Source organism: Morus notabilis, unplaced genomic scaffold (genome assembly GCF_000414095.1).
Source record: "Morus notabilis unplaced genomic scaffold, ASM41409v2 Scaffold112, whole genome shotgun sequence".
Lineage (NCBI taxonomy): Eukaryota > Viridiplantae > Streptophyta > Magnoliopsida > Rosales > Moraceae > Morus > Morus notabilis.
This window is the reverse complement of record NW_010367100.1, coordinates 350,171-420,474: the sequence shown is the minus strand read 5'-3', so window position 1 is coordinate 420,474 and position 70,304 is coordinate 350,171. Positions and strand designations below refer to the sequence as shown.

The 70,304-nt window shown below is 35.5% G+C and overlaps 6 protein-coding genes across 9 annotated transcripts in view; 3 read left to right on the top strand and 3 right to left on the bottom strand.

Annotated features, from left to right (window-relative positions):
- LOC21399852 (pyruvate kinase 1, cytosolic) overlaps positions 1–7,622 on the bottom strand; it is a 9,051-nt gene extending 1,429 nt beyond the window's left edge. Inside the window, exons 1-15 of one of the 2 annotated variants that reach the window (XM_024174613.1) lie at positions 7,504–7,622; positions 7,171–7,375; positions 6,572–6,668; positions 5,973–6,070; positions 5,562–5,717; positions 4,696–4,773; positions 3,952–4,083; positions 3,619–3,699; positions 3,191–3,262; positions 2,704–2,793; positions 2,083–2,227; positions 1,779–1,867; positions 931–1,026; positions 623–690; positions 272–371 (exon numbers count right to left, since the gene is read on the bottom strand). In XM_024174613.1, coding sequence (XP_024030381.1) covers positions 272–371; positions 623–690; positions 931–1,026; positions 1,779–1,867; positions 2,083–2,227; positions 2,704–2,793; positions 3,191–3,262; positions 3,619–3,699; positions 3,952–4,083; positions 4,696–4,773; positions 5,562–5,717; positions 5,973–6,070; positions 6,572–6,668; positions 7,171–7,239 — 1,371 coding nt within the window. In that variant the 5' untranslated portion in view covers positions 7,240–7,375; positions 7,504–7,622. The remainder of the gene's footprint in view (positions 1–271; positions 372–622; positions 691–930; positions 1,027–1,778; positions 1,868–2,082; positions 2,228–2,703; positions 2,794–3,190; positions 3,263–3,618; positions 3,700–3,951; positions 4,084–4,695; positions 4,774–5,561; positions 5,718–5,972; positions 6,071–6,571; positions 6,669–7,170; positions 7,376–7,503) is intronic. The other variant, XM_010111895.2, reaches the window with a different exon arrangement.
- A 5,329-nt stretch (positions 7,623–12,951) lies between these two features.
- LOC112094232 (THO complex subunit 1) lies at positions 12,952–29,038 on the top strand. The gene is made up of 21 exons (XM_024174612.1): positions 12,952–13,098; positions 14,095–14,178; positions 20,275–20,349; positions 21,709–21,802; positions 22,208–22,353; positions 22,526–22,597; positions 23,711–23,783; positions 23,899–23,964; positions 24,062–24,108; positions 24,510–24,581; positions 24,716–24,841; positions 24,947–25,012; positions 25,117–25,158; positions 25,868–25,984; positions 26,088–26,170; positions 26,537–26,603; positions 27,121–27,192; positions 27,345–27,395; positions 27,986–28,045; positions 28,136–28,270; positions 28,472–29,038. The coding sequence occupies exons 1-21, from the start codon at positions 13,096–13,098 to the stop codon at positions 28,730–28,732; spliced, it is 1,812 nt and encodes a 603-aa protein (XP_024030380.1). The 5' UTR covers positions 12,952–13,095; the 3' UTR covers positions 28,733–29,038.
- A 5,758-nt stretch (positions 29,039–34,796) lies between these two features.
- LOC21399851 (ornithine decarboxylase) lies at positions 34,797–37,057 on the bottom strand. The gene is made up of 2 exons (XM_010111894.2): positions 36,154–37,057; positions 34,797–35,386 (listed from the first exon to the last, which is right to left on the bottom strand). The coding sequence occupies exons 1-2, from the start codon at positions 36,992–36,994 to the stop codon at positions 34,962–34,964; spliced, it is 1,266 nt and encodes a 421-aa protein (XP_010110196.1). The 5' UTR covers positions 36,995–37,057; the 3' UTR covers positions 34,797–34,961.
- A 4,682-nt stretch (positions 37,058–41,739) lies between these two features.
- LOC21399850 lies at positions 41,740–50,481 on the top strand. The gene is made up of 2 exons (XM_024174624.1): positions 41,740–42,207; positions 50,254–50,481. Exons 1-2 carry the CDS (start codon positions 41,923–41,925, stop codon positions 50,368–50,370), a joined length of 402 nt encoding a protein of 133 aa, XP_024030392.1. The 5' UTR covers positions 41,740–41,922; the 3' UTR covers positions 50,371–50,481.
- Positions 50,482–51,757: 1,276 nt separating this feature from the next.
- Positions 51,758–53,971, top strand: LOC21399849 (thioredoxin-like fold domain-containing protein MRL7L, chloroplastic). The gene is made up of 4 exons (XM_010111892.2): positions 51,758–52,608; positions 52,714–52,795; positions 52,895–53,006; positions 53,125–53,971. Exons 1-4 carry the CDS (start codon positions 51,929–51,931, stop codon positions 53,256–53,258), a joined length of 1,008 nt encoding a protein of 335 aa, XP_010110194.1. The 5' UTR covers positions 51,758–51,928; the 3' UTR covers positions 53,259–53,971.
- Positions 53,972–55,520: 1,549 nt separating this feature from the next.
- LOC21399847 (phosphatidylinositol-3-phosphatase myotubularin-1) lies at positions 55,521–67,206 on the bottom strand. 3 transcript variants are annotated; one of them, XM_024174614.1, is made up of 20 exons: positions 67,155–67,206; positions 66,889–67,039; positions 66,684–66,752; positions 65,832–65,906; positions 65,187–65,258; positions 64,171–64,240; positions 63,432–63,481; positions 61,982–62,271; positions 61,784–61,857; positions 61,643–61,706; positions 61,469–61,534; positions 61,250–61,349; positions 61,010–61,123; positions 60,465–60,634; positions 60,283–60,367; positions 59,751–59,972; positions 59,103–59,162; positions 58,889–58,953; positions 57,377–57,656; positions 55,521–56,572 (listed from the first exon to the last, which is right to left on the bottom strand). In XM_024174614.1, exons 2-20 carry the CDS (start codon positions 66,997–66,999, stop codon positions 56,051–56,053), a joined length of 2,559 nt encoding a protein of 852 aa, XP_024030382.1. In that variant the 5' UTR covers positions 67,000–67,039; positions 67,155–67,206; the 3' UTR covers positions 55,521–56,050. The 3 variants fall into 3 exon arrangements, with proteins under 3 accessions (XP_024030382.1, XP_024030383.1, XP_024030384.1); XM_024174615.1 differs by lacking the exons at positions 66,684–66,752; positions 66,889–67,039; positions 67,155–67,206 and adding an exon at positions 65,578–65,752 and having other exon boundaries at positions 65,832–65,850; XM_024174616.1 differs by lacking the exons at positions 65,832–65,906; positions 66,684–66,752; positions 66,889–67,039; positions 67,155–67,206 and adding an exon at positions 65,363–65,552.
- Positions 67,207–70,304: the final 3,098 nt, after the last annotated feature.

The following is a 70,304-nucleotide window of genomic DNA, read 5'->3' as shown; positions in this document are numbered from 1 at the left end:
GATTTGGCCAGACTTTCCTCCAAAATTTTTGCAGGCACTGGCTACTTTTGAACGTCAAAACCATATGCAAAGGTTAATTATCCCGGAATTTTTCTCTCAAACCCATAAACCTGCAAGGTTAATCTATCCACTCCCCTTCTTTTGCAGCTAAATTGGATCAGTAAACTTTGCTTCTGTACAAGATAGTTAATTTTGCAGGATATTTAGCACTCCACATTTCTACCAAAACCAAAACCAGGCAAAATAAACCTCTAAAGGAACAACAACAAACCTCAAAAGCGCCAGTGAAAGTCCATCGAAGTTGGTTTGTCTTTAGCCGGGGGATAACAACAGAAATTACAGGCATTGTTGGCCTGTACTTTGCAATCAACCTACAACAATACAAAAACAAAAGAAGGAATATAATCTTAGCAAATATCTAAACAATAATTTAAAAGGAAAAAAAAAAAAGAAAAATCTAAACAATATGGATGAAAATTTCAAGATATCTGGTGACATTACAAGCCATCAAATGAACTATTAAACTAAAGCCCAATGTAAGTCAAACTCTAAGGACACCTTACTTAAAAACATATGCAACTATATAATTGTGCATACAGAGAACAAGAAGAAGAGAAAGAACCTTGCGGCTCTTCCAGATGAAGTGAAGCAAATAATTACAGAGGCCTTGACCATAATTGCTGCACGTACCTACAATGCAAGAAACACAATTATAAACACAGAATAAGAAGTCATCTTATATATATATATATATATATATATATATTTCTTCCCCCGCCCCCCCCGGGAAAAAAGAAAAGTAAAGGGAGAAAGAAAGAAGAATAAGTCGTCCTTTGCAAGATACACCAGCTAACCTATGCTCTTTCAGGCCAATATTATAAATCTTGAGAACAACTAGAAACAAAGTTTAAAAGGAAAATAGAAGCGTACTGCTGAGGATGCAATAGATTCCAAATGGGTCATTGGTTCACCAACATATTTCGCAGTCTTCTTGAAATAAAGATCTTGATTGAAAACCTTCTCCGCCTACAGACAGCATTCAGATGAGCATCCATAGACAGAATGCAAGGTTAGGGAACGGCTGGATTGGGATAGAAAAAGAAAACATCATAAACAATGGAACAAATTATGGTCAACAGACATTCCAGGTAACATAAGCTTAAATATGCAAGTACGAAAATGAGAGAGAGAAGAAAAATGTATTGGTTGTTTCTCGGTTAACAGCATGTGCTTGTATGATCAACTACATGCAACCAGCAAGATGATTAAAACTTAAAGTAGTATGTACACAGAAATATCAAATTCTGTAATATGAAATTTTTAGTATTGAACAGATCCAGAAGTTACTGAATGACATGTTAAAAGGAAAAAGATGAAAAGTCACAATAGCAAGAAGGAAAAAGCAATATTCCAACGTGAAAGGACACAGACAGCATCAAGGTATGACAATTGTTTTTTTTTTTTTTTGGAAACTAAGCAGAAAATTAGACTGCATGGCGACCTTTTTCTTTCTTTTGAATAATTTCAAAGGGATCTTACTATTTAAGGAAATTGCTTTAAAATTAGTCATAGATGGAATAATCTATATCTTAGAATTGCAGGCATTTGGGGATGTCTAACTTTTCACTGACATACACAATGAAGTCCAAACATTAGGCAGTTCGCCTAAAAGATTGTGACATAAACCTTTCTGGAGAAATTATATCTATATGATTAAACGGTAGTCTGAACCACAAGAAAGGAGAAAATAGGAATGTTTCTCTACAAGAACCTTTTACCTCAGCACAAATCTTTCCAACGGTGGAAATGGTCTCAACAGGGTATAGTCCCCGTAGAGTCTCTGCACCTAGAAGAATTGCATCACTTCCTGAAACAAGAGTAAGGATAAAACTATTATATGACAATTGAGATTGGCATTTGATATTCAATATTAGTAACAACTTTTTGCTCCAGCCTCATCAACATATATATTCTTAACGGTACTAAACACAGGAGAAAAAAAATCTGTTATCCAGGAGGCAATCAAACTATGATATACATCACAAAGCAAAGAGAAACATTCATGTCTGAAGACTAGATTACCATCCAATACTGCATTGGCAACGTCAGTGGCTTCAGCACGAGTGGGCCTCAGATTTTCGGTCATACTGTCCACAACACGAGTCACCACTGCTGGCTTTCCAGCCATATTGCACTTGTAGACAGCAGCCTTTTGGAATAAAAACACCTGCAATAATAACAAGATAATTTTTGGTACTTTCAAGCAAGATTTTACAAAGAAATGTCTAACTAAACTGAAAATCCACATTGGGGAAATGAGCATAAACGAACATGTGAGATTTCTAATAATTTACTGTAAATATATCATATATATTATTCAGGACCAGAGTGAAACTGAGAAACCAATCTATTGATCTATGAAACCTTTTCTTTTCTAATAAAAATTGTTCATATTCATATCAAGTATGGTAAATGTGTGCATGACATCATACATCCCATCCGTGCAGGTACCACTTGTACTATTCACTTAAGCCATGAAAATAATACTTGCAATCTTGAAATAACTCTATCTGATTGTGAAGTAATGCAGCAGGTTATTCATCATCATACAGTGATATAATGACTTAAGAAAATCGTGTCCAACACAATGTTTGTTGTTTCTAAGATATAAAAGCATTCAATTTGAAGGTATAAAAAGCTGACCTTCTCCGGTGGCAGATCTATTCCCAAATTTCCACGAGAGAGAATGATCCCATCTGCTTCTTGCAGAATCTCGTCAAAATGAGTTAATCCCTAGAAAAGTAAATGAGAAAAGTAATTTTTATTTTTTAGAATCACGTGCGGAAAATTTATGATTTCATAATGGAAAAGAAATGATGAGTCATATTTGTATACATCATGCCTTCAACCATTTCTTACCACCTAGATTACATGGAACCTACACCCCCATTTTTGCACGTTCGTGAGAATTAAATGTCTCTCCAATTCACGGAAAAGCTTTGGAAATAGAAAAATGCAACACTTAACGCACATATCAAGTCTATGCAATACGTCCAGTATCACCACTTCAGTTGACAGAGACAGGGCCCACATATGGCACTCATGTGGGGCCACTGTACCTAGGTTGTAAGGTAACTCTAACAGAAAGAAAATGAGAAATAGGAATAGAATACTTTTAAATGAAACTCACCTCCGTGTTTTCAATCTTTGCGAAAATTTGAGTTTGGGTGAGGTCACCTAACTTGGAAATAAACTCACGAGCCTATAAAACAGACAGAACAGCCACTAATTAAAGTGAGAAGAACAACTGGATGCATTGAAAGCTGAAACTAACTACAGACTGAAGGAAGTAGGGAATGGAGATGAAAAGAAGTTGGGTCTCATTTGGTTCACGCGCTTCAAACCATGATTCTGATTCTAATTCTGCTACAGTACTTTTCTCTCACAAAAAATAAGAATAAAAAAAGTTCCTGCCAACGGGTTCTCTCACAAAATTTGAATTTAAAATCAAAATCACTGACTTAAACATGTGAAGCAAACAAGCCAATATCTTTTTTTTTAATGGATTATACACTACTTGAAAGAAGAAAAAAACGACCAAGTAGGAACTCTCCTCACTTGACGAACATCTTCAGCATGCCGCGTATATGACAATGACAGGAAGTCTATATTGTTATGAACACCCCATGTGCTTATGACCTGAAAATTGCCATCGCAAAAGTGAAATTGAGAGGAATTCAAACGTCATTTGTGCATTAAAAAATAAAAATAAAAAGACACGCCAGAGTGAAAACGTTTAGGGAATAGGTTCTCCCTAATCATTTTTCTTGCATTCGCAGGTGTATAATGCAAACACCAACTCTTCAAAAAAAAAAAAAAAGTTCCTTGCTTTCTTGTAACATTTTGCATCTGGATTTTTGTGCCAGATTTTTTATAGGAAAACAAACCTACCTTCTTATCATTATCCGTGAGTGTTGGAAGATCAATACGGATTTGAGAAACATGCAAAGTAAACAATGATCCAGCCAAGGTAGCAGAGTTCTTTATCAAACAAACCACATCTTCACCATGCACCTCAGTTACCTGCATCAGAGAAGAGAAACTCAAAAATTGGATGCAAGTGTTTTTATTCCAATTTCTCTCATATACTCTCTAAAGCAAATGGAAGGAAAGGAAAAGGAGTAAGGAGGCAATCCCTTGGCCTAACCTTCAACGGAAGTTCATTATCCAATAAAATAAATAAATAAATAAATCTACAGAAGTTGAAGGTACAGAATAATCAAAGCAATTTTTAGGCCAAAAAGGCAATCCATAGGCAACATAATGATCTAACTTACTAGAGGTTCTTATTATGCTCCTAGGAAAAAGAGGCCACAAGAGTATGAATCACATTTGATACTTGCTTTAGGCTCGGCAAGGTCTACTCCAATCACTCAACTTTGCATCATTGATCCGAAATATGATATTGGCATCACTCTTTTGTATAATTGAGTTCCTAAATATGAGTCTTTACAAGCTTACTAAAAATTGAAAGGCAAGTGATGAATCTAGATATTCTTACCTCATTCTAGACCAGCAAATAAAGAACATACATATCATATGGGAAGTAGTTGATTTCTATGCCTTACTTTTGTATGGAGTTAAAAAACAATCACCAACTTAATAATTGAACTCTCTTTTCCATAATTTCCTTACCTCCAACCACACTGATGTGGTTTCACTCCCTGTAAAAAGGTATTGCCCAATGAAAATAGCGTCCCCCTTTTTCACTGCCTGAAACGATAAATTCCAATGCGAATCACGTCAGTAGTTCAAACAAACATGTAGCTTCACTTGGACATAAAATGAATTTAGAGAGAGAGAGAGAACTGAGAATCAACTAAATAAAGTAGACAGATTCCATCCCTGAAGGATAGATAATTACAAAATAGGGTAGCTAGTTCAAAAATTTTCCATCTGTATTACAGCACCGTAGACAAGTAAAAGAAACAGAAATGTTAAAGGCCGACACTAAAATAAAATTATAAAGCCTTGAAACTATATTCATATATATTCTTCATTCTTCATCAAGAAATTATGTTAACTCAGCAGAATAATAGAAGCGATTAATCCATCCAACATATTTGAACTCAATGGAGACTCTAAATAAATGAAAGTACATAAAACGGATAAAAGTAAATTAATATGAGACCCACATCAAAATAGTTATAAACTATTCTCGGTGATGGAACAAAATGGTGGAAGCACGATATGTGACGAGCATATGTACTTAAACAGGACACCAGAACTTCAACATGAAAAAAATTTTTTTTATGAACCTCAAGACCAAGTAGCTACTAGGGCAAACCACATCCTGACTTAACTAATTTCCTAAGTGTGAAAGTTTCCTTCATGGCACCCCTACATATCCTGACAGCGATTGGGGTCAGGCTTAGCATTTTTCTTTCCTTCATAGTCTATGGGATAAGAATGGAGCTATAATTGTGTGGAACATGTCCTACATAATGACTCAAAAGATGTCCAGAACAAGAAATTAAAGAGTAAAATCACACAAACCCAACCTTCGCAAGCCCTGTAAAATTAATGGGTAAAAGATTTGAGGTGGCCTCTTTTTCTTGATCTGGTGTAAGGATAACCAAACTGTCCGCCTGAAGTGAAATGGGATTATCAGTTTTATTAACTACCTGCAACTCCGGGCCCACTGTGTCTAGCATAACCTGAAAAACCAGATTAATGTAAAAAACAAAAGATCAGATGTGGGTGCATATTTTGGTGACTTTGAAAGACATGATATTCAGAAAGTAAGCAACAACAACCAAAAAAAAAAAAAAGACAGAGAGAGAGAAAGAAAGAAAGAAAACCCTATGCCCAAAAGTAATTGACCAATTACTTACATACTTAAACACACGGAAAGAGGAAAAAGGATAAAATGAGTATAAGAGGAAATCACAGCATATAAACAACAGTCTTACTGCACAAAGCTTCTTGGTACTCTTGATTGCCGTCTTCAAGTTGTCCAATGTCTCTTGGTGGTATTCATTATCGCCCCATGAAAAATCAATCCTTGCCACTAACATTTAGAGAAAAATAAGGGAGCAGAAAGACAGAAAAAATAACAATTAAGAACCAGTGAAACAATTAAGAACTAGTGTACTCAAAGACAGAAAGCTTCTCAGATTCAATTCTGCCAAAGATAGTAATCTGAGCACAACGAAAGTATTGAAATAACAAGCTAGAAATCATTATCATAGTTTGTTCAGTTCCAGAGAACATGAAAACCAAAACAAATATTGTGGAGTACCTTGCTTTTTATTTGGATACTACACAACAGGAAAGTATATAAACTTCTTCTCAACAGCCTATATATAGTTAAAAAAGCAAGGAAAAAAATTATCTGTATATCTTGAACCCGCATAACGGCATGAGAGTCGAGCACATGACAGCAAAAAATACACACACACACACACACATATATAAATATATTTTATTGCCGTTTTACTAAACTCTCATGGAGAAGGAATGAGTGAACTACAATGACTGACAAAAATAGAGAATATCGGGTGCTTAATACCAGACAATCCTGCCTTAAGGCAATCGGAAATGATCTCGACAGACCGCGATTTCGAACCGAGTGTGCCAACTATCTTCGTCATTGCAGGATATACTGTCTGCAGAATCAATCCAGTTAACGCAAGAGATTATCAGCCGTGAATTCAAACTCCTATACAAAATTTGTTAACTGCGAGAGAAAAAAAAAAGCTAGAAAATCTAATAGCCATGTTCTGTTGCAAGGAAATTTGAAAATGAAAAAGAAAAAACAAATAACGGAAAATAACAAATTCTAACCTGTATTGGTTCATTTGGACCAAAAATTTTAACAAAAAGCACAATTCTTGCCAGTAAAATGAAAAGGGACTGAAATTATCAAATTTTCACCGGAAGAAAAATCATATCAACTCAACATTATTCCACAATCCAAACATTTTCTCTTCAAATCCCCTCCCTTTTCCCGCGTTTTTTTCCCACCAACCAACCACCGCAAATCTCAGAAACCAAAGCAAGATCGCGAAATCAAAAAGAGGAGGTACATAACAGTAAAAAAAAAAAAAATGATTGTCCAGAAACAAACTTAAATCGAAGTGCGAGAAAGAGAGAGTGAAAGGAACTAACGCGCTTAGAAGGCTCCAAAATGGAAGCCATGCGTATAGGCTCCTCGAGAAGCAAGTGATTCCCGTGCATTTTTTCCAAGACAAACTAAGAGATTCACAGAGATCCGATTCAGGAATCGCGTAGGATTTTCTCAGCTCTTCTTCTCTTATTGGGTCTTTCTTGTCAAGTATTTGGTAGACTGAAAAGAGACAGGTTTCCACTGGATCTAAATAAGAAAGAGAGAGAGAGAGAGAGAGAGAAATAGTGAAGTGAATTGTCCGTACACGCGTCAAATGGAAGAGAAGGCAATGCACAGGAAAACCACTCCTAATTCGGTGGGAAGGAGATGCTTACAGTTACAGTTGCAGACAGTAACCGCTTTCTGTGTCGGTCACTCTGTGCTTTTGATGACTAAAGTCAATATGACCACTCCGCAAACTAACGTCTGCTTACTTTAGGAATCGGACATGGTGGGCTTACCTTTTTTTTTTTTTTTTTTTTTTTTGAGCAATACGGTGGGCACACCTTTTTCTTTTGAGAAAATTGGTAAACTCATGATACATCGTTCTGATAAATTTTGACAAAAGAGACCGGAAGAAAATAGAAAATAAGGATTTAGATCTTTTTTTTTATAACAAAAAAATTTTCACGTGTATTTTATGTGTTAAAAAATAGACTCTATTTTAATTTATGTGTACATTTTAATTTATGTGTATATAGATTGTTTAAAAAATATTTTCCTCTCTCAAAACTGAACAAACTCTTCCCTCTTCTCTCTTACCGACCGATCCTTTCATTTTTTCTTTCTTTTCCCTTTTCTTTTCTTTCTTTTCTTTTTTTTTCTTTTTCCTTCCTCGTGGCTGCCTAGACCCCCTTTCCTTTCTCTCCTCTAGTTCTCACGGCATCTCTCTCTTCTTTTTGTCCTTCGACGCCGGCCACTTATGGTATCTCTGTCTCCCGCCGGGCCACTTCCCCTCCGGGATCTCTGTCTCCCGCCGGCCCACTTCCCCTCTGGGATCTCTGTCTCCCGCCGGCCTTCTTTCTCCGGCCATTTTTCTCTCTCTCTCCCTCGCCGACCGGTCCCTCCCAAACACCGACCGACCACCCCAACGCCGACCGGCCTTCCCCAAACGTCGACCGACCCTCACGAACGCCGACCGACCACCCCGAACGTCGACCGACCCTCCAGAACTCCGACCCGACCCTCTCAAACGCCGACCCCGTAAGTTGATATAAAATGTTGGTTTGCTTGTTGTAAAATGTATACAAATTGTTGTTTTGCTTGTAAAATGTATTCAACAGGTTATTTAAGTACAATGGTTATTCAACCAGTTCAAACTTACTGCAGTAATATCTGCAGCAACAGAGTTTTGGAATGCAACCCTTCGGGGTGCAATGCAAGCGCTGCAGCGCTCAAAACGAGGTTATTTTGACGTTGCAATGTTTTCATTATTGGCATTGCAATGTTTTTACACTTATTATATTCAACAGGTTATTTTGGCTTTGGAGAAACTTATAATTATGGGGAAATGCTTCCTAAATTTTTAGACCATGATGTTTTTTTTTTTTGAAAGCTTCGAACCAGTCCCGAAGATTGGAGAAACATTTGATTTATAAAAGAGAAAAAAAATTGGTAAAAAATGGAAATACCAAGAACATACCAAAACAGACCAAGAACCGACCGAACAGACCAAGAACCGATCGACCATACTAATAACCGACCGAACAAACCAAGAACATGCTAAAAACCAACTGACCAGACCAAGAACAGACCAATAGCCAACCGAACAGACTAAGAACATACCAAGAACCGACCGACCAAACCAAGAACAGACCATTAACCGACTGAACAGACCAAGAATCGACCGACCAGACCATTAACCGACCGAACAGACCAAGAACCGACCAAAAACAGACCAAGAACCAACCAACCAGACCAAGAACAAACCAAGAACAACCTCTAATAAAACATTAAAAAATACATTTTTACATATTTTTTGATTTTTTAGGTATTAATAACCATTGTAATTTATAAACATTAGAGAAACATTTAATTTATAAAAGAGAAAAAAATTGGTTAAAAATGAAAAACAAAGAACTGACCAAAAACATACCACGAACCGACCACACTTGACCAAGAATAGACAATGATGTTTTTTTTTTTTTTTAAAGCTTCGAACTAGTCCCGAAGATTGGAGAAACATTTAATTTATAAAAGAGAAAAAAAATTAGTAAAAATGAAAAAACCAAGAATAGACCAAGAACCGACCATTAACCGACCGAACAGACCAAGAACCAACCGACCAGACCAAGAACAAACCAAGAATCGACCGACCAGACCAATAACAGACTAAGAACATACCAAGAACAGACTCTAATAAAACATTAAAAAAATACATTTTTACATATTTTTTTATTTTTTGAGTATTAATACATGACTTTATCAATATATTAATGAAATAATATAATAAATTTATAAAAAAAGTATTTAATTAAACGTGACACGTAAGAAGTAAAAACATAATTCTACATATTATGCAAGACCATCGTGTATAAAATAAAGTTATGTTGTGTTGTGATAGATATAATTATATAATTTTGTAAAAATTAATAATTATTCAATTCAATATCAGTGAAATACCTCAATGTCATAAATCAATGATCTAAAATTTATATATTGATTTGAATTGATTGTTCATGGTCTGTTCTTGGTTTTTTCATTTTTTATCAATTTTTTTTCTTTTATAAATTAAATGTTTTTTCAATCTTCGGGACTAGTTCGAAGCTTTCCAAAAAAAAAAAACGTCATTGTCTATTCTTGGTCAAGTGTGGTCGGTTCGTGGTATGTTCTTGGTCTGTTATTTATTTTTTTATTTTAACCAATTTTTTTTGTTCTCTTTGATAAATTAAATGTTTCTCTAATCTTTATAAATTCCAATGGTTATTAATAATCATAAAATCAAAAAATATGTAAAACTGTATTTTTTTAATGTTTCATTTAAAATGACTAAGAACAGACTGTGCAATAAGAACAGACTAAAAACTAATCGTGCATTAAGAACAGACCAAGAACAGACTAAGAACCGACCGTACAATAAGAACATACCACGAACTGACTATGTAATAAGAACAGACCACGAACAGACCACGAACTGACCATATAATGAGAATAGACCACGAACCGACCATGTATAAGAACATACCAAAAACAGACTACGAACTGACCATGTATAAGAACAGACCAAGAACATACTAAAAATAGACCAAGAACAAACCTTTTTTTTCTAAACCCAACAGATTTTAATCATATCAGACAATGTAAACTGGTCTTTTACCATGTAAAATTACTATTTTAATAGATTTTAAACATTTTTAACTACATTCTCATCTTAAAAACATATGGACAACAACGAAAAACACCATGAGAGATATAGAAAAAGAAAGGCTTAGTAGCTCTTCTTCAAACTTCGTTTTGGACGAGAAAAAAACGCTGAATGGGCAAGATAATAATGTTAATGAGGTTGTGCGACGACGAGGACTTGAGAAGAAGAGAGAAGAAATGGAAGGCGGCTGGGAGAAGAAAATGGCGCGAAATGGAAGAGGATGAGGAGAAAGAAACCCGTAAAAATATAATTGATGACGTGGAATAGCTCATGTGGAAGTTAGTCTATTTACCTAATTTATTTTTTTGTGGTTTATTTACTTAAAAACACTTTTTACTTAGTCCATTTATCCAAACAGCCCCATCGTTCTAAGATTGATATATTTTAGGCCAATTTGAATTGAGATATAATTTTATTTAAAAATTTTTAATTATAATAAAAAAGTTATATGTAACTTTTTATGAGAACTTTTAATTGTAGTAAAATTAAAATTGAAAACTCAAATATGTGAAATAAATGAGGTCTTAATTTAAAGATTTAGGCATCGTTCATTTCATTGACTTGAGTTTAGAATTCGAGTTTTACTATAGGAAAAAACTTTTAAAAATAGTCACATCTAACTTTTTTACTACAGTAAAAAGCTCTCACATAAAGTCACATCTCAACTCGATTCATCGAACTAAACGGGTCATTTACCTTCTTTTTCGTTCATTTTTTCTGTTTTTTTTTTTTATAGATACTATAAGAAACAATTGTATTTAAACTGTTCATAAGATTGTTGAATTTAAGAGTGGTGAAGTTTAAAATTTACAATTCAAATTGGTCCCAATTATAAAATTGTTGTAATGAGCTCTATTTTAAATGAAGGTTATTTTCAATTAATAAAGGGAAAAACACGTTCGATAAAAAATTCTAACATTTCAATTCAAATCGTAATACAAAATTTTCAACTTTTCGACTCTAAATCCCTCAAATTTAACGAAAAAACATGGTAAAAATGATAAAATACAACACATTGCAATAGTTCTACAAATTGTTAAAAATTTAAGTTTAAGAGAGAAGTAATTAAACTTAAAGGGTAAATTTGATTTGAGAGAATAAATTTGCAAAAATAACGAAACAAAAATGAAACGAAAATTGTAGGAAATATGACTACATTCAAAACTTATGAAAGTAATGGTCAATTTATCAATATATAAAAATTAATGGATTATTTCATGTTTTTAATTTTTAATTTTTAATTTTTTAATTTTCTTTTTTTTATTTATTTTGGTAAATTTAGGTATATTCAGAATTTATGAAGTTAGAATCATTTGAAAAATAATAGTATAAATTTTAATATTAAATATCAAATATACCTGGTAAATTCAAGATTTATCAAGTCCATATTACTATAAAAAATGTACAAATTATAATGGTAAATCCTAGATATACATGGTAAATCTAGGATTTATCAAGTTTGTATAATAGGAAAAAAGTGAAAAATCTAATAGTAAATCCCGAATATACCTGGTGAATTTTAAATTTACCAAATTCATATCAGTCGGGAAAAAGTTTAAAAATTTAATGGTAAACCCCGGATATACTTAGTAAATCCCGGATATACTTAATAAATCCAGGATATACCTAGTAAATTCGGGATTTATCAAGTTCATATTACAAGAGAAAAAGTGAAAAATCTAATAATAAATCCCGGTTATATCTAGTACATCCCGGATTTACCAAGTTCATATAAGTAGGGAAAAGAACGCTATAAATTCTAATGGTAAATCCCGGATTTACCAAGTGTGTATTAGTAGGAAAAAAGTGAAAAGTCTAATGGTAAATCCCGATTTTACTAAGTTCGTATTTGTAGTGGAAAGAATATTAAGAATTCTAATGGTAAATCTCAGATATAATTAGCAAATCTCAAATTTATCAAGAGAGCATTTTTAAAATTTCAGCTAATTGTGAATCTGAATTTGCATCACATTAACCTATTTATTAACTTTTCTTAAACATTAACTTATTAATTTTAATTCATCCCAAATGTTGCCATATTTCCTTCAATCTCCCAATTTCTATATGCTGTGTTTGGAATTATTATTGTTTTTGTTTTTCACGGTTTTGAGAAAGAAAAAATAAAAACGATTTCAAAACGGCATTTGACTCAATTAAAGATAAAAAATAGAAATGAAAATGATTTTTTAGTTTAATATAAAATAAGAAAAAAATAAAAAATTACTGAGAGATAGACATTAATAAATTTTTTATACTAAAAATAATCTCTTAATAAAATTATTAAATACATTTTAAAAAATAATTTATGCATGGAATTAAAAAAATTTTATTTTTATTTTCATAAAAAAAATATAAAATTATTTTGAAATAAATCATAAACTCGGCCAATAGTATTTGAGTCCGTAACAATTTCAAATTAAAAAAAAAAAAAAAAAAAAAAAGAAAGAAAGAAAGAAAGAAAAAACCCCATAGCTCAGTGACCCACGAACAGAGGACAGAAGAGCATTTGTGGCGTCGCGAAAGGAAGCCCCTCTCTCCCCCGAGTACCGGCCAAGCTCCTTCCATGGTTGGTTTTCTGTTTGTAATTTTTTTTTTTTTTTCATTTTTGTAGTTTCTGTTTGAAGTTGGGATTTTGTGGCGGAAAAACAAAGTCTTTGAGGAGATACTAACGTTTCTGTTATAATCGTTCATTTCCCTTTGCTTAGATTATGGGATGGAATTTCATTCATAGATATTACAAATCGTAAAATGGGTTTGCTTTGAGATGGAAATCTTTAAGCTCATTGGATGTTTTATAAGGGTTATTTGGGTTATTATTTGGTTGTTATAATTTGCTTGCGAAATGGGTGGCCTTGTGAAGATGGAACTGAGACACTGAGGAGTGGGAACAACGGAGATAATTAGCCCAAGCTTGGCTTTTGTTGACTATAAGAATGAAAAGAGATTCAATTGTGTTTGTGCTTTTTGATTGAAGTTGTAGTTGGGTTTATAGATTATTGAAGTTTTGCTTTTGGAATTTTTCTTTGAAGTTTAAATTATGGAGATAGAAATTAGTTTACAGAATTCATTTTATTGTGGAATTTATTGATGTTTTTGGAATTTGGAACAAAGAAAAACATTTTTCTTTCCATTACCGTGAAAATTATCGTTGCAAGTGTAGAATCAATTAAACTCATATTTTGGTGTTAAATAAAGGTGAAAGCATCATTTTTCAGGACTATATAGCTGGAAACGGTTTCTGATGTAGGGAGATTTTTTTTTTTTGATACCCGGAAATCTCCCGAAACCCACTTTGTGAGGCTGAGTTAGAAACGAGGGTATTTTAAAAATATTTAACTGTCAAACTTTCCATCACGTACCTGTAATTTTATTGTGAAAATTCACGGGGCTGTTGATGTAATTTATTTTGGTCTAGGGAGTGTAAGTGTAAAGAGTCTTTCATTCGATGCTTATACATTGATTGGCCTTGAGGCGATTGATTAGACAAAACATCTTGGTTCTCAATTCTGCTAATGCCTTCCCTTCTTATTTTTATTTATTTTTTCTGTCTCCCTTTTCTCAGGAATTTTTTCGGAGTGCCATACTGCAACCTGGGCCACCTGAAACTTTTGCTCTGCAAACAGTTCAACAAGTGATAAAACCACAGGTGGCCATTACCCACAATACGTTCTTGCTGTTTGGAATTTAAGTTTTTGTAATTCTGTAGTACAAAAGCAAGGTGTCCATATGTTAAATCTCTTTATAAATGTGCATGTACTGTACTAATGGATTTAGGTCCTTGTTATGTTGTATCTACAATTCTACATGTAGCTTTTGTTTTTGTTTTCTGTTCCCCCCCCGAGAATATGGTAGGTGTTAATCCTTGTTAGTTTTTAAATTTTCGCATATCACGTAGGGGAAAAAAATGAAACAAAGTAGTACGTTGGCGCTTCAAGATAAATATATTTCTAGGAAGTTTGTGTACAGCTTGTTGAAATCCCGAATCTAGGGCATAGAAATCAGTTTCCTGATATAGGATAAATTGTTTCCTGATTAGGATAAGTTGTTTACTGATTTATTTTTTAAATTCAGCAGATCACTTTCCTGATCTCTAGGCCATAACTTTAGGAAAGTTGATTTTCATAATTGTATTATAAATAGGAGCCCTATGTACAGAATATTCATTCAATAATAAGAAAACAGAAAGCAACGTTCCTGCTTTCATGGTATCAGAGCCGAGGATTTTCTAACCTTGGCAATCAATGGCGAGTTCAACATCCTCGGAGACCACTGGCGAGACGACGGAGGTCACCAATACCATGACGTCGAATGGGTCCGAGAACTCCACCTTCCAGTTCACGGTTGAGAAACTCAACGGGAAAAACTTTCTCGAATGGGCTCAATTGATCAAACTGGTGATCGATGGAAAAGGAAAATTGGGATATCTCACTGGTGAAACGAAGAAGCCATCCTCAACTGATGCCTCTCTTCAGAAGTGGAAATCAAAAAATTCGATGGTAACTGCGTGGCTGGTCAACTCAATGAAGCCTTCAATCGGTAAAACCTATATGTTCCTCCCAACAGCAGAAGAGGTCTGGGATGCCGTTCGAGAGACATACTCTGATGTGGAAAATTCTTCCTAAATATTCGAGATTAAGACTCGATTATGGCAGATGAGACAAGAAGAAAGGGAAGTCACCGAGTACTACACATAGATGAAGGCTCTTTGGCAGGAACTTGATCTGAGTTATAAAGAAGAATGGGAATGCTTTGGAGACAGCGTGAGATTCAAAAAGAGGCTGGAGAATGAGAGAGTTTTCGAATTTCTGGCTGGACTCAACCGAGAATTAGATGAGGTGAGAGGAAGGATTCTTGGTCGGAGACCGTTGCCCTCAATCCGTGAAGTTTTTTCAGAGGTAAGACGAGAAGAAAACTGGCGCAAAGTGATGCTGAAACTCCCTGCCTCCTCTGTGCCGACTAGCTTTGGATCAGGAACCTCCGTGCTGATGACAAAAAGGGGACCGAATGGACCAGGCCAGAGTCAGCAAAGGAAAAAACCCTGGTGTGAGCACTGCCACAAGACTGGTCACACAAAGGATACTTGCTGGGAATTGCACGGGAAACTGCCAGATTGGAAGCCACGGCAGATCAACAAAAACCGAGGATATCAAGCTTCGGTTGATGATCAGAAGGAGAGAAAAATTGATGTCAGCAGCAGCGAGTCTCAAGCAAAAACTCCAATCAGTTAGTAGCAGATGGAGCAGCTTTATAAAATGTTCTCAAACTTCCAATCTACTAGTCAGTCCTCCAATAATGTGTCTTCTGGTTCATTAGCCCACAGAGGTAATTTTTTAAAAGCCTTGAATAATGTTTCTCAAAACAGAATTCCCTGGATTATCGATTCCGGTGCATTTGATCATATGACCAGTAATTATCATATTTTTTCCACATACTCACCTTGTGCCGGCAACGTCAAAGTAAAAATTCAGATGGTTCCCTCTCGACGGTTGCTGGAAAAGGGACAGTAAAAATTTCCGATTCTGTAACCCTAGAATCTGTCCTTCATGTCCCAAACTTATCTTGCAATTTGTTATCAATTAGTCAATTGACAAAAAATTCCAACTGTTGTGCTAAATTTTTCCCTTCTCACTGTGTTTTTCAGGACTTGTCATCGGGGAGGACGATTGACAGTGCTAAAGAATGTGAGGGACTCTACTACCTTGATGAGGCCAAGGCGAAGGGACAGCTTCAAACTGCAATTTGCAATTCTGCATCCACTTTTAGGGATAGTGAAATAATGTTATGGCGTCTTAGAATGGGTCACCCTAGTTTCCAGTACATGAAACACTTGTTTCCTTCTATTTTTTCCAATAAAAATATTTCTGTTTTTCAGTGTGAAATTTGTCAGTTTGCTAAACATCAACGTACTTCATTTAAAAAATCAAAGTACCAACCTTCCAAACCATTCACTTTGATTCACAATGACCTATGGGGTCCTTCTCGTATTCCTACTCGTACTCACACAAAATGGTTTGTAGTGTTTATTGATGATCATACTAAGGTCTGTTGGGTTTACCTCCTAAAAGACAAAACAGATGTCCGTGAAGTGTCAAAAATTTCTATTCCATGGTCCAAACGCTATTTCAAACTAGAATTCAGATGTTGCGTACAGATAATGGAATGGAATACTTTAACTCTATCTTAGGAGATTTCCTAATGTCAAATAGAATTATTCACCAAAGTTCATGTGTCGACACTCCAAAAATAGAATGGAGTTGCCGAACGAAAAAAAAAACACTTGTTGGAGGTGGCCCGAGCCTTAATGTTTATTGCCCATATGCCTAAAATGTTATGGGGAGATGCTATGGAGATGCTATCTTAACATCTGCCCATCTCATCAATAGGATGCCTAGTCGGGCCCTTTCGTTTGAAACTCCACTTAATACTCTAAAGAAAGTTTTTTCCACCTCACGTCTACCCTCAAATTTACCTCTCAAAGTGTTCGGCTGTACTGCCTTTGTTCATGTTCACTCTCAAAATCGAAGTAAGTTGGATCCTAGAGCTTCTAAGTGTGTGTTCATTGGCTATTCTCCGACACAAAAGGGCTACAAATGCTTTGATCCCTCTACAAAAAGGTATTTGTTAGTCTTGATGTTACATTCTTTGAAAACACTCCTTTCTTCCAAAAAACTCCTCTTCAGGGGGAGATTTCTAATGAAGATCGTTTTGTGGACTTTGAACTTCTTCCTTCTGAGTCTATCTCAAACACAGAAAACACCACCCTTCTTCCTGCCCTTCTTCCTTCTCATTCCAATATGCCATATACAGAAGGACACTTGAACTCAGGGGGAGATGTGGAAAAGCAAAAGAACAGGGAGTTGCTAATCTACTCGAGAAGGCCAAAGTCGCAAAAACAAGACAACCTCACTTCCGAAGCACCAAGAGAGTCTAACCCGGTGATAGATCCAGGAATGAATGAGCCAACCACAGAAAAAGGTATTTCCAATACTCCTGAAATTCCTGATATTGATCTTGCCATAGCTCACAGGAAAAAACCTCGTTCATGTACACTTCACCCCATCTCCAAGTTTGTGTCACAAAAGAACTTATCCACCAACTTTCAAGCTATTGTCTCTAACCTCAACAGTATAGAAATTCCAAAGAATATACAGGAGGCACTAGCCGTTCCTGAATGGAGAAACGCAGTCATGGAGGAAATGAAAGCTTTGAAAAAAAATGAGACTTGGGAGGTAATGGAGCTACCGAGAGGGAAGAAACCAGTGGGATGCAAATGGGTGTTTACCCATAAATACAGACCTGATAGAACGATAGAACGATACAAAGCTCGTCTCGTTGCTAAGGGCTTTACACAAACTTATGGCATCGACTACACCGAGACATTCGCTCCTGTGGCAAAACTAAATACAGTTAGGGTCCTCCTATCCTTGGCATCTAATTTGGATTGGCCCCTGCAGCAACTCGACATAAAGAATGCTTTCTTGAACGGCGAATTAGAAGAGGAAGTCTACATGGAAATGCCTCCAGGATTCAGTAAAGGACAGGAAGACAAGCGAGTGTGTAAACTTAAAAGGTCACTTTATGGTCTCAAGCAGTCCCTAAGAGCATGGTTCGACAGGTTTGCCAGGGTGATAAGGAACCAAGGATATCTACAGGGGCAATCAGATCATACTATGTTCTACAAACAAGCCAAAGATGGGAAGAGGACAATCCTGATAGTCTATGTTGATGATATAATCCTTACCGGTGATCATGAAGCAGAAATGGAAAGGTTGAAGAGTATTCTCGCCACAGAATTTGAAGTTAAAGATTTGGGACAAATGAGGTATTTCTTGGGAATGGAAGTTGCTAGATCAAAGAAAGGAATCAGTGTCTCCCAAAGGAAATATGTCCTTGATCTTCTCACAGAGACCGGTATGCTTGGATGCAAACCAAGTGACACTCCGATTGAAGCTGGAAAGAAGACTGAGGATGCTGGAAAATTAGTTGACATAGACAGATATCAGAGACTAGTAGGCAAGCTAATATATTTGTCTTATACCAGACCGGACATTGCATTTGCAGTGAGTGTGGTAAGGCAACACATGCACTCACCAAAGGAGGCTCACCTAGAGGCAGTCTATAAGATACTCAAATATCTCAAAGGTTCACCTGGCAGAGGACTATTCTTCAAAAAGGTGGACTGCAAAGGAGTAGAAGTCTATACAGATGCAGCTTGGGCAAGTTCAATTGAAGACAGGAAATCCACTTCGGGATATTGTACTTTTGTATGGGGGAATCTAGTAACCTGGAGAAGCAAAAAGCAAAATGTGGTGGCTCGAAGCAGTGCCGAAGCTGAGTTTAGAGCAGTTGCTCAAGGAATATGTAAAGCACTATGGCTGAGGAAACTCCTAGAAGAACTCCTAGTCACAGTAGAATTCCCAATCAAACTCTACTGTGATAACAAAACAGCAATTAACATCTCTCTCAATCCAGTCCAACATGACAGAACCAAGCATGTGAAAGTGGATAGACATTTCATCAAAGAGAAGGTGGAAAAGGGGATCATTTGCATGACCTATGTTCCTACTCAAGATCAGACGGTAGACATCTTCACCAAAGGGCTTGCAAGACAAAAATTCGATGATTTCTTAAGCAAGTTGGACATGATTAACATATATGATCCAACTTGAGGGGGAGTGTTGAAATCCCGAATCTAGGGCATAGAAATCAGTTTCCTGATTTAGGATAAATTGTTTCCTAATTAGGATAAGTTGTTTCCTGATTTGTTTTTTAAATTCAGCATATCACTTTCCTGATCTCTAGGCCATAACTTTAGGAAAGTTGATTTTCATAAATAGGAGCCCTATGTACAGAATATTCATTCAATAATAAGAAAACAGAAAGCAACGTTCCTGCTTTTACAGCTTTTTTGAATTTGCATCAAATATGGGTTGCTTATCAATCTGCAAAACTGCTGAAGCTTGGTTAATTTCTTTTCAACTGAAGATGAACTGGTGGTATACTGGTACTTGTATATCTTGAGAGAAGAAATATCTTGTCTCACGTCCAAGTTAACATTTGGACGATAGTAAATTTGGAATAAAAGACATTCTTATTCTTAAGGTGGGCTGTTCTGCATACTCCGTGTGCGTGCACATGTGTGTATATTTATAGGCTATCTTAATCACGTTAGTTTATGCTAAGGACTAGGATTAAACTTTAAAATTTTTCTTCTCCGTTTTTTTCTTTTCTTTTTCAGAGTGAGGCTCCTGGTATTGTTACTCCTACTAAGGAATGATATAAAACACCAAGTTACACGTGTTTTCAACTACATTTTGTCTTCCTTCCACATTCTAAGCATAAAAGTAGTCCGTCATCAACATTCAACTACCCTAGTATGTTACTTATTCAACCGTATTTGTTCTTTTATGGATCTAAACTCATTTCTCAATTTTTTTTTTTTTTGCCTTGTGCAATAAAATATATGAAACAAAACTTGCACCTTCTGTGTGATTTCACCTTGAAGAAAATTTTAGTAATCTGTAAAATGAAGTACATGCTAATCAACTAATTGGGCTAGTAATAGCAGTATAACCGAAAGATTTCTCTTCCTAGTGTTTCTTTTTTCTTGTTTGTTTGTTTGTTTGTTTCTCTTTTCCTGTAGTCTTCTTATGGTTCCATTTGGCTGTGGACTGCAGGCCTATTTTTGAGGCATTGATTTAGGTATTCGTATGTTACTATTTTCTTTTTCCTGATGTAACAGAAACAAACAAAGTTAGCCCAAGATGAGAATCAGTTATTGGAAAATATCATCCGGACTTTGCTTCAGGAGCTGGTGGTATGTCTCTCTCTCTGTTCTTATTCAGAGAAGTTATGATTATTTGACTATTGTTGTGAAGTATGTTGGATATCGAGCCACAGTTTGTATTATGCTAATAAATGGACATTTTCATTACACCTTTACTTCATATTTCTTGAGAGAGTTGGGGATATATAATTGAGATCAATTCTTCTATGTTTCATATGAGTAGTATAAATACAGAGGTTGGAATTGATGAGGTTAGGGAATTGTTTGGTAATCATTTGGGCTTGGGCAACCAAGATAAGGGGAGTTAGATAGTCTCTCGAATACATCTTAGCTAGAGTTTCCTAGTCGCTTGTATCAGTGATTTTCATGAAATGGATCAAAGTTCATCTTTTTCATTCAATTTGTGTTTGTGTGTGTGTGTTAGAACAGTGTTCTATCAATCACACACACATGGTTTTGTGTTTCTTGTCATATGAATATGATTTTCCAGTTGAGTATGCGTGTGGGTGTTTGATCAACACACAAATATATGTGATTGGTGAATGGATACATATACATTTGCTTATGTTTTGCTGTTGATGTGTAAAGGCATATAGAGTTAGCCACATAGAGTTTTGTAGTGTTTAAAGGCATCTATATGTGCTTTGAGTTAGGGTGGGTTTTTTTATTTTTTATAAATAAGTTTTTAACTTGCATTTGTTTGTTTATCCAAGTGGTTTTATGCTAAAAATCAAGGGATTGACAGTAATAAACTTGGATATGCATATGGGCATGGACGGAGCTACATGGGGGCCCCTGCCCCCCACTCACTTTTTTATCTTTTTAATTTTCACCTATAATTTTATATAATTTTACAAATGTGCCCCGTCAAAATATTTTCTATAAAAAGTGACCCTGTTTTTTTTTTTTTTTTTTTTTCTTGAACCTATCCCACTATTTTAAGTTATTTAATTGGTTTTCTTACTTAATCTCCTAGATAGCCACTATTCTTTTGGTTGAATAATCTCAGACAATATTTGATCTCTTTTTTATTATCCACTTTTTTTCTTCCACGCTTTTATAAAAGTTTTGTTTGATTTTGAATTAATACTATTTTAACAGAATAAGTTTGTGTTGATTAATTATGTGTGAATTTTACTTCTTAATCTTGGGGATTAGCTTTGACTTGCGTATTTATAATTTATTTCTTAAAGAAAATTGTTAATAACTATAAGGAAAAAAATAAAAATGGTGAGAAATAATAATAATAAAAAAAAAACTTGTGAGTGCTCCCACTAAAATAAAATCCTAGCTCCGTCCTTGCATATGGGTGCATAATTTCGTTATCAGTGTGGACATTTTTACATTCTAGACATCAACAAGACTTCATTTTTATTGCTTGTATTACAGTCTTCTGCAGTACAGTCAGGGGAGCCAATAATGCAGTATGGGCAATCAATTGACGAGGGAGGGAGTACTCAGGCTCATATTCCTCGTCTTCTTGGTATGTTCATGTTCTAATTTGCCTAACATTTGCTCTTATTATTTTGAAGAAGTTGCCTACTTATTTTGTTATTTTGTTTTGAAAGTAGAGCTCTTAGTTCCCCTTCCTGTATCACTTACCTTCTTTTCATATCCAGTGTTTAATATATTTCTTATTTCTTATAGAACGGGAAAAAAGAAAAGTAAGACACCTGAATTAAGACGTTGTCGTACTTTATTTGACTATGATGGATGTTGTGACGATTTAAAAAGCCACAACAGATCTTTTGGTCTCTGAACTTGCTTTTTTCTGGACATCTTGCAGCATGCGTCCCTCTTATTCTCACAGTTTTATTTCATTTTATTTTTTTATTTATGTATTTGTTTTTGTGCGTATGTGTCTTTTTTCTCATCCCCTCCCAAACAGATGTTGTGTTATATCTCTGTGGAAAAGAGCACATTGAAGGTGGCATGATATTCCAGCTGTTGGAGGACTTAACTGAAATGTCTACAATGAGGAATTGCAAAGACATTTTTGGTTATATAGAGAGTAAACAGGACGTATTAGGCAAGGTTTGTGCTTTTCTGATTGTTTTAATTTTTTTTTCCAGCACTAAAAGTTTAATGTAATCTATGAGAAAGAAAAGGATTTTTATTCATTTTTTTTTCCTAGAACATTTAATTATTTCTGTAATGTTTTTTTCTTGGACCTTTTTTCCTCCTGAAAATGACCGATTATCTACAGCTTGAGCTTTTTGCTCGTGGGAAACTTGTTATGTTGAGGACATGCAATCAGCTTCTTCGTCGTCTATCAAAGGTCTGCTGCTGGTTTATCATTTTTTTTTTTTTGTCTTTTTCAGGCTACTTCAGCAATAGAGTTCAGGGATTTTAGTTTTATGGTTAAATTGTTTATACATGCTCTGAACAAAGTTACAGTACAATTACATAGCTGACATTACGAAATGTCTAAAATTTAAGAAGTAGCTGGTGGCAATTAAAAATTCAATAGTAAGAATCTACTGTATCGTTCCAAAGGAAGGTTCTTATGCATATTGTGTTTTTCACGTTGCTTCATGATGTGAGTCTTATGTATATTTAATATGCAACTCTAAGCAAAACGATGCTTTAAGTATTCTTTCTGGGCACAATTTTTCTTTTTTGGCAATTAGTGCACAACCAAAGGAAAAGGATGCAAATTCTCTTTTGAAAGAGTTGTATTTAGCTTCATTGCATGCTTCTACAGACAAGGTCTTCAAAGACTTTCGTTTTCTTTGACTGTGTTAGATTGGAAAGATGCTATGGGCTACTGATGTTTTTAGGCTTTTTTTTTCTTTGTCGTAATTTTATGAGGATACTTGTCCTCTGCATGTTGTAATATTCTATTTGTTAATAAAGTTTTGTTTTTCTTTTTCAAAAAAATAAAATAAAATTTTTGTTTTGTATAAAACGAAAAATAGTACAGAGTTTTTTAGATTGTGTTAGCATGAAAGTTGAGGCCAATTAAGAAATCTTCAACACTTCTATAAACGTCAGGGTGGGAGAGTTGGTTTTGGAAGGATGGTTGGTGTTATTTTTCCGAGTCTTTTCCAATATATTATTTTTCTAAGTCTCAACACATCCTATTTCTTCCATGTTTTCTTATTCTGATCCTAATACTTGGTGGGGAATTTTACCCTATTCCTGATCTTAGTGAGAGAGGGACTTCCATATTTTTTTTTTGTTCATAGTTAATGTTGACTTAATTAAACTGCTGATACTTTGTTTGCTTGCTTTAAGGGAAAATGATAAAATGGAAAGTCTCGTTTGTGGCATATAGCTGCTTTTGCAGTAGTGCAGTGTTGATAGCTAGTTTCAAAGTGATAACCGACTTCAATTTGTAAAAGTTGAAATGAAACTCATGCTTTATGATATATGGAAATCGTATTTACAGGCAAATGACGTAGTCTTTTGTGGACGAATTCTCATGTTTCTAGCGCATTTCTTTCCATTATCTGAGCGCTCAGGTATTTGCTTGTAATCTAGAATTCTCTTTTGTTTTTTGTATATTCATCTTACCTCCCCTTATCTTTTATTTATTTTATTTTTGTTTAACTTTCCTTTTCGGGTTATTGCTTGCAGCTGTGAATATAAAAGGAGTTTTCAACACGTCAAATCAAACAAAATATGAGAAAGAACCCCCGGATGGTGCATCCCAGTTACTTTGATGAGAATCTATTCTGTGTTGTAACTTGTAAATGTACTCGTTAATATATTACCTTTTTGTTCATTCTATAATTTGCAGGCATTTCCATTGATTTCAACTTTTATAAGACCTTTTGGAGTTTACAGGTACACTTTGTTATAGCGTGATTTATGAGAAATATAGAAAGTGTTGTTTTCTATTTTCTTTTAACCATGTAAAACAGTAAAAAGTATAATTTATGTATGCGTTGTCATAGTATAGATATACTTGAAAATATAATTGGCATGAGTTTCTAGCACTGTGCCCATCTGGCTTTACACTTTACCATTATAGTAATGGATCTATGGGAGCTTCTTGTGGCAAGTGCTTGAAATATGCTCTTGTGACCCCTTGTTTCTTATGTTAAAAAAAAAAAAGGGTTATTGCTTTTTAATTGTTGTAGCCAAAGGTTCCTCATCGTTTAGTTCTTGTAGCATCTCTAGTAGAAGCCGTGCTGCTTGCGTATATCAGTTGATTAACATAAAAATGTATCTATTTGGATCTAAAGGAGCATTTTTGCAACCCGGCTTCCCTTCCTCTTGCTCATCCAAAGTGGCAGAAATTTGTGTCCAGTTTAATGGTATAACCAAATCTTGTTGTGTTTTCCGTTTCCTTGATCTTGGCATCATTACTCTTTATGTTTGTTATGCTGTCTACACTGTTCAGTTAACTATGCTAAATACTCTTTTTTTACATGAATTTTGAGTTATATAGGTTGTGCTGAATACATTTGAATCCCAACCTTTAAGTGATGAAGAGGGAGACGCCAATAATTTGGAGGAGGAGTCAGCAACTTTCAGTATAAAGTATCTTACAAGCAGTAAACTTATGAGTTTGGAGGTAAGCAGTTCTGGAAATCATTGACGTTAATGGAGCTTTCACTTTCTGGTCAACCTTTAAGTTAAATCTTCTGTTCTGTTTTCCTCTGGGGATGGGTTGGAACAGTTAAAGGATCCAAGTTTCCGACGCCATATTCTTGTGCAGTGCCTCATACTGTTCGACTATTTGAAGGTAGCTGCAATTTTACAACGATCTATTTCAGTTATTTTACGTGTGTACCCTTATTTATTTTGGCCTAGTGGTAGATTCTCTGATTGGGTCTTATGTGCATCTAGGCCCCAGGAAAGAATGAAAAGGATTTGCCTTCCGAGAATATGGTAAGTGTTAGTATCATTTGTGTTATAGTAAGTATTGTGTCCTTTTATGTTTTAAATAAATGTTGTGAAGGAGAAAAGGAATGGAATAAATTTTTTTCACATAATTCAAGACTCCACTTTTTGAGAAGATGTGTGGTGGGGGATGACTTCTTTCCTTGAGGCTTAAACTAGGCAAACAGAAAAAATTTAACTGCAAAAAGCACTAGTGTAGTGTTTATCAATTCTATTAAATGCTTAGGCCGGTAGCAGTCGGCCAACGTTAGTATTTAGGATCGAAGTCTTCTCAGCAAATGCACAGAAAAGTCGTTTGTACATGATCATATGCCCTTTTAAAATGTCTTTCTTTTAGCCCCCCTCAGTGGCCATCCCTGCATACGTGGGATAATTTGCAAAATGCCAAAGGTGCATCCGTTTTGAGGTTAAAGATGCACTTGCACATGGAACCTCAATTGTCTTTGAACAAAACCATCTTACTGCCTACTCCGTTCTATTTATAGTGGCAGAATTTGTCACTTGAATTTTTTGCCTTGAAAGTTGCATTAGTTTTTTTTATTATTATTATTTTTTACATACATACATACATACATATCTGCTTGATTAAAAGTCTATTTCTTTTGGTCATGATTTTATGTGTATGATGGATACATAACACGTGTGTAACAACAATGTAAGTTTGTTTAACACTTTAACTACGTTGCTTTTGTTTCAGAAAGATGAAATAAAATCTTATGAGGATCATGTTAAAAAGCTACTTGAGATGACTCCACCAAAGGGTAAAGATTTCCTTCATAAAGTTGAGCATATATTAGAACGTGAAAAGAATTGGGTGAGACTACTTCTGCTCTCTATCAGCATCTCCTGCTTAGACTTTTAAAATTTGATGGGTGCAATCAAGCCTCTTAACTTTTTGGCAAATGTTTTGTGCTCAGTTATGGTGGAAACGTGATGGGTGTCCACCATTTGAAAAGCAACCAATAGAGAAGAAAGTGGTTCAAGATGGAGTTAAAAAACGGTTAGCTGATTTTTAACTTCTACTCTCTAACTCTCTCCGATAATGCCTTTTATATGTTCCGTTTCTTGCAAAGCATTTTTTTTCTTTTAAATGCTATAAGCAAAATACTTCAGAAGATTCAAACAGAGATCAAGCCTTTATCCCCTAGCCTATCAACGGATTCTGTGTAAGTGGACTGGGCTCTAGAGCTGTCTTTGTGGCCATGATAGGTTTATTTTGCACAATTGCTTCACTGTTCAGTTGTTTTGTAAATCCTGAAGTTTTCAACCTGTCATTTAATTCTGATTATGTTCTAATATCAATCTCAACTTTTTTAAGAAATGTGTTTTTTGATTTGTCTTCTTTTTATGTATTCTTATGTTTCAGTAGGCCAAGGTGGAGACTGGGAAATAAAGAGCTTTCTCAGTTATGGAAGTGGGCAGATCAGAATCCGGTGTGTTATTTCACTTTCTACTCTTGACAGGAAAAAGGAAAACTTATTTTACTAAAGATGGAGCTGCTAGTTAGCAACTCAAATGATTCTTTACTTTGGGGTCGTTAGAATTTTGTTTTGAGTTGAGTGAAGAAAAGGACTCCTTTGGACCTGCAAACTGAAATATCAAAATCTAAAAGGTGACCTAAATTATAAGTCCTTCGCGTTGGGAAATATGGACTATAAAATTACTGGTGTCCAACTGAGAAACAAATGTTCATTTTCATTCTTGAGCTCTGGATGGTCGCTATGAAATGAAAGTTAATCACATAAGAAAATTAATTGATAACATTTGCACACAATTGTAATGGCATTAGTCTCAATATCAGCTCAAACTCTACTTTCTTATTCTAAAGATTCTCAAAAAGAAAGTATTTGTATATAGGAAATATAAAATGGTATAATTGCAGTTGTTTTTTTTTTTTTTAAATAATGATTGATGGTACTTTCTTAATTTTCTTATTCCTGACATGTCCAGAATGCTTTAACTGATCCTCAACGTGTTCGAACACCGTCCATCACAGAGTACTGGAAACCCTTGGCTGAAGATGTGAGCAGTTTCATTTGCTTGTTGATCTCTATTTGAAAATTTGATAGTTCATTTTATATTCTCTATCAAACATATTCTGTTTTCATTTATATATAGGTCCGTATCTGGTTAAATGTTTAACCATTAAATATTGCTTTATTCTTCAATTACAGATGGACCCATTAGCTGGAATAGAAGCTGAATATCACCATAAAAATAACAGGGTAGGTTTTTGGTTCTCGTGCACGTTGGCTTTCTAATTATTAGCAGCTTAATGTGTTTTCCTCCTCAGAAGGACACTCTTGCCACTCCTATAAATTGATTCCTGATAAGTCCAACCAGTGTTCTTCAGGCCTCAATTAATCCAGTCCCTTTATTAAACCGAAAAATCGTTGATTCAGATTGGCCCGACTGTGTGCAAATTCCAACATCAGTTATAAGCTATTTGATATTTTTTAGCACTTTAAGAATTTTCTGTCATGCCAAAGAAGTGAGTCCTATAATGTCCTTGTACCCCAATGCCTTGACGCATCTGGATTCGTTGGACGAGACATGAATTTAAAAATTTATCAATAAGAGATTTTTGTTTATATTCAAAAATAAATAAAAGGAAAATTCGCTAGCTTCAATTTTTTCTTTTCCATTTCCGAATTTAAAATATTTCTCAAAGGTAAAACTTGACGTATGTTTAGTTTTTTCCATGCTTGCGCAATGAATTTGGATGCACTTTGTTATTTATGCTTTCAAACATAGAAAGAAGTACGAGTAATCACTTAGAAGTTGAGCTTGTCCAATAACCAGTGGTTCTTTGCAGGTTTATTGCTGGAAAGGTCTACGCTTTTCAGCTAGACAGGACTTGGAAGGATTCTCTAGAGTATGACTACCCGACCGACTACTAAGACATCATCATTGTATAATTCATTGAACTAATCCTAACGGAACATTCATATAACTTTTGTTGCAGTTTACTGACCATGGCATAGAGGGAGTAGTGCCCTTAGAACTTTTACGACCAGATATCCGCTCGAAATATCAAGCTAAGTCAAATGAAAGGTCTAAACGCGCTAAAAAGGAAGAAGCAAAGGATGCTGAAAACCAGGTATTATTGTCAATTTGACATGATCTGAATTTCCATTATTTTCTTTAGTTTTTACTTGTGAGATACAGAGTTGAGCAAGTTAATGCCAAATTTAGAGAATCTATCTCCTGCCGAAATTTTTACAAGAAACTCCTAATATTGCAACAAAGTGAAGAGACATTTTTTCCCTTCTCATTATTCTATTGGTTTCTTATTTTAAAGATTGCAATGCCTGCAAGTGAGATAGACGAAGGGATCAGGCCCGATCTTGAGGCGTCTGCAACCACAATGGATGCCGAAACCACAGCTGGAACAGGAACGGTGTCCCAAGGTGGCAGTCCAATGCCCGATGAGCACCAGAAACAAAGCTCGGACGCAGATGCCGGTCAAGAGGCTGGCCAGTTGGAAGCAGATGCCGAGGTCGAGGCAGGGATGATAGATGGTGAGCCAGATACAGAGGTTGATTTTGATCCAGCAACCTGAGATATGTGGCAGAAGTTTACAAAGGGTTCCCCCCAAGTCCTAGAGAATATCAACAAAAATGTGTGCTAAAGCAAAGAATGTCAAATTTCTGTCCCTATTTGTAACTTCCGATAGTGTGGTTTAATTTAGTGACACTACAGTTTTATGCCAATTGCGTAGGCAAAGAATGCCAAATTTCTATCACTTTTAGTTTTCTTTCCGTCCATTGGGATTAATTTGCCGTAAAAAGTTTGACCTTGGGGTAGCGGGGAAACAAAGATGGAATTTTAGTCCAAACCGAGCCTCTTTTTCGGCTCGTTTCCATTCTTTAAAGCATTGCAATTTTGCACCATCGCCCTTGACGTTGCACAAAGTTGATCAACACTGCATATCAATATAGTTTTTTGCTAGTGGCATAATCTTATCTTTATCTTACATATATAATTTGTTACCTTTGGCTTATGTGAGTGTGGCTTGCTGCGTGTACTAACGTTTCATTTCCTTTTCTTTTTTACGTTGCTTTTTTTTATTTTTTATTTTATTTTTATTTTTGGGTATGGTTGGTTGTCGTTAATTTACCCATTTAATATTTATTCGCTTATGTGAGTAGATTTTTGCTTGGGTTGCTGCACCATTTTTTTTTTTTTTTTCCTTTTCTTGGCTTGTTTATTCATTTCTATGTGTTATAGTAAGGCAAATAATGGGTCCACCTAGAAAACAAAAAAGCATTACTATGTATATGTGTGTGTGCATGTCAGCTATTAACATATAAATAATCAATCACCATTATGGGGAAGTGGATTGGCTTAAGGGTGGAGATTCGTTACATAAAAAACGTTTGGAATTGATTCCGTTTTTGATTTTTACGTTTTTTGAGCGTTTTTAAAACGATGTTTAGCGCAATAAAGATAAAAAATAAAAATGAAAATAATTTTTTAGTTTACTATAAAATGAGAGAGAAATGAAAAATGACTTTTAATCGTTTTTGATTTTTTATTTTCGTTTTCTGCTCTCTCGAGTAGAGAAAGAGAAAGAAACATTAATAGGTTTTTTTACACCGAAAACAATCTCTTGATAAAACTACTAAACGCATTTTTAAAAATAATTTTTGTCTGAGATTGAAAACGTTTTCATTTTTATTTTTATACAAAAAATAAAAACATTTTCAAATAAGTTCCAAACGCGTCCAAAATTTTTCCCCTCTAAAGCTTCCAGTCGGCAACAGAAGAATGAGATTAAAGGGTTTTGTAAAGGCTGATGGGACTTGGACGCTTAAACGAGAAGAGATTGTCGAAGCTTTAGAAAACTATTTCACCGGGTATGCTTGCAAAATAAATACACATTAAATAGGAGGGAAAGAAAATAATAAAATAGCAAAAATTTATACATTGAACTGTAGTAAGTTTTTAGAATATATTAAGAATGGTTATGTAATAATTAATGTAATGATGTTCTTATTTTATGTTATAAAACTATGTCACAAGTATTATATTGGTGTTACTTTTTACTATTTGTAAAGAATTCTAATTTTTTTTTGGCCATATTTTAACCTTACTAGTAAAGATTATGTCATATATCTAACTATCCTTTGAAATCTGTTATTCAAATCCATTTTTGTCCTCTTTTTATTTTTTCTCCTGTCAAACAACCATTCATCTAAAATCCTTTCAATAATTCCCTCACCCTTCTGCATATTTTAATTTTCCCACTTATAAAATTAAGCTCTTATTGTTGAAGAGATTACATTTTCTCCTTTCAAGTTACATTCTCATATGAGATATACATAGTTATAGAGTTATTATCACTGTTAGTCCATTATCTTTGAGCATTGTAACATTTTGATCCTAAATTTCTAATTTTAATAAATTACTCCTAGAACTTTTACTTTTTGACAGTTTCGGTCTCTAAAACTAAAATTGAGGAAGGATTTATCAAATTTAATACAGATAATTACATTCCAAAACTTGACAACTGAAAATTTTACATAAATAATTACATTAATTACAAAATCATTTTTGAGAAGTTTTAATAGTGCTGAAGAGTACATTTTGTACATAATATAATAAATTTCTGCCACGTTTCAATGGACACATGATTATCCATGTTGAAATTCGAAAATCATTTTCATTTTCCAAGTATTTGCAACCAATTCAATACCGTTTTAGAAACACTTAGTACTCTCAATGCTTATTTTTTATTGTAGAGTATTGTATTTGTTTACTAGTAGATACAGTTGTTTGAGTATGGCTATGAGAATATTATTGTGGAATCTTAACTGTATTAAGATATTTATAATTATTATTCTACTAGTTGAACTCATGTGGTCAAGAGTAATCCATGTTAAGTTTTGATTAATGTGTTATTATTTTATTTTTAAAATTTATTTAATAATAAAGATATTTGTGGTCAAGAGTAATCCATATGTTAAGTTTTGATTAATGTGTTATTATTTTATTTTTTAAATTTATTTAATAATAAAGATATTAGTTAGTTAGTACACGACTAATACAAAGACCTTTATAAGTATCGCCATTAGAATAATAAAGACTATAAAAAATAAATAAAAATAGACACATCTGGAAAAATATGTTTCCATGAGAACACTCGGAAAGAAAGTATTTAAAAAAAATACATAAAAAATGATTGCATTATAGAGAATCTTTTAGCAAAATGAAAATAACAAAAATAAAAAAGATTTAAGCACGGGTACATATAAAAGAAACTATGTTAATAGGAGTAAAGTAAGGGAAAAATGTATTTTAAATCACTCAACTGAAACAAATTAGAAAATATGCATGTATTAAAAAATAAGGATTAATTACAAACATTTTTCCTAAATTATGACTCGTGTAACACTTTACCTTCTTATATTTAAAGTGTAACACCCATTTCTCCCAACTTACAATTGTTAACAAAAATGCTCTTTCTGTTAATATTTCTGACGGAATCGCCACATGTCACACAAATATTGATTATTGATAAACAGTTTGGTGCACAATTACTCTTCTACCAATGATTCTTAGATTTATATTTTTTAAAAATGGATTTTAATTTTAATTCAATAAGATAATAAATAAAATAAAACAATAAACAAAATTTTTATTTTTATTTTTCTAATTAATTAATTAAAAGAAAATTACTTAGAAATTTAGTTTATAGTTTGTAGTATTTTTTTTCAAGAACATGTATGATTACCAAAATACCCCTCAAATTATGAAATATGAGCCACTTTTCTATTAGAAAACTAACAGAATGAGCATTTTTGTTAATGATTCATAGCTTAGGGTGGATGGGTGTTATATTTTAAAGACTAGAGGGGAGTAAAGTATTACAAGGATCATAATTCAAAGAGAATTTTTGTAATTAATCCAAAAAGTAAGAGTTGCAAATAATGGAACATGCACATCACAATAAAGTTTTTCAAATTAAAGTTTTAAAAATAAGACACATATAAAAGTATATAAAATCCCAAAAAGCGACCAAAATAATAAAAAAAAAATTATAGGGCAAGAAGTAAACAAAAAAAAGGGTAAAAAAAGAGCCAAAATGGAAAAAAAAAAAGAACAAATTTTAAAGTAAAACACAAAATGAACAAAAATGAAAGAAAAAGGATAAAGTTGTAGGACAAATTTTTTTTTAAAAAAAAGTCATAGAGGACCAAAATGAAAAATAAATAAGTTTAGAGTTAAAAAATAAAAGACCCGGAAAAGGAGGAAGGGGGAAGGGGGAGTGACGGAGGTTCGAACAAAACGGTGTAGTTTTTGTCAGAACCGTACGTTTTCAAGATTTCTATGGCCTCGTTCACTTTGCGGATTCGAGTTTTTAATTTGAGCTGAGATGTGACATTTTCTAAGAGCTTTTCACTGTACCAGAAAAAGTTAGATGTGACATTTTCTGAGAGCTTTTTACTGTAGAAACCTAAAATTAAAAACTCAAATTGGTGAAATGAACGAGGCCTATGTGTGTATAGATAAATGAGACATTTTTAATATTTATTTTCATGTATATATTCATGAAAAATACAGGTAGCTATCAAAAAAATATGTCACTTGCTGAGACCCAAAAGACAGGAAAGGTATTAGGTAACGCACTTTTAGCCACCAAAATATATTGTGTAACCGAATAGAAAAATATAAGAATATTAGTGTATATAAATATATTTTATTAAGTGTGAAAAAAATGATTGCACGATAATCGTGTGTATATAACATAAATATATATATATATTGGTCTTGTCATATAAACGTATAAATAATCAAGCGACACGGCACAGCAATACGTTGTTTGTGGTTACCTCATATTTAATAAAATGTTTCAATGCTAAAGTGTCTTCCAAGTAGAGTATCTTATAACATTATTTTACATGCATTTGGTATAACTAGATAGAAAAACATTTCTCGTAACATTATTTACATGCATTTGGTGTAACTAATTGTCGTTTATTTCATTTATTCACCGCATCTCGTTTTTTATTTTTATAGGACAGTCAAGTCCTCTCCAAGACATCATTTTCAATATTGGTTATCCGGAAGGAACAACAAACTAAACAGATGAATCATTGACATGTAAACTAATTGTCATTTTGTTCAGTGTCTTTTAATTTGGAATTTGTTCTTATGATTTATTTCATAAATGCGCCTTAATTACATAGTTTAGTTGAATATACTTTGTGAATTTTGAAAACGGTTCATTTCACTCTTGAATTATGTACTATAGTTCAAAATACTCTCTTTTATCTGTAATATTAATGCTATACCACATTTTTCACATGTCAAGATCAACATCCTACATCGATAATACCAAAGCTCAGAACTCAAATTAGATGTAACTCAAATCATTTAAGAAGCACTAAATGACTTAATCTTATGATTTATTTCATAAATGCCCCCTAACTACATATTTTAGGTGAATATACTTTATGAATTTTGAAAACGGTTCATTTCACTCTTGAACTATGTACTCATAGTTCAAAATACTCTCTTTTATCCGTAATACTACATTATACCACATTTTTCACGAGATCTAACTCAAATCATTTAACAAGCACTAAAATGACTTAATAAACACGTTATCCGTAGCTTTGAAAGTCGCCGATGGAGCTTCTTGCTTGATCCTACAGCTTCAAGCTCAATCTTTAAAACACTGTGAAAGGAAACTTGCTTACCAAAGAAAGGGGAGAAAACGTCTTTGACAGCAATCCAACAAGCTCGCGTCTTGGTAAGCACGCATAATCAAACGGGATAACTACTCGAGTAATCGTAACGCATGAATTATTGATTTTGTGTCAACTTGTCTCTCGATCTTTTAAAAGATCGAAGAGCTAACTGACATAAAATCAATAATTCGAGTGCATATATAAAATTATATTAGTTTAAGGGGGTGTTTTGAACCTCTTTTACATAATTCATGAGGTGAAAATAATATGAACCTTTTTAAAACTTCAAGGGACGTGTGAATTGAGGAAGGATATTTATGAAATTAATTCTTGTTCTTATGTGTAGTGGCTTGTTACAACTAACTAGCAAGGTAAGTGATTAGTAGTCACAGGATATAAGCGATATCTTTTTCTATTTTATTAGTTTTTTTTTCCTAATTAAGAAAATATATGGCAATTCAGATGCCTTTTTTTTCCCCTTTTTTACAACAATTTTGACGCATTCCAAGTCGCTTTTAGTTAATAACACTTCCTAAAAAAAAAATTGTCACATTTATTTTACTACTCTCACTGCTTGTTAAGTTCGAACCATGCACTAAACATGTAAAGCAAAGAGACATTTGATTTGAACCAACTAATGTTTTGACATAATGCACTTAAAATATTTCACGCACAACAACGTAATTCTCGAAAAAGAAATAAACACACTAATCGGAAATGCTACAACCATATCTGATTGCCGAGGCCATAAAATAATATAATGATCAATTTATCCCGAAACCTAAAGGAAACAAAGGAAGAAAGAAAGAAAGAAAAAACAAAAAGAAGAAGCAAAAGAAAAAATAAATAAATTTTTAGATGTAATAGCTTATTCTCTTTGCGCCATATTTTGGATATCCAAATCAAGCACAACTATGTAAAAAATAAAATAAACTCGAATACCATATTATTTACATATACCAATAAATACCGACTCATAAAGTTGTTAAGTCACTCCACTTAACAGATTAAGAAAAACACACAGAATTAGAACAAGAATAAGAAGGAAATTAATAGAATTTTAGATTTAATAGCTTATTTTCTTATCAAGCACAGCTACTCGGTGGAAGAGAAAGATCCAGCATCAGTGACAACGTAGGTTGAAAAGAGAGATGTATTGAAGCCATTGAAGCTGGACTTAAAAGCTGATGAATACGCACCCATGTTGGGAAATATAAGCCAATCATCCACCACAAGTTCCGGTAGCCAGTAGCCTTTCAGAACAATGTCAAGCGAATTACAGGTTGGTCCATACACCGTTGAGCTGAAGACCTCTTTGCTTGTCCCTGCAAGAGGCATGCACCTACTTAGATTTCCATTTCCGCACTCCAAAGCCACTTCCCCTGCCAAAGACCCATGGATTCCGTCGTTGATCCAATACTCTCTCGCCTCCCCACGAACCCGCTTCCCAATAATGTTGGTGGCCAATGTGAAAGCCGACTCGGCGAAAAACCGGCCTGGTTCCGCCATGAGGTTCAACCCTAACGCGTCAGTCATAAATTTTTGTCAGTAGGATAAATAATAAAAAAGATTATTCACACCAGTGCCCCTAACACTTTGAGACCATTCCTAATTTTCTCCTAAATTATTAAAATTCTTACTTTATCTTATGAATTTTGACTTTTAATCTTACTAAACCTAACTTGTTAGAATTTATATTAAAATCATTTAAAAAAATAAGAATATAGTCATGTGCTATTTTTCGCTTGTTTTTAATCGAAAATTTAATAAAAAGATGATCACATAATCGTATTAGCTCCTTTTTCCATTTATTTTTAACAAAAATTCTAACAAATAGAGTTAAGTGAGTTTAAATCAAAACTTAGGGGGGTACAATGAGAGTTTTTAAACTTTGAGAAAAAGATTGGAAATGATACGAAAGTTTAAATTGCACCAATCAGAATAATCTTAATAAAAAAGGTTTCATTCATTTCGTTAGTTTGAATTAGAATGTAATTTTATTTTTTGCTACAATGTTTACTCTCACAAAAATTTAAATTTAACCCAATCTGCTACAAGATTTTCTCCCCTATGAATTCACTTTTTAGTTCAAGCTCTCAATTCGAACCAATGAAATGAACGGAGCCTAACAAGATTATAAGATCAAGTTTTCATTGTTTAGTGTTTTTTTTTTTTAAGGAATTTTAGTGGGAGTTTTGTATTTTGATATAATAAATAACATATCTAAATATATGTTTAAAAAAAAAAAAAGTTGAGTGGGCGCTTGAGTTCCCCACTTGGGACTTACTTGGCTCCGCGTCAGGAAAATAAGTATGTATAGCGGCTCTAACCATTGAAGCCGCTTCCTCGAAGCTGCCTTGGCCGGCCGTGAAGCCGCCACCGATGTTCAACACTCGCATTTGAGGCATGCCGAGACGAGTAGCCAACTCGAAGGCCGCCTTGGCAGCCTCTATGGCGGCGGCATAAGCCCTAAAATTTTTTACGGCGGTTCCGACATGGAAAGACACGCCAACCACTGGGATCTGCGCCGCCTGTGCTGCCCGGAGGAGCGGGACGACCTCCTCGGGGAGCGCGCCGAACTTGGAATCCGAAGCTTGGCGCTGCACTCGGGCGTCTTCCGGGGACTTAAGCCGGATGAGAAGGCTGCTTTGGGGGTGCCATTTTCGGATCTTTTCCACTTCATCCAAGGAGTCGAATGTTGTTAGGTTAACACCTACAGTTGCGGCGTACTTTATGTGAGACTCCATTTTACAAGGGTTGGAGAAGATGATTCTGTCCGGACCAACTGATCCGAGGGAGAGGACGGATTCGATCTCGGCCCGGCTACCGCAGTCGAAGCCCGAGCCGAGCGCAGCCATGGCGGCAAGCAAAGTCGGGTCGGGATTGCATTTGACGGCGTAGAAAGGCCGAACCTCCGGGAGGGAATGGACCCACTGGTCCATGAGGTTTGCGACGGCGCCCAAATGAAGGACATAAAACGGTTGCTTAGTGTTTTGGACCTCGTTCTTGAGAATGACGGATTTTATGAAATTGTTGAAGCCGTCGTCTTTTGGAAAGACGGTAATAACCTTGCCGCTCAAAGTGGGTGCTTCCATTACAGCTTGGAGGCTCTTAGGATCCGACTCCATGGAAATACTAATACGTATTTGAAGAAAATGATCAGAGCTTATATCCCACTATCAGGCCGGCAATCTCACTATTAAGCCGGCAATATGGGTAATGACACACAACACGACTAAAAAATGACAAATTTTACGGATTAAGGTTGAAAAGAAAGAGATTCGGATCAAAATTGAATCGACTTGAAATTGACACGAAAAACACAGGTCGATTTAGGTTAAACCCGCCTAACCCGAACACGACACGAAACTCGTAAAAAACTAAAAAATACATATATTTTTTATTTATTATAAACTTGTGATATCATGATAGTTATATTCAAAATCTTATAATATTATTTGCTTAATTTTAATGGATGTTATTGTAATTTAGTGTGTTATGAATTTTAAATTACTTCTAATATGTAAAAAATAAATAGAAGTATACAATTTTCGTGTCAATTTCAGGTTCACAGGTCAATTTCGTGTCACGATTCATTTTCGTGTCATGTCGTGTCACTTGGTAAAGTGATCGTGTCGTGTTCGTGTTGTAATTTTTAAAATATTTTGTGTCACGAGTCGTGTTCAAGTTAACTGTAAATTAAAAAAAAATGATCAAAATATAATACAAACACGATAATACGAATTGTCATCTCTACTCACTATATATGGCTAGATAAGTTCACCAACGTATGAGAATCAAGTTGTGATGACTTGTGTAGCGCGTTAACGTGTTGCACGATATTTATCTTTTCAATATTTCTGACTTTTTTTTTTGTTTGAAGTTGCACGCCTACTTTTTCCAGGAATATGATATTAGTGATCACACCTTCCACGTATATAAAATAAGAAAAAATGGCTAAAAAATTTAGGAATGTTCTTTAGTCCGACAGTAACTATTTACCTGACTTATCTGATAAGTGATTTTTAGCTGTTCGATGGAAATGGACGGACGGGATTTATCACGTCCTTACAGAAGCATTCGTAGGTGCTAGCTTCTATACACTGCAAGTGACAGCTTTTATTGGTCATGTGTTTAATGAAGAGAAAAGGGAGAAGGAAGAGTGAGGTTGGTGGCCACATGTATATGTGAGAGACAAGGGATGATGTGAGAGACAAATGAGATGACTACAGGGAAAAAATATATTAAAAAAATGTGAAACCCAATTTAAAAAAAAAAGCTCTTTCTTTGGACAAAACAGAGAGAGGCTTAATTAGTAAAAAAAAAGTTAGGCTTAATCGTTTATGGAGGGGGAAAGAGTTTAGTAAAAGTAGCAGCTTTTACAGTTTTACAGTTGGCGAAAGAGCCATTCATACCACCTCAAGTTCTGAAATTAAATTGCAAGTTTAACAAAAGTGACTGGGCAAGTTTATTGAAAACACAGGCGAGCACTACTAGTGAGCTAACAATTGATGTTGGTGTCAGTTTCCCCAATGCTAAGGTTGCCATCTTTGAAAGAGAGTTCAAGACAATAGTTGCCTGCCGATATATGCGTGATTATGTGGATGGTCGACAACTTTAAAGAGGAGAATTGCTCATTGACTATTTATGAGAAGACGCTTGTCCCCACAGAGGAGTTGTTTGGTAAAATTATGGGTTTGTTTGATGGGGAGGATGACTTCGAACAGCAAGACACCGATGAGGAAGTGATTAATTAGAAAAAACAAATCAATAACATGAAATACAATAAATAAACCAATATACATATTAAGGATGAGTCTTTAAACCGGCACATCAATTTTACCTGACTGATCCGCTCAAAAATTGTGGCCATCAGATTTACACCTTTTGTACTTTTTACTTACTTGTTATCTACTATTTCTTGTACTTAAGGCTTAAGAAAAAACCCAGTTTAATTTGTGTTTCCATTTATGTCCTTTACCTTTCGTATTTTTTACTTATTTGTTTTCTACTATTTTCTCTTACTTAGGGCTTAAGAAAAAAAACGGTATAATTTGTGTTTCTATTTATGTTATTTACCTTTTGTACTTTTTATTTACGTGTTATGTATTAGTTTTGTGTTTCTATTTATGCCCTTATCAATTTTTGTATTTTTAATCTACTTGTTATCTATTGTTTTATCTTACTTAAGCCTTAAGAAGAAACGGTTTAATTTGTGTTTCCTTCTATGTTCTTCACTTTTTGTACTTTTTACTTATTTATTATCTACTGTTTTCTCTTACATAGAGCTTAAGAAAAAGTGGTCAAATTAAATAATATTTGAATTACGTTCTGAACATGACTTCCGAATCTACAAAACTCACCCCATCAAAATAAGCCATGCGGTCTAAATGTTAAGAAAAATAATAGAGTATGGCGATTAGTTAGAACTTATTTGTTTACATCATAAAATTATTTTTCTAATAGACAATAAATATCACAGTCAAATTCATGCAATTACACGTGCCTACTTTTACTAATTTCTTAAAAAAATGAAAATATTTTAAGACATTAAAATATTTAAAGGAAAATAATAAAATAAAAAGTTCATGATTTTTTTCTAGATTTATTAGATTTTGATTAAGTAAAAGAGTACTAAGGTTATTTTACATCTTAAAAATCAACTTCAGAGTATCAAGAATATGTTTTTAAAAACATTGAGATATCATTTTAATATTATCAAGAACACAAGATACTAAAAACATATTTCACTATATATATTGTCGCTTATATTCATTAACATGAAATACAACAAATCAGCCAATATACATATTTTTATGCCATGTGTTCACTTAATTGCTATAAAAAATACATGTTTCGAAGATTAATATACATTGTCGTTTCTTATAATTTAACATATATATATTTACATATAAATATACACGAAAACGGTAAAATTATACATCTGTCATTTTAATCCAGTAAACAGTGAGTGCCGGATTAAAGATCTTGCCAAAAAATTTATCCTTACAATGGATTTTTTTATATATTTTATTGATACTTTTGAACTTATATAATTATTCAACTAAAAAATAATTTTAAAGGGTATTTGTCATTTTTTTTTTCCAAAATTGTGAAAGATGCAATTGCCTTTCCCGAATTTTTAGTGAAAGGAGTACCTGACATTTCTTATGAATTCATGTTGACGTCATAACTTGATATTCCATATAACATGTATAAAAAAAAGTTATCTTGTCACCCCTAGTGAACAGAAAATAATAATAATAATAAAATAAATCTCATTCAGTTTGTCGATTTAAATTTTTAATTCGAGTTAAGATGTGACTTTATATGAGAGTTTTTAATTATAATAAAAAAGTTAAATGTGACTTTTTATGAGATCTTTTAACTATAGTAAAATTAAAATTAAAAACTCGAATCGATAAAATAAACAAAGCCGTAATCTTGTCTTTCAATTTTCTACTGTTTTAAGTATCAATACAAATTTATAACTTTCTCTTTTTTTTACTATTGAAATCTCTTGTTTGAAATAAAACTAGCTCATCCAGGAATGGTTTTTTCAATTTTCCTTCAATATCAAGACGGATAATGCTTCTCCTTTCTAGAATAAACTTCAACAATTCTCATCGTCCACTCTTACGAAACCTCAATTAGCTCTTAAGGAACTAAGCATTAGTTTATTGGTGGGTTCGATCTGATCAGAAGCACAAGAATCATGGTTTCACTTTATAGCACAGGTTTGGAGAGATAGTGAAGTCATTACGGGTGCTTCTATGGTGCCTTCACAACACTCTGTCTGTTCACAAATCTGTTGTAGCATTTACAATTTCAACATTTAAAATTCGTAAATACATCATTCAAATGCAGAAATTATCATATTCTTTTAAATTTCGCAAATCTATCGTAACTTACGTATTATTATGCAAATTCTGAAGTTTGAGCAAATTGTTGCAGCATGCTTCTGAGAATTCTCTTTCCAGCATCATAAAAGTTTACAATGTTTGATTTGGGACTTGACTCGAATATTTTATAGTGGATGCTCTCTTGACTCTGACTTCCCCAGATTGGAGCTCCTGCTGGTAGACTATCAAGCTTTCATTCTTGTGAGAAAAAAGAGATAAATATTCTTTAAAATACACGAGTATCTGTATTTTTATCTATTATTTTTAATTAATTAATAGTCTTTTTAATTAGATAACTATATTAATTAAAAACATATTAATCAAGAATAGTCTTTTTTGTTTAGTTTAAGCTTAATCTGGACAGATGCATCCTTTTTTCGTTTGCAATAATTTCGATGCTAAACTTTCAGTCATGATGTTTTGAGTCTCGATTTTGACAAGTTTTTATAATGTAACGGATGCGAAGCAATAAAGAAAAGTTAACGTACCAAATATAAAAATTTGAGATCATCTTTGAACTTTCTAAATAACAAAACATTTTAGGGTGTATGTGCAGAAATTGCGAGGAATTTTGTCTATTAATTAACATAAATTTGCTATTGGACCCATAATTATAAATAATTTTCAAATTTAACATTTAATTCCTTAAAATTATAAGTTCGAGATTTAAATTATCAGTATCAATAAATTATTGAGGTTTAATCCTAATTGTCTCCGGAATTGAACCGTATTAGTAAAGATTGTTTCATAAATTTATGTAAGTAAACATATTTTAATTTTTTTAAATATATATAAAATTTAAAATTTAGGGTGCATCATACGACTCATACATAATTCAGAGTGCATGAATGTAATTTACCTAAAAAAACGAGAAAAAAAAAAGAAAGGAAAAGAAAAGAAAAGTGCGTGCTTACGTAAAATCTTCGAGACAAGCCCGCGTAGCTTCAAGAAAAGAATCAAAGCGTCATCATATGATATCACACCAATTAAAAAAAAAAAAAAAAAAAAAAAACCAGTCAATCACTGCATTCCAATTCATATTTCTCTCTCTTTCTCTTTCATGCATATTTGTCCGCTCTCTAGGTAGACTATTGTAGTATCCGCCGCCTTGAACCCCAAACCCACATTCATACTGTGACTTTTCTCTTCCAAAAATGTCTGAAAGCTCCGAAATCGTCACCAAAGAAACCGACCCAAAAGAACCGCGAAACGTTTTCGCACTTTTCGCCAAGTTCAAGCTTCCACTGCCGTTTCTGAAGCCCAAAGATGGCCCCGTCGCCGAAGATGGACCGAGAGAACCAGTGGTTTCCGACGGAGGGACCGAAAGTCGGAAAGTTGATTTTGTGAGGATTCCGAAGGCGCAAGTGGCGGTTCCGCCTCCGGTGGCGGTAGAGAACGAAGAGGCTAACAAGACTTCGAATCCGATTATACTCTGGCAGGTTTGGGTTTTCTCCTTTTTTTTTTTCTTTTTGTAAATTTTGTTTGGTTGCCGGGAAAATGGAAGAAGAAAATGTTTTGATGGATTGACTTGTTATTACTCTTGTTTTGCTTATCGAGTATGTTCTTGAATTGAGTTGCGAGAATTTTGATGCTCTAGGAGTTGAATATTTGGGGATTTTGTTCGATTTAGTCGTTCTTTATGGTTCCGAGAACGTAAAAATTTAAACTTGCATTGATTAATCAAGAATTGTGTCTATACAGGAAAACTGTTGATAAGATGTGGAGGAAAATTGAAATTTGAGAGGTATAATTGGCTCAATGATGTTGCAACCTTGTATGCCTCTGATCCATTGGAGAGAAAAGTGTTGGAAGTTTTATGTTGAACAAAGTTGACTTAACGTAATAGCCTAATAGTAGATGTTTGGCAATGCAGAGATTATAGGATCAATAAGAAGGTTTTGCTAATGTGGCTTGCATTGCAGAGGTGAAGGATTGTGGTGTTATTGAAATGATTTTTTGGCGTTGGGGGAGTAAATTCTGACCACTAATGTTATAGATATATTTTAGATTATTTGTGTTTCTGAACACTAATGTGCTAGATATCTTTTAGGTTTTCTCTTTTTTTTTTTTTTTTTTTTTTTTTTTTTTTTTTTTTTTTTGAAAATTGTTTCTATAAAAAGGTTTGCATTTTTCCTCGTCGGTCAAATTTCTTGGACAATATTGGGGATCTGTGGTTGGTGGACAATGTAATGGCTTTTCAGAAGAAATTCTTTGTGGGGTGTGTGGCGTAAGAACATTAGGAAAAAAAAAATGTAATTCTGGAGTTGCAGTGATTTATTTGTCCTGTTCTTTTGCCTGGAGACATAATCTTATTGATTCAGATTGATCATGCATTATCACGTCATAATTCGGTTGTATGTTTCCCAACAATAATTTCAATGAAACTAGTTTTTAGTTTGGAGGCTGTTTTTGAACTCTGTTTGGACAATAATTTGACTAGTGCAGTTATCCCTTGAATTATTTAGGAACAAGATAGAGCATTCTGAATCATGTTAGATTGTTAGTTAGAAAGGCTTTGTTGAATGTCGATTCCACTACCATTTTTCCACTTTTATTGATGACTGATGGTTTTGTTTGATTGCATTTTCTAGTTCTGTTTTGTCAGCGTTGGATGGATACCTCATCCATATTTTTGTCTTGTACTTGTACTTTCTATAAGAAATCCTTTCAGTTTCTTAGCCAAAAAAAAAAAAAAAAAGATTTGTGCATTGGCAAGGTTGTCAGGACAAAAAATATTAGTTTTCGGTCTTATTGCTCTATTTTTATTGAGACTTTTAACAAGACGATTAAAGGGGCAGGTGTCCACGATATAAGTCAGGCCTTTCTAGTGAATATTTTTAAGCATTAACTCTGTGATAGCTAGGCCGGGCTGGAGCTAACAGATAACAAGGTGCAGGAGAGGCTTAAAAAATGGGCTGAAGATGAGGCCCAAGAAGGGGGAGCTCATGGGGATGCTGAAGCCCAAGAAGGGAGAGCTCAGGGGAAAACGACTGGTTTTAAGGGTCGTTTTGAGAAAAGGGGCAACATAAGGGCGAAGAGCAGCAAGGGAATTCTAGAAGAGGGATTTGGTGTTGAATGCGGAGCCAGAGCGCGTAGGACCCCGGGGTGGCTAGACGGTTTTGAGCTGAAGGGAAAACGTTGAGAGGAGCTAGAATTCCGGGTAGTTATGGGCAATTATGTTATGGGAGTTATTTTGCTATTTTCTTTTCTTTTCCATTTGTTCGGGGTCCCCATTGTAAGAAAATGGAGATATAAAAGGAAGAAGAGTTGTAATAGTGAAATCAGGTGAATAAAAGTTTTCTTTGAGGAGTTTCGCACTGACTCGAAGAGTGTAAATTCTACCATTTTTGTATCACCGGTGCTTTCATTGAGAGATGAAGAAAAAAAATGAGGAATGAGGAGATTGCTGAGTTGATGAGGGCAATGGAGACAAGCTTCAAGCAACACTCGGATGACCAGCTCGCGAAGTTTTCCTCCCTGTTGGAGCAACACATGGCCAGCATAGAGCTCTAAATTTTCCAGTGTGCACAAGCCAACCGTGGGACCCGACCGGAGACAGAACGTTCGGCGGAGCATGCGGAAGTCGAAGTAGGGGGTCACCAAGGTGGGGGAGTAAGGATGGGTGCAGCACCCACCACGATTGATATTCAAACTGTCCTGAAAACTCTTCGGGTGGATGTTCTGCGATTCAATGGGACCAACGTTGAAACCTGGATCTACAGGATTGACAAATTTTTTGCTCTGCACAAGGTGGAACCAGCGATGAGACTTGCCGTGGTGTCTTTTCATCTCGACGGTGAGCCCTCAACTTGGTTTCAGTGGATGGAAAAGGCCGGAGCAGTGACCAGCTGGGAAGTGTTCATTTACGAACTACGGAAACAATTTGGGTCCTCGTTCTATGATGATCCCTTGGGTCGCATTTCCAAACTGGTGCAGATTGGAACTGTTGCCAAATTCCTTTCAGAATTTGAAGGACTCATGATGCGAATATCAAGTGTATCCGAACCTTTGTTCCTTAATTTCTTTATTTGGGGGTTAAAAATTGAGATTCGTCGTGAACTATTGTTGCATAGACCTATTACTTTAACTGAGGCAATGGCTCAGGCTCAGCTGTATGAGGAGAGGAACGATGAACTAGTTGGACGGACAAGATAGGAAGGGTACCGTGCTGCTGAAGGCAGCTCTCACAGAGCTAGACAGACAGGGGCGTTTTCAGCTCCTCGTCAGGGGAATGTTGCAATTACAATCCCAAATCAAGGAGCTCCGTCTCGGGGTGAAATCAGGCTTCCGATCAAACGGTTGTCGCCAGCCGAGATACAAGCAAAGCGGGAGAAGGGGTTGTGTTTCAATTGTGACGAGAAATATCATATCAATCATAAATGTAAAAGTCGGGCCTTATTCATGTTTGGAGACGAGGAGGAGGAAGATCAGTCAGAGGCGGAACAACAGGGAACGGAGGAGATACCGGCTGATGACGACTTGGAGGTAAGTCTAAACACCTTTTCAAACTCCACTAATCCCCGCATATTCTGGATAATGGCTAAACATGGACATGAGGACTTAGAAGTTTTGATTGATACGGGAAGTAACAATAATTTCATACAAGAAGCACTAGTGGGAAAACTTGGGTTAAGTTGTAAAGAAAGCCAAGAAGTTCAAGGTTTACATGAGAAATGGGCAGTTTCTCGTGTGTGACAAGAAGTGTGTCGGGGTAGAACTTGTTCTCCAGGGAACTCGTTTTGAGGTGGATATGTTTGTTCTACCTATATGGGGATTGGATGTGGTATTAGGAATGCAGTGGCTGCGGACTTTAGGTCCCTGTGTACACGATCATGATGCTTTGACGATGGAATTTAAATGGCAAGGCCAGAGTGTGAAATTAGCCGATAATACACACCTTTCACCTAGGCAAGTTACCTTCTCACAATTGAATGCAATGGTTCAAGATGGCACTGTTAGGGGGGTGTTCACGTTGGCCGCAATTGAGGAAGACAACGAGGCTGTAGCTGCCAAGAAGGGAGAGGTAGAAGTGTTGGAGCAGGAACTGCCACCAGAGGGAAAAGGCTTGATCCAGCAGTTTCGGACAGTGTTTGAAGGGCCACGGGACCTGCCCCCCATTCGCAATGTTGATCATCGGATTCATTTGCAACTCGGATCTTCCCCCGTGAATGTGAGACCGTACAGGTATCCTTATTTTCAAAAGGAGGTGATGGAGCGGTTGTTTAAGGAGATGATGGAGTGCGGATTCATTCGCCACAGCACAAGTCCATACTCATCCCCGGTTTTGCTGGTCAAGAAAAAAGATGGGACTTGGAGGTTTTGCGTGGACTACCGTGCTTTAAATGCCCTTACCATCAAGTATCGATTTCCGATTCCTACAATTGATGAATTATTGGATGAACTTGGCGGAGCAGCAGTATTCCCCAAGTTAGATCTCCGTTCGGGCTACCACCAAATCCGAATGGATAGGAGAGATATTCACAAGACTGCATTCCGCACTCATGAAGGCCATTATGAGTTTGTGATAATGCCATTTGGCCTAACAAACGCACCATCCACATTCCAGACGGCAATGAATCAAATTTTCAAGCCTTATCTACGCCGATTTGTTATCGTGTTCTTCGATACATATTAGTGTACAGCAAGAGCTTGGAAGACAATGGGAGCCACCTTCGGGCAGTGTTGCAGTGCTTAGCGGATAGTGAATTCTATGCCAAGGGAAGCAAGTGCAGGTTTTTTCAAAGTGCCATAGATTACCTAGGTCACATTGTATCGCAGGAAGGGGTACGAGCTGATCCAGCCAAGGTGGAAGCAATGAAAAACTGGCCGCAGCCAAAGAATTTGAAGCAACTCAGAGGTGTCTTGGGCTTGACGGGTTACTACAGGCGTTTTGTGGCTCACTACGCGGCTATAGCAGCTCCACTCATCGAACTGCTTAAGAAGGACAATTTCCTGTGGGGCGATGAGGCAACTACCGCTTTTGAAAGGCTCAAGAGCACCATGATGGAGACTCATGTGTTAGCCCTACCATATTTTTCTAAGACTTTTGTGGTGGAAACAGACACCGCAAACATAGGCGTAGGGGCAGTGCTAATGCAAGACGGGCACCCTGTGGCTTATTTCAGCAAAAAACTGGGGCCTAAGTTGATGGGTGCGTCGGCCTATCTGCAGGAGCTGAGGGCAATGGTTGAGGCGGTCACTTAGTGGAGGCAATACCTCTTGGGAAGACACTTTGTCATTAGAACTGATCACAAGAGTTTAAGGGAGCTTCTCACCCAGGTTGTTCAGACCCCGGACCAGCAACACTATGTCCGGAAGTTAATGGGGTATCAGTTTACAATCGAATACAAACTAGGTTCGGAGAACTCGGCGGCGGATGCCTTGTCACGAAAACATGAACCATCAGACTATCAACTTAAGGCAGCGGTTTCTATGGGACAATTTGAATTTCTGGAGGAGCTGCGCCGCGAGAATGGAACTTATGGCGAATTGCTGGAGTTGCAAGGTTAGCTAGCGAACGGTACACGAGATGATTCAATTTTTCCTTTCGGAATGGCTTGTTGTTCCACAAGGGAAGGCTGTATTTAAGCAAAGATTCTAGGTTGAAGAGTAAGATGTTGCAGGAGTTCCACGAAACTCCCATCGGAGGCCACGCAGGAGTGGAGAGGACGTTTATGCGGCTAAGTGCCAGTTTTTATTGGGAAGGTATGCGAAAGGATGTCAAGGACTATGTGAGCAACTGTGTGACTTGTCAAACTGTCAAGTATTCAACCACAGCACCTAGTGGATTGTTGCAGCCCCTAGAAGTTCCCGAACGAGTCTGGGAGGATTTGGCCTTGGATTTCATTGTGGGATTGCTGAATTCAAAGGGGCACACTTCCATTCTCGTGATAATCGATAGACTCACCAAATATGCCCATTTGGGTCCTTGCCGACGAACTATACAGCCACCAAGGTCGCATAACTTTTTTGCGGAATGGTTATTAAGTTGCACGGCCTTCCACGCTCTATTGTCTCAGACAGAGACCCCATTTTTACTAGCCAGTTTTGGAAGCTGTTTGAGTTGATGGGCACTCGGTTGAAGATGAGTTTCGCCTATCACCCACAAACCGATGGACAAACTGAGGTGTTAAATCGCTACCTTGAGCAATATTTGAGAGCATTCACCGCCGACCAACCTAAGCTCTGGAGTACATACTTGCACTGGGCCGAATATCACTACCACACCTGCCATCATTCGGCCATTAGGATGAGCCCTTTCCAGGCTTTGTATGGCCGACAGCCTCCGACCATTCCAACATATGTCAGTGGTACTACCTCGGTACAGGCTGTTGATGAGGCTCTTACTGCTCGAGATGCCTTGCTACAACGCCTCAAGGAGAACTTGACACAAGCCCGAAACCGCATGAAACAACTGTCTGATCGAAAGCGTCGAGATGTGGAGTTTCCAGTGGGGAAGTTAGTGTTAGTTAAGGTGCAGCCGTATAGACAGTCGATGGTGGCAAGGCGTTTGAATTCAAAACTTTGCCGGCGCTACTTCGGACCTTTTCCGATCATTGCTCGGTAGGGCCAGTCGCGTATACACTAGAATTGCCACCAGGAAGTCGGATTCATCCAACCTTCAATGTCTCACTACTTAAGGAATTCAAAGGGGACAAACAGACAACTAGCTACCCACTGCCTGACGTGAGTAAAGCCAATCGTCCTCTTCTCACACCAACGGCAATCCTTGCTTCCAGAATCATTCATAAGCAGGGCACAGCCGTGAAGCAAATTTTGGTGCAGTGGTCGCATAGTCCCCTGGAAGATGCCACATGGGAAGACCTTGCGGAGTTTGGCCAGCTGTACAACTTACCCGACCTTGAGGACAAGGTCGATTTCAATGGGAGGGGAAGTGATAGTTGGGCTGGGCTGGAGCTGACAGATAACAAGGTGCAGGAGAGGCTTAAAAAATGGGCTGAAGATGAGGCCCAAGAAGGGGGAGCTCAGGGGGATGCTGAAGCCCAAGAAGGGAGAGCTCAGGGGAAAACGACTGGTTTTAAGGGTCGTTTTGAGAAAAGGGGCAACAGAAGGGCGAAGAGCAGCAAGGGAATTCTAGAAGAGGGATCTGGTGTTGAACGCGGAGCCAGAGCGCGTAGGACCCCGGGGTGGCTAGACGATTTTGAGCTGAAGGGAAAACGTTGAGAGGAGTTAGAATTCCGGGTAGTTATGGGCAATTCTGTTATGGGAGTTATTTTGCTATTTTCTTTTCTTTTCCATTTGTTCGGGGTCCCCGTTGTAAGAAAATGGAGATATAAAAGGAAGAAGAGTTGTAATAGTGAAATCAGGTGAATAAAAGTTTTCTTTGAGGAGTTTCGCACTGACTCGAAGTGTGCAAATTCTACCATTTTTGTATCACTCTGTTGCTTTAATATTGGAGTAGCTGTATTGAGCAAAGAAAAATATTGGAGTAGCTGTGTAGAAGTGATAATTTGACGTGTCTTTCGACCTATATTTTCAATGCTTCTTTGTCATGGTAGGGCCCTTTTCTTGTGTTGCCAGTCTGACCACTGACAATGCCTTTTCTCTAGCAGTTCTCTTCTATCATCTGGTTGCTCTGTGCTTTTAATCGTTTAACATTAACATATTTTCTTTCTTTGTACTTTGCTTAGAGCTGATTCTTTCCTTTTCTGTTGTGAAATTGTTTAGAGGCATTTGTGACTATCATCCATCTATTTATTGTGATCAAGAGCTTTCAACTGCATATCTTCTTGTTATTTTCTTTTCTGTTCTGGCTTCTGTAGCATATCTCTTGTGGTTTGTCAGGAAATTTTGCATACATTTTACTCCAGCGTCTAATGATGTAATGGGCCCATATCAATGAAACAAATAAACATGAATTTGATTAGCTAATGCCAGATGAATGTAAAATAATCTTTTCGTACATTTAAGTAGAGAAACACATTAAAAGATAAGAAACAAAAAGGAGGTGAAGGCTTCTGCTGGAATCTCAGTACATGTAAGGGAATCGTAATCTTTGGTTTAGGCAATTCCTTCTATGGTTGGTAAATTTACCTTTTAATTGGCTTATCTTTCAAAGTTTTAAGCAGTCCTAGCTGTTTGCTCTTCTTAACTTGTATAGAAAAATAGCTTGTGCTACTTTTGTCTATCTACGGATTTTAGCACTCAATGGGCTGGTTTTCCGGTTTGCCTGTGAAATTGGTGAAAGGGTCACATATTCATTATACTTTGGACTTTAAGAGGAACAAAGACCAGTAAGTAAAGTTCTTATCTACATGTTCGTCGAAGAAGAAATTAGAGTACAACTGTTTTGGTTTCTGGACGGTTGATCTATTACCTGGCTATCATCTTCAACTAAAAGAGAGAACGAGAGAGAGAGAGAGAGAGAGAGAGAGAGAGAGAGAGAGCTGTAAGACCATAAAAATTTCCCGTCAACAAGGTAGTATTCTTTTTCTTCAGGTTATTAAATCGTTTCTTGTGCTCAGGTTTATGCACTTGGAGGGTTTATGGTTATGAGGTGGATTTGGGCAAGATGGAATGAAAGGAAAGGCAGAAAGGAGAATTCTTCTGAAGACGATGACGATGAGCATTTAGATGAATAGGTGTTAGCCTTACCGTGTGAAATCCTTGAAACATCAGAATTTTGAGAACAGAATTATTTGTATTTTCAGTTCTTAGTCAAATTATTATCTTTCCATATGTGCTTGCAATCATTGTTTTTGTGTAATTTCCATGTTGGTTGCAGATCGTGTAGTTTCATGCTATGTGGTGTTTTTACCTCGTACGTTTGTGCAATATTACTTAAGAAAAACACTTCAGGACCACATTGTATCAGACTCTAAGCAACTCAAATGAGTGGTTCGATCCATCTAATATAAGATTAGTAACCTTAAAAAAAAGTATTATCTTCCAGGGGCATGTAAAGGGTAAAGCAAACCCGAGTTGCACATTATTTAAATACAAAAACAAACACCAACTTTTAAGGACATTATAAGTCATGTTACTTAACAGAGACTTTTTAAGATAGAAGTTTAAGTTTTTAAAAATTCTAATTTTTATAGTGTGCATGTTATTCCAAATGTTTTTTTTTTTTTTTTTTTTGTTTTAATTGGATATTCAAAGGTTTTTTTTTTTAAAAACTTTGTTGATAGGATATTCCAAAGGTTTTTCATGTAATTGTAAATACATGGCTCGGATTTTCCTTTGAGATGCAAACTGAATTTCGTTGTAAAGTAATTGACTCATTGGTCGAACACAAATTCTCTCACATAATCTTCGATAAGGATGGAAGCATGCGCCATATCTACGTGAAAAATGTATTCCGCAACTCAAGTAGCAATAACTTGGGATTGCTTTTATTATTGTTATTATTCTTTACTGCTGTTGCTTTTGGAGTGAGCTTGGAGTTAGTTTTTAGCAGTAGAGTGAGAAATGTGTTTTATTTACTCTTTTTTTTTTTTTTTTTTAAAAAAGTAAATTGTTGCTTGCATGCAGATTCAAGGCATACAAAAGCCTACCTAATCTTGAGCCAAAAAATAAAATAAAATAAAAATAAAATAAAAAGGCCTATCATAATCCCCTTGACTGGATATCAAAATCTTTTTCACGAGGATTCCTCGCAAAATACCACAAATGAAGAAATTGGACAGTGAGTTTTGGGGCCACGGAGAATACTCTCTTCTAAGTAGGGATATCTAAAAAAAATACATAACACGGTGTACTTCTGGTTCTGGGGCACTATCGAAATGGATATTAGAATTTATCCTCGGAATTAGTATTATAAAGCATAGCATTAGAATTTAGGTAGGGATGGATATATAAAAAAATACCCTAGAGTTTTTTTTTTTTTTTTTTAAATTTTTAAACAAGGGTAGTCTTTGTATGTGAACTCCGAAGGAAAATAAATGAAAAATAACAAATAATCCATTTCGATAAAAAAAAAAAAAAAAACACAAATACATGATAAAAAAAAAAACCCCACAAGGACAGGCACAGGCGCCTCCTTCTCTTACTCTCACTCTTGCCTCGCCTGGTGGAGGGGTTTTTGTTTTAGCTTCACATCTGCAACTCTTCTTCTTCTTCTTTTTTCCCAGAAACCAATCACAATTTTGTGTCAGTCTTTTTGTCTGCTTTGTTTTCTGGTTTGTTTCTCACTTAGAAATGGCTCTGCTAGTGCGACGCATTCTAATGACAAGCCTGCCACAATCTTTATCTTTACCACCACTCAATAGCAACAACTTCATCACAAATCCTCGTAATTCCTTGTCTCTTTTACCAAATCTGCACAATCCATCTACTACTAATACTGCTGCTAGAAGAAGAAGAAGAAGGAGATTATTAGTAGTATCAAAAGATCCCTCCAACGAAACAGATAATGAAATTGAAGACGACGATGATGACGAACCCAAGATTAATGATCCTTATTCAATGGATGAGGAAGAAAGACGCGAATGGAGAAGCAAGATTAGGCAAGTAATGAGCAACATTGAAGATGACGTTGAAGAGGAGATTGACCTTGACCAAAGGAGGAAGAAAATGCAAGAACTTGTGTCTCAATACCCTCTTGTTGTTGAGGAAGACGACCCCGAATGGCCCGAAGACGCTGATGGCTGGGGCTTCAATTTGGGTCGCTTCTTCGACAAGATTACTATCAAGAACAATCCCAAGAAACAAGACAGTGATGATGATGAAGATGGATACGACAGTGAACAAAACGAGATTGTGTGGCAAGACGACAACTACATCCGTCCTATCAAAGACATTACCACCTCCGATTGGGAGCATACCGTTTTCAAGGACATCAGCCCTTTAATTATCCTTGCTCATCATCGCTACAAAAGGTTTTGGTTTTACTTTGAACCTTCTCCATCTTTCTTTTCCAACTAGAAAGCATTTTTTTTTTCTCTTAATTGTCTGTCTATTCGCATTCCCATTCCCATTCGCAGGCCGAAAGAAAACGAAAAAATTCGAGACCAAATAGAGAAGGCTGTGCAAATCATCTGGAACTGTGGGCTACCTTCTCCAAGAGTAAGCTAGCAACCAAATCTAGTACCCGTTTATTTATTCCTTGACATGGCATTTGTATTCTGTATAATTAAATTTAATAACGTTTGTCATGTTGTGCAGTGTGTTGCTGTTGATGCTGTCGTTGAGACTGATTTGGTCTCTGCTCTTAAAGTGTCTGTCTTTCCTGAGATGATTTATACCAAGGCAGGGAAGATCTTATTTCGTGACAAAGGTAACATCAACTCACGCCATTGCTTGTGCCGTGCGTGTGTGTCTGCTGTTTCTCTTCTTGGCTATGCCTTTTTATTGTCTATTCTCAATTCTTAAATCCTATTTTGCTGTTACTCCAGCAATTCGAAGTGCGGATGAGCTCTCAAAAATAATGGCGTTTTTCTATTATGGAGCAGCAAAGCCTCCTTGTTTGAAAACTGTTGGAGATACCCAGGAAGTGATCCCTTCAGTTCCTGTTAATGCCCCGCCATGAGTAGAATAGATGAGTTATGTATAATACTTTGTGATATTTTGTTGTTTCATCTGTATATCCCAGATTTTTCAGTTCTATATGGAAGTTTCTTTAGAATGAAATCTCTGTTATTCTATTAAATATCTGCCTGCTAGTGTGCCAAGAACTAAGGGACACTTGAATGTCCGGACCTGAGGGGGTCCACTCTTTTATTTCAACAACGAAATGCCAAATAAACAGTACACGTTCCAAACTGGAAAGACACCAACTTTTTTCGTTTATGAGATTATTTGTCATATTTAATGCATATAAATATATGAAACAGAGTTTGGCCCTGAGCTAGTTGTTATGAATGCCGCAACAACAAAACGCTTTGTGGTAATGAAAGCGAAAGGCGAAGAGCTGGGCAAGATTGGAGCCATCAAACTTGCAGTCATCAACACCTAGTTTTCGTTTTGTGCTCTTGCCTCCAAAAACTGAGAGGCATTTTCCCGTACTGTGTGACACCCAGAATCGGAATCCATGGTGGTTTAGTTTCTTTGGTGGATTAACTGATTTCCAGTCGGCGTCCCCTAAGCTATGAAGAGAGCTCAATGAACGGAGACTCACTTTGCCATGCTCGTCCACTGTCAGATAGCTTTGCCCTTTTGAGCACTTGTCCATGTAATTGCTAAACCTGTATCATATGTGGTACACAGACCGAGTGAAAGGCACACATGCTTTCTAGTACTGTGTTTTTGTTTAGTACATGTAATTCCTTTCCTGTACTTATTTCATGACATGAGCATGTATAGAATAGAATTTACCTGTGGTAGCCTGAAGCTGAACCGGAAGAAGAATTCCATCCAAAATAGGCATTGTATTCTGTGGACTGACCACCTTTGATATTTGGTACCGCGTAAATGCCTCTGTCGCTCAAAGGCACATAATCAGATTGCAAAGCAGCGGCAATAAGAGAATCATCAAATGCTGTCATGTGGGGGTAATCTTCATTAGGAGGGCATTTCCTTGATTCACATTTGGAGCATTGTCTGCATAGATTCTCGCTTTTTAAATCTGCAGCATTCATCGTTGCGCCATCATCACCGTAGGCGCTGCTATTTAACACCACCAGGATAATCAGGCACACACCCACCACAATGAGTCTGTCCATTCTCAGTTCTTGAATTTGTTTCTTGCTTTCTCTTGTTAGAGGTTAGTAATATTTTTTTGTGGCTCATCAAGCTGACCATGCTTATATATACAGAACACATTGCCTAGCTTTTGTTGTTGTTTATTGATGTTATCAACTCCTTTTTGTTTCCAAATGGTAAAAGGGAATTCAAGTTGCTGTCACAACGAAGCTGACAATTTATGGTAGAATATAAAATGTGCAATTGTGAATATGTAATGGTCATAATAGCTTGGAAGAGGTTGTCCTTGTTTGCCTTGGGTTGAAAACATCGACAATTTTGGTCTTATATTTCTTTAGTGATTCCAGTGATGCTAATGAAACCTTTTTCTATTATTTACCTCTGAGGAATAATGATCAGATTTACGACCCATACCGTATTTGTTGGTTTATAAATTAAATATTGTGCTTTTGACCTGGACGCTTAGGCTATCTGTGCAGTTAGCAGCTTCATTTGCGTGCATGGATATGTTTGTTGGAGGTCATTTAATTATTGTTGTTTTTAACATAATAACTTGCACATACTTGTCAGACGACCATCAACAAACACTTTCATGCTATATATAAAAACATAACACGGCAAATCTAAACCATCGCACAGCGTAAATTACCGTTTCACCGTGCCATATTTTTCAAAAAGTTAGCATAGATATTTTGCACTAACATGTTACTCCGGTACATTTATACATGTATCTGTGAATCTACACGTCCGTGTATCACTCAGAGATACCAAATATAACATCATATTTGGTACCAAATATAACATCATATACCACCAAATAGTTGTGGTGATAAGGACGCCTTTGTTAAGTCTCATCTGTCCATCCTTTCAGAGTTCGATACTACGCACTCACGCTTTGCTGGTCTACCTCTTGTGAGAGATGAAGTGAGCCTCCACGGGCCTCACAAGATGGACGGGATTAAAAACCGGTTGGATAATCAATAGAGACTAATTTAGACAATTTTCATATACTCAGTGGTCCCCGGAATTGCTACTATAACTGAAGGCTAGAGAACATAAAGTGCACCATCAGATCTCTTTTTTCATTCAATATATATATATATATATATATATATATATAACATCATATGGCAATCATGAGGCAGAAACATGGGATAAAGAGCCTTACAAGAAACTTTATTTACTCTTTTTTTTTTTTGCTACTAAAAATATTCAACAAAATAACTTGGTGAAGAAAGTTACAGCACATTAATAGATAGACCGAAACCTGTACAAAGGCCAACCTTATTTGGGAAATGAATGGCAATGTATTCAGCTGTCTATGTTTCACTTATTGAAAATTGAATGCGATGAGGACCACCAAAATACAAGCTTCTATTCCATGATTTCCAACTCTTTGTTCTTGCCATTTCTCAAGAGTCCATGCCAATAAGATGGTCCAGAGCTAACTCTATATTCTCTGTACAGAGTCCCGAGACCCATCCCGAAATCCAGGGTCCATTTGACGGCAAGCTTCGAAAAAGAAAGGGGGGAAAAAGAAAGAAAAAAAGAGCCTCTGAACTACTCTAACCAAGAGATCTAATTCTGAACTGTATATGATGATCTACTATGCACTGTGAAGAGGCAAACTTTCACCGATTCCAATTGATGGACTACGAAAAATTCATCTTAAACCAGAAATCATTCGGGCTGAAAGTAACCATCATAAATAGAAAGTCGGTCAAATGCATCAAAATTTGCCTTCATTCCGACAAATTGGCTGCCGAGCTGAGCACATCCTGCATCTGGCCACTTGCAGCCTCCGTCTCGAGTGCGTAGCGGACATAAGGTTTCACACACTCGACTAATTGGATTGCCAGGAGCAACATCATCAGCTGCAACTGTAATTGAAACGGAGAGATCGGATTTCTCATCGTTCTGCATGATACTTTCTGATTCTCTCCTTGAAGGAGAATAATTAAATTTCTGTGGAGCAACAATCAAGCTATTTTCAATATCAAGAGTGCAATCACCACTTCGTGAGAAGTGGACCTTGCATCCAAGTGATTGTATTGCTCGCTTTAAAGCCTCACTTTCCTTGCCGGCTCTCTTGGCCAAGCTCATAGCTGAGCTGCTGACATGCTTTACATCTCGTAATTCTGCACTTAAAGATTCCATTGCAGTGGTTATTTCCCTAGCTTTCTTTTCTGCAGCTTCTTTTTCCTGTAAAACAATGCATGCATCACGCAAAAGTTTATAGGATTTTCCCTAGAAGCATGTTAACAATTTACCATATTCTTGGATGAAAACCCAATAGTGTAACATTCATTTGAGAATAAGTATCCCCTGTGAGACAACTGGTAGACCTTATCTATATGAATAGTTTCAAAGTAAACCTCAAGATTTGATGTATTTATACTATTTGGCTGTCCCACAACTTAGCTTTTTATAGTCAGGTCTCCTAAACACATCATACTAACACGATGACGAAAGGCCTTAGGTTTACCTATGATGATGTTAACTATGTATCCTTTGCGGTTTTTATAGGTTTACCTATTACGCTTGCCTCAGATTTCTTAATAACAAAAACCCAAGTTACTAAAGTGATTGGTTAATACGGTAGAATCCGACAAGATCAGAGTAATCTATTACACCATCGAATCGGATGAAATAGGATCAATGTCATAAATATTAGATAGATGAGGTGCAGATGGAAGCATATAGACTTAGGATCAAAGTGGCAAACTTGTTAAATAAAAATGCTTAAGACAACGGTTAATGTATCCTGGAAAGTCGCACTTAAGGTTAGATCATTGATATTCAGAATTTCATTTATATTGAATTTAATCTTTATCCTATATTATTTTGCTGATGGGGTTGGAGGAAATAACAGGTTTTTGATACAGAAAAAAAAAAATTAAAAAAAAAATTTTAATAAAAAGCTGTCATTTCCTCTTAACCCATCAGCAAAAATAATATATAATAGAGGAAGGAAATAACAGCTAAAGAAATGATAAAACGTATTACCTTCTGCAATTCGGAAAATTTAAAAGCCATCTTACGGCATTCAGCTTCAGCTTCTGCAGCTTGTGCTTCCGTGGGACAAGACCAACGAAGATGGAACTGAGGCCAAAGAGTTGGTGCTAGAGCTGCAGCTGGTGGCAATATTGGACCATCGTGTTTCAGTGGATCATAAAAGAGGTTATAGTGCACATGTGAATTTCCTTCTCCAACACGTAGCTCAACCAAATATGCCCACAAGCATCCAGAAGCTTCAGAAATACCACATTGCTGCCTCTCTTTTTCACTAATTTAACATAAGCAATCAGTATAAAGGTACTTAGCAACCAGCAAACTTAATGCTATAAGAATAGAAGAAATCTTCACGGTCCATTGATCACATCAACATCATTGGGTTGCATTTGCACCAAATAAAAAGTTCCATGTAATTAAAAAAAAAGGAAAGCAAAAAAAATTAACAAAGGAAAGAAAGAGCATACTTAGGCTTTGTTTAGGATAACTACTTCTAGGCTGTTATTTGTTGGGAAACAAAAAAATAAAAATAAAAATAAAAAAGAGAGGAGGAGAGATAGGCTTTAAATTAGTGTCGGAAAATTTTCATTAAAAACAGATTAACAAGACACGATGGCGATGTTTAAATTTGTTATCAAGGGACAAGAGAGTAGCTTTTAAAAGTTTCACTAAATTCTTCACAATTTCCCCTTCTTCTCTTAAAAATCTTTTTCAGCACATTTCACCAAGTTTTAACTCAAGCCCCTTACAAGCCCAGACCATCTTACATGGCAGCATACCAAAACCACTTCTCCTTAACAGTCCACTCTACGGATCATCTTTTGACCTTTTGAAAACTTAAAAGACATTTTATTAGAACACTAACAAACTATTGTCACAAAGAGAGAGAGAGAGAGAGAGTAGGAAAAAACAAAGGAACAAAAACAAAGAGTAATAGCAATAACAAGCAAGATCCTAGTATTCTTGTGTTCTATCTTCACAACAATTCATCATATTTTCTAGTTTACCGGCAGTGAGTCAAGTCTCAAATCATTTCAAACTTTTCTCTGATATCATGGCATCCAAACGACTCATAATTATAACCAACACACCAATATATCATAACTCGCCTCACTTTATGCAGTACGCATCCAACAGCAGATATAATTTGTAAACCAGTGCACTGTTTCGCAATCTAACTTCTCAAGTAGAGACGTGTAAACACACACATTGGAATATAATTAGAAAATAAGATCATAGCCCTTTAGTTAAACTTTACTACAATGAAATTTCTTAAACTTATTCTTTTGAAAAAAAAAAAAAAAAAAAAAAAAAAAAAAAAAAAAAAGAGTTGTTTTCAAAGATATGGAAGGACACATTAATAATAACTAGCTTTTTCAATATATTTCACATCTAGCTGTCTATCAACAAGAGGGAAAATTAACTGATACTGATACCCATTAAAGAATAGAATAAATAGAGAAAAATCAAGTAATTGCACCCCAGAAACCAAAAAGGAGTACCTACCTATTACACAAGAAGTTCCCAAAGCGACAGGAAAGCACACAATCCAAGAGATCCACTAAGAAAGCCTACATCACCAAAAGTAAGGGAAGGTTACTTTTCTGTCCAAGAAAGGGAGAAAAAAGTAAAGGAAGGAGATGATTTTCATAAACGTAAAATAGAACACCCAGCCATTTAATTGAAGTGGAAAGTTCACATGCCGAAGAAGGATACATACTGATGAGAACTCGAAAGCAAAAGGATACATCCGCAACAATTGTGAAACACAATCAATCCACTGCACAAAAATTGTGATCAAATAAGTGCCAAATACAAGGAAATGTCAAAAACCACCTGAGTTCTTGGACAAAGCCTCATCTTGTTAGCTAGCACACCAGTTGACCCATTACAGGAGATAAAAGATCTCCATTAGTCTTAAGGTTTAAAGCATAAATTTCCCAATATCAAACATTAGTTTAACTAAGAAGCAAATTTGTCTCTTCCCATTAGGCTTACTTAGGGCCCAGCAGAATTTTATGGACTGGGAAGAAGTCATAGTCAGCTGAAGGCCAGATGAGTCCCCTTTGGAACTACAGTCCTGCTCTGGGAACCCACCCATGCCCTGCACAGCCCCATTCAAATTTCACAGAGATCTTCTCTGTAATAGAAGAGCCCGTAAGGATTCAGAATTCACTTTTTACAAACCAGACCTTTCAAACAAAATGTTGAGCCCACCGCGTTATATATTCTGTTACCTATGCCACGAAATGCAGAAAACAATAATTCTTGTGGAAAGATGAAACTTTTTTATGAAGTCATGAACTACGCCAACAAAAGATTGTCAGCATAATATATCCCTAGTACCTAAAGATGATAATGCACGCACCTGCAAAAATATGGGAGAATAATTGTTTGAATGATGCGACGAATTAGGATTTTGAGATCCATAGGATCCTGATGGTTGGCGCATGGGTGATGACGAAAAACTTCCAGTGGAAGACTGCCTTGATAATTCAAAAGGTACATTCACACCACCAGATACAGTTGGCAAGCCCACACGATCTGAAAATGGATGGCCAAATGCGAGCCAATCTTTTTCAACAAGTGCCTACTCAAAATATATATTGAATTCATGAGGTCATATTCCAGGCAAATACATCCAGTAACAAAGGCAGGGAGACGGGAATCAGATTCCGGTAAAGATGTGATTCAACCAAGTTTTAAACCAAACACACACACACACACATTAATACTACAAAGAACATAGCAGAAAAATCTATATATTGTACAATTACTAGGAACAACATTCAGCAGATTCCTATAAGTGCCTCTTAGATAATTTTCAGTGTCTCATAAGACTTGAGGCTAAAACACAAGAACATGCAACTGAAGAAGTATATTTAATGTCAAGATTATACCTGAAACCCTGTGAAAGTTCGATAATATGGATCAAGCATCAAACTGGCAAGCGAAACGAGTTGAGTTGTTCTATCCCAACCATCACTACAAAAATGGGTCATGAGAACGTTAGAAATGGCATCATATTGAAAACACCAAAACGTTACTGTTTCTATGAATAAACAACATCAAAATGCCTCACCTGCAATGAACTAGTACAGATGCTGATTCTAAAGCAACACGTGCAGCAATCCAAGCTGAGCCAGCCAAGATACTTTGTATATGTATTAACCAACCACTGTCTCCAAGACTCGATACTGAAACAGACATACTGCTGAGATTGCCTCCACCCCAGGTCCACCCACCATGTCTCTGTCAACAGTCATGGTACAAAACAATCTTACTTTCTTGCTGAAGTTTGGTAAAAAGTCATAAAGAAACTTCACATTCTCTGTAGTGTGAATCCTTGACAAGATTTCATTTTTAAAATTTATTTTGACGAACACCAACAACATTTAGGATTTAACTTGAATCCTCAATAACATTTCATATTTTTTTTTTACTTAATTGTGGCAGACACTCCTAGGGCCTTTAGGATTATATCGTTTAACCCTTCTTATTCTTTTTATAAGAAAAACCTTTCATTGATAAAAATCAATTACAAGGAGAAAGGATAAAGTATTCTCAAACAAGAACTAAATGTCATGGTTGATGCTCATAAAATGATGAGTCTATAACAAGACCGACCAAGAATGATGACATTCCATCTGATGAATTTGCACCATGTGTATCCAAGTAGTCTCTTAGCCGAGCAAAACTATCTCGCATCGCGTGGATGTTATCTATCCCAAAGAAAACTACCTGGTGAAATATAACAAAAAAAGAAATTAGCAAAACCATGATGCCAACTTTTATTACTAAAATTTCCCTCCAAAAAAATTATTCACCAAGTGAAGCATTAATGGAATTCTCAAACCTGAGACAGACCTCAGATTGAAAATAGTTTGAAGAGGACTCCGAGCCACCTCCCATTGCACTATTAGCCAAAGCATTTTTTCTAGGTCTAGCATCAGCTATGTATAACTTCCTGGTTGAGGAGGGAATCAATAAAATTAACCCAAACAATACAGTTTTCTGGAGAGGGGGAAAGAATCAACTGTCAGCTGAGAAAACAAAACCAATAACAGGTCAACCCTTATTCCTTACCTCCTTTTTCCCCCTGCACCACCAAGTTGAGTACAAAGTGCAGCAACAAGCTTCTCATCAGTATTGCTGCAAAGAAAAAGGAGAAAATGTGAACTTGTACAAATTCTTGAAAGTAAGCAGTCATCTCTTTGCATACGTCATTTGGTATATAGTGGTTTTATTTTGACAAATTACCTCCTCATGTTCATCATAAGACCAACTAATGGTTGGGATGACCGCGCAAGAACTGCTCCCGTTCCTGTAATTTGCCATGTCAACAAAGATGAGAATAAAAATTGTGACAAAATATAGAAATAAGTAAGGTTCACCGCATACCTGGATGACACCACGTAATTACAGGCAATCGACATCTTGCTCGAAAGCTGGAAGCTTGAAGCAAATCATCATCACTACCATTTGCAGCAATCAAAGTGTCATTAGCATAATTTGTATATCAAAGTAAACCTAATCAATGGTTGACAATGACATCAAATCAGAAGCGAAAACAGATCGGATGGGTCTCAAAAGTCTTACGTAATGCAACTTGGTACAATCAAGGAAAATGGATAAGTCTGGCAGATTGTATAGCTGGAATTTACACTACTTATTCTCCATAAGTCATTGGACAATGTGAAAGAACCATCTTCAACCATGCTTACTGATGCATGGGAAAAGCCCTTTCCAAGAAGCCGAAAATATTCATTTAATAATCGCAACTGTGGGTTAGTGTTACTGAACTTGGAAGGCCCAGAAATTAAAGCATAAAGATCCCAGAGTCTTGGTGGCTTCGCACACCTCAACAATGCGTCAAATACTGCACGTCTCTGTAGGTGCCAAAATGTATTAGATCAAACCAGAATACATGAAAGAAGCAGCCAACATAACACTGATTTCTGAACTCACTATTATGATTTCTGAACTCGTTATACTTCCACTTACAAAAAAGTTAACACAAGCATAATAAACCACTTTTGAACTATAGAGTTGACTTGAAATTCAGAGAGAGAGAGAGAGAGAGAGAGAGAGAGCAGAAGAAGAAGAAGAAGAAGAAGGACTACAGACAAACAAGGAAGTTCACTGACTAACAAGAAAGAATGTATTTTACGCTGCAAAAAGACAAAAGGCATATACTCATGAAAATCTTGCTAACTACAGCAAAGTAAAACGTCCAACTAGTCTCAATTTAATGTAAATTATGTAATAAAACAAAGCTGTCTGATCGATGGTCATATAGGAAGCATAACTCCAAAGTCAATTTGAGAAAATGTGGCATGCGCCATAGTTTGACTCCTCTTTTAGACTATTGACACCATGACAATGAGTTTGAAACATCCATTGTCCCAAAGAAACACGACACTCAATCCGCTAGATCAATCTGCAGCTACCCTCAAAGTAACTTGCCATCCATGAATGTTTACATCTCACATGCCGTATTAGGATTCAAAAGCACTTGACTTTGCAACTAACAGATCACAGAAAAATTTGCAAGCAAGCACCTCGGTCGGATAAAATGTGTGGTTGCATGTTATTGTTGCTCATAAAAATACTCAGAGTGCAGAATGAGACTCCAAAACTAATGTATAGTAAAGACATCATTATGTAAAGCGTGAAATTCTCCATCCTCTTATTATATGATTATTAAATGATAAACAAACATTGAACATTCTCAGAGCTTATGTCTTACAATGAAAACATGCCTCTGATTGCAATGTTGGCATCCGTAACCATGGATATAATAATTGTATTATCTCTATTTTATGTACTATTGCAACCAAATGCAAATATTAAAGATGTGAAATTAATGAGCTATGAGATTAGAACCAAATTAATGAGCTATAAAATTGGAACCAAATTAATGAGCTACATAAAAACTTTTATCAAATGACTACTTCCAGGAAAATCTGATTCACGCCATGCACGTAGTAGTAATAAAAACAAAATATAAGGAATTCAATATTAGAAAAAGAGGAGGAGGAGGAGGCACCTGCTTTGTTCGAGGTCGAAATCCAAAGACAATAATTCTCATGTCTTTCCCTGAAAAACAGATAACAATCCTTTATTTCTCTCATTGCCTTCAGAAAGAAGCAACAACTGATAAAACAAAATGCATTTGATTTTGTAATGTAAGCAAAAGAAACTACTGGGGACATGTATTACTCAACTAGCAAAAGATAATCACCTATTCGAATCTTTTTCCTTCGTTTAAATTGTTAAGGTCTTTCCCACATTTTTCCCATTAAAATATAGGCTCCTACAAGTATTTGGAGTATTTATTCTAACTTTCAATTTCTGATTTCCATAAGTCCAAAGCCATTTAAATTGGTAAACTCTTGCTGAATTCATACCAGACAAATTCCACAACATTATATCGCATCGAAGGCTGAAAATACATGAATCCGTTACAAGTTAATTCTTGCAATGTACCACACGTGAGCGCGCGCACACAGAGAAATAGAGAGGACCTAAATGAAGTCTGAAAGTACTAGTTCTTATGCCAAAACCGGGCAAGCTACTATATGACTACCCACCATACTAATATTAACTGCCACCATGTTATGACATCACATATCTTTTAGGTAACCACATAGTATTCCAAACACCATGTTGTAGAACATAGAAACTATGTTAAAAATGTTGTCAATCATCATAACATGAATTCACAATTTGACACCAAATTCAGGAAAACAAATGAGGATGATTTAAAGAAATATCTAAAAGCATACCAATAACCTGGAGAAGTCGTCGAGATGGACTCTTGTCAGACTGGCGAGGAGCTGATTGCATCTTCGAAGCCTAAAACTCCCAGAAATGATGTATTCAATACACAAATTACTTCAGTTTAAAATACATACATACATAAATAAATAAATAATAATAATAATAAACCAACATCTAGCCGCAAAGCCAGAATACATATGTTACTTTTATTCATGTCAGATAATATTGCAATAATATTTACATATTTGATTTTTCTTCTACCCAATATTTTGATGTCAAAAAAGTTGGAAAAAGTAAAATAAAGTCTTCTAATGAGAAAGAGAAGTGAACTTGCAAATAGTTGATAATTTAGTTATTAAAAAAAATGAAGCAAATAATTATGTTCAACTGTTTCTAGAAAAGTAGAACAAGGTGATGCGTGAAGAGGATGCTAAAAGGTGAGAATCCAACAGTAAGTTGATGAATGATTTACTCTCTCCACACAATTTAGTCGACCAAATGTACAAGACTACAACCATGAAAACTTGAATTCTCAACCGTCTTTTATCGGACAGAAAACAATGACAAGTCACTAACTGAAGCTGGGTTATATGTGGAGGAGTGAGAAAAGTTATACAATAGCAAAACATAGAAAAATAGCTCACAGTGCATGAAAATGACTTCTCTTAAGAAATGCAGCAAATACCTCACATCAACACACTCAGCAAATAATATTAAGACACTTCTCTCATGATTTAAGGGGAAACATGTGAATAATATATTTGCAGATCCAAGATAGCGTTTATATCTAAATCTAAATTCTAAAAAAGTTCAAACACAAATTTATAAGTAAAAAAAAAAAGGTTTTCCTCCACAGAACCCAAAATAAATTCCTCCTCCTGTAAGTTTTTTATTTTTTGATAATAAATAACATTCCATTAATGATAAAATCATTTACAAAGGAAAAGAGGACAAATTGTCCTCAAGAAAACTCAATAAACAAACAAAACCGAGAATAAATGGGGACAGGTCTGAAACTTACAATTTTGTTGAACTTCTCAATTGTCATCAATGGTATAGTACCCAGGGGGATAATATTCCTTGTTCCCTCACTCTTGGGGAAAAAAAAAAGGAAACAGAAAAGTTACTCAAAACAAATAAAGGATAAAAATGAAACACACACCCAAAGAAGCATAAAAACACAATTACTTTCAGTACATTTGAGTGATACGGCTATATTAGTTGAGTTCTTCCACACCACAGACAACACACGGGCGGAGAATTCAGTCAAAACTAAGCAAGAATACATGCAAAAGAGGACATAAGCATGTGAAAGAACTATCAAACACTATATGGTTCTAATGCCAAAAGGACGTATATATATTGGCTCTCGTACAACAGTTATCATAAAAGAGACAAAGAGGCAGAACAACCTCTCCTCGTATCCATAAGTCTTGTCCTCCATGTGTGTGTGTGTCTGTATATATGTTCGCATGTATGTGCGGTGTGGAAAGGCGTGTGCCACTGTGCATAATAATTTAGCTACAGCATAGCAGAACAAAAAAGACGATAAAATACAAAGGGCTGCATTTTATAGCTTGCAAGTTCCTGCCATTGAATGATCACTAAACATGTTGCTTTTATGAGCCATTGAATGATCACTAAACATGTTGCATACATCACTTACCAGAAAAAGAAGTCGATAATTGGTTACTAGCAAAGTACCTGCCTCATCAGTGTTAACGAGAACAACACCATAACCCTGAAAGTAAATGTTGAAATCACTGTTTATGATCTCAAAAATACATATGTACAAGGAAATAACTGTTAAATACTTATATAATTAATAATATAAGATCTTCAACAAACCCCAGGACAGAGGAAAAAGAATATCATCTCAACCAAGAAATGTATCTCACACATATTCTAAACTCCTAATCAGTTTTGATCTTGCACGACCGATCTCTACCAAAAAATCGAAATTTTCACAAACCAGTTAAACTAGTTGTAGTTTGCTTCCATTGACTACTAAGATAACATCTCATAAATGATTTTATTATCTGGGCTTCACTACACCCACGTTAGGAATTCCAATAAGAGCGAAATGAAAACACGAAATACACTAAGCAACTTTAAGATTTAGATGAACCAGCCGATATGATACTCTTTCTCATCTCCTCATAATTGCTCTCAAACACTTAATGGATGGCCTAGTCAATTCCATTTAGAACCAACAACCTTCAAGGAGGCTTAGTTATCAAGTCTACAGACATCCATACTTTATGGTCTTCACCATATCAGAGATTCACCACATTGTTATTCTACTAACTCACTTGCATCTTATCAACATGGCATAACCTAATTTGATGTAAAGTCTACACTACAATACAACCTATCCAACAACGAATTTTCTGTATCCATAGTTTACACACGATTGAAACTATTACAAAAGACGGTCAACTCAACAACAAAAGAAATTCACCAAAAAAAAAAAAGAAAGAAAGAAAGAACAAACAAGCAAGCTGAATTCTCTAAGTACCTCCACTATGACTTGCTCTGCCTCAATCAAGAACTCCAAATTCGTATACGAAATTGACCGCGAAACCGGCTGCAACAAACACAAAAACAGAAAATGAAAATTTTTTCTTTCTCTCTCAATTCTCATTCATGTCGAAAATGACTGATTAGGAAACCCTAGAAGATAGAGAGAGAGAGGAAAAAAAAAAGAAAAAGAAAAGAAAAACCTCAATCTTGGTCCATTCGAGGGCGTCCCAGCTACCGGTGCCCTCCATTCTCTCGGAGGAGGAGTCTCTGAGAGGCATGGATCGGTCGGAGCGTGATTTCGGCGCGGTCATAAGCGGCGAACCGACTCTCTCCGAGCTTTTCACAGAGAATCTGTGATAGGAGAGAGAGAGAGAGAGAGAGAGAAAACCAAATGAGGAGAGAGAAATAAAGAAATGGGTTTTGGTTTGTTATGTATTGTCGTGGAATGGAAGAGGTTGCAACCAACCTGCCGTTCAAAGGGGTGTTCCTGCTCTGCGCCTCACACGCGATTCCTTGCGTTTACGCTGCACCACGTCACTCGACCTCAACAATAAACTAATCATTATCTGTTTTTTTTTTTTTTTTTAAGTTTTTTGTATAGCACATTATCTACTCCATACCATTGAGCAATTTTTTTAAATCAGTTTTCTAATCCCATCAGCCAAAAAAGAAAAAAACAAAAAAAAAAAAACTTTTTTTTGCTATGAAAAAAAAAGGCTGGAATCTTCCGAGCTACCGAGTGTCCACCTGTTTAAGGGTTATTAAAATGAAAAATATATTTATTAGGGTCTTTTATGTAAGTTTTCTTTTCAAATTATAACGAAGTACCACGATTTATAGAGCTGTGCAGAATTGAAGACATCCGGAGCCGCATAGTAACGCTTTTTTTTTCAAGGTTAAGTTATATTTTAAAACACAAAAATATAAATATTAGTGTTGACACAAATGATCTCACAATACAAATATAATTTGACTCCGACTATTAACTGGTTCCACTACTTACAGGGAAAATAGTAAGGGAGGAAAACGTGCATTGAGCTCCTACAACGGAAAGTTAGTACGGAAAATGAACACACATATAGCACTTTAAAAACACCCATCTGCAATCGATAGACAACTCTAATCAATGAGTCTAAGATACTTATAGACTAAAGATCAACCATAACACCGCTGAGAAACACCTCAAACGAATAGAACATAACAAAATAATTACCGGCAGAGAAACTACCTCTACTATTAGGGTCTTATTTGGAGAATAAAAAAAGAAGAATGTAAAGGAAGACAAAAAAGAAAAAGAGTGGGAAAGAGGATAGAAAGTATTAAAACAAAAACCCCCCACTTACGAAATGTTTTACATAAGATTTAAAAGAAATTTTGACACAAAAAAATCTCTAGTGTGCAGGTTTCGTTTGGATTTTTTTTTTTATGAAAACTCGGCGGTGGTCACAATTCTCTTGCGGTGACTCTGCTCAATTCCAGGTTTTTTAGCTTTTGTACCATGGTGGTTGGCTTGTCGCCAATGTTTCAGTCATTCATAGTTTTCTTAGTGCTTAGTTAATTTTAATAAAAACATTGTTATTTTTGTCATGTTTATGTATTATAATAACGATATGGTTTTTCCACATTCTGATTTTCTTTGTGTGTCACACACGTCTGAGCTGGTCATTAAAGGTGTGTGTGTTCGTTTACGACTAGATTTGTTTCTAGGCCGCGTTACTTGTGTCCTCAGTATTTAATGTTTGGTCTTGGTCGACTGGTTTTATCCATTGATTGTGATCCTACTTAATTTTTTTTTGTCAACTGTGATCTTTACACATATTTCTTTTAAAAATAAATAACAATACATAAAAGAGTCAAAGCTTTTTTCTGACAGCCCCTCCACTAACTTTTCTTTCCTTTTTATTTTTTTGTGAATTTTTACATTTTAATTTTTTGTGTTTTTTAAAAATTTATTGTTCCCCACTTTACTCTTATAAAAGTAATTTTTTTCGCATGTATTCCTATTTCAATTTTGATTGGTCAAAATAATTTTCTTCAAATGTGTTCTTACTTAATTTTTTTTGTCAATTGTGGTCTTTACGCATATTTCTTTTTAAAATAATTTAAAAAATTCTTAAATAATTATATAAATGAATTTCTCATTATTCGGTAAATAATAAACTTTTTAATTGTCTTCAACACGGTATTATATGTGGAGTACGTTAAAAACTAGTAGGATAAAAAAAAAGAACGGAAAAAGAGGGACAAAAGAATAAAGAAGAGAGGAAAAGGGGGAAAAGTGAAAGAAAAATAAAAAAGAAGATGGAATGTGAAAAAAAAAAACAAAAAAACAAAAACTCCAACAAAACGTTTAGTTGGAAGTGAATGAGAAACTCATTATCCTTTAGTATACGTGTATAGATATGGATATAGATAGATAGACGTACAGATTCACACCATTTTTCTTATAATTTGTGGGTCATTGCTATTTTATTCACAAATTTAAAAACTCTTTCTTTGTCAGTTTTTTTTTTTTTTTTTTTTTTTGGCTGAAGTCTTTTACTTTGCCACTTTTTTAAGTGGCATACGTATTAATTCTGTTTCAAAAAATTCAAAAAGACGAAGTGAGAATGAAGTAGGAAAGATTGAAAAGTAAAAAGAAAAGTGGTGACAATAATTCTGAAAATAATAATCCCATCACATTAAAGTGTTCACACTCAAAGAACATACAATTAAAATGTAATTAATGTCTAAAAAAAAATACACTTCTTCTGTTGGTGGGACAAGACAACGTGTCCTAAGGTAGAATTTTAAGTTTCATTTTATTTTTATTAGTTCTCTTTTGCTCTCAATTCTCGTGAGTACTCATCTCTCTCATTTTATACTCAAAAAGAGTTTATTTTAATATTTTTTTCGTTGAAAATCTAGTTTCCATCTCAAAACCACATGTCATTATTTTTTGTTTAAAAGTCTAAAAGGCGACGTTCTTATTATTTAATGCAGGAACAAACAAAGACAATGCTTTATTGATGATTTGTTGATCTTAAGAATCTTGGATATTCGGGGAAAACATAGGAAAGCTCCTTGTGTTATTACAATTCAGACCTCGTTCATTTCACCGATTTGAATTTTTAATTTTAAGTTTTTACAGTAAAAAGTTCTCAGAAAGTGTTACATCTAACTTTTTCTGCTACAGTGAAAAGATCTCAAAAAATGTCACATCTCAACCTAAATTAAAAATTTGAATCCGCAAAGTGAATGAGACCTCAATGATTTTCCTCTTTGCCCGAGTGAATTAAAGTCAACACTGACGGTGTAACGACGAATGGTTGACCGATCATGCTTCGTGTGGTAGAGTTTTATGCACTTATTAAGGGATGCTCCATACGTCCTATTCGTATAACTTGTGAAGCTGAATTAATTGGCATTATCAGCTGGAATTACATCTGGTTTGAGTGTGAATTGATTTGACGTAGTTGAACTTTTAAAGTCTCCCAACCTTTTACAGCTGGAATATACTTGATTAAGAAATGCTAGTATCACTTTTTTATCACTCTCATTGTTGTTTGACACGTGAACTATACTAACATGATATATTATTATGTAAACAAAAAATGAGATAATAAAATTTACATGT

Bases quoted from the DNA above. Each gene is read 5' to 3' on its own strand.
- LOC112094232 (XM_024174612.1), top strand. The intron at 21,803-22,207 runs GTATGTTCATGT...CCTCCCAAACAG, and splicing joins TCATATTCCTCGTCTTCTTG to ATGTTGTGTTATATCTCTGT. The intron at 22,598-23,710 runs GTCTGCTGCTGG...TCGTATTTACAG, and splicing joins TTCTTCGTCGTCTATCAAAG to GCAAATGACGTAGTCTTTTG.
- LOC21399851 (XM_010111894.2), bottom strand. From the start codon at position 36,994: ATGGAGTCGGATCCTAAGAGCCTCCAAGCTGTAATGGAAGCACCCACT. The intron at 35,387-36,153 runs GTAAGTCCCAAG...CTGACGCGTTAG, and splicing joins TTTTCCTGACGCGGAGCCAA to GGTTGAACCTCATGGCGGAA.
- LOC21399850 (XM_024174624.1), top strand. From the start codon at position 41,923: ATGTCTGAAAGCTCCGAAATCGTCACCAAAGAAACCGACCCAAAAGAA. The intron at 42,208-50,253 runs GTTTGGGTTTTC...TCTTGTGCTCAG, and splicing joins ATCCGATTATACTCTGGCAG to GTTTATGCACTTGGAGGGTT.
- LOC21399849 (XM_010111892.2), top strand. From the start codon at position 51,929: ATGGCTCTGCTAGTGCGACGCATTCTAATGACAAGCCTGCCACAATCT. The intron at 52,796-52,894 runs GTAAGCTAGCAA...CATGTTGTGCAG, and splicing joins GTGGGCTACCTTCTCCAAGA to TGTGTTGCTGTTGATGCTGT. The intron at 53,007-53,124 runs GTAACATCAACT...CTGTTACTCCAG, and splicing joins GATCTTATTTCGTGACAAAG to CAATTCGAAGTGCGGATGAG.
- LOC21399847 (XM_024174614.1), bottom strand. From the start codon at position 66,999: ATGACCGCGCCGAAATCACGCTCCGACCGATCCATGCCTCTCAGAGAC. The intron at 65,907-66,683 runs GTACTTAGAGAA...ATTTACTTTCAG, and splicing joins CAGAGCAAGTCATAGTGGAG to GGTTATGGTGTTGTTCTCGT. The intron at 59,973-60,282 runs GTATAATCTTGA...TATTTTGAGTAG, and splicing joins GAACTTTCACAGGGTTTCAG to GCACTTGTTGAAAAAGATTG.